This window comes from Limanda limanda, chromosome 5 (assembly GCF_963576545.1).
Source record: "Limanda limanda chromosome 5, fLimLim1.1, whole genome shotgun sequence".
Taxonomy (NCBI): domain Eukaryota; kingdom Metazoa; phylum Chordata; class Actinopteri; order Pleuronectiformes; family Pleuronectidae; genus Limanda; species Limanda limanda.
Window position 1 is genome coordinate 5,416,877 of NC_083640.1, and position 54,496 is coordinate 5,471,372.

General features: G+C 38.8%; 3 protein-coding genes across 3 annotated transcripts; 2 read left to right on the top strand and 1 right to left on the bottom strand.

Moving 5' to 3' along the window:
• Positions 1–5,491: 5,491 nt before the first annotated feature.
• Positions 5,492–30,424, top strand: tango2 (transport and golgi organization 2 homolog (Drosophila)). Its single transcript, XM_061070943.1, has 9 exons — positions 5,492–5,625; positions 8,172–8,295; positions 13,329–13,417; positions 16,763–16,882; positions 17,836–17,953; positions 27,271–27,338; positions 27,524–27,674; positions 28,934–29,038; positions 29,551–30,424. Exons 2-9 carry the CDS (start codon positions 8,240–8,242, stop codon positions 29,669–29,671), a joined length of 828 nt encoding a protein of 275 aa, XP_060926926.1. The 5' UTR covers positions 5,492–5,625; positions 8,172–8,239; the 3' UTR covers positions 29,672–30,424.
• A 3,003-nt stretch (positions 30,425–33,427) lies between these two features.
• On the top strand, positions 33,428–44,533 carry dgcr8 (DGCR8 microprocessor complex subunit). Its single transcript, XM_061072319.1, has 14 exons — positions 33,428–33,493; positions 33,850–34,817; positions 36,906–37,071; positions 37,633–37,775; positions 38,161–38,500; positions 38,608–38,805; positions 39,124–39,225; positions 39,469–39,567; positions 40,448–40,530; positions 40,737–40,837; positions 40,993–41,099; positions 41,516–41,643; positions 41,899–42,012; positions 42,484–44,533. The coding sequence occupies exons 2-14, from the start codon at positions 34,128–34,130 to the stop codon at positions 42,565–42,567; spliced, it is 2,355 nt and encodes a 784-aa protein (XP_060928302.1). The 5' UTR covers positions 33,428–33,493; positions 33,850–34,127; the 3' UTR covers positions 42,568–44,533.
• A 59-nt stretch (positions 44,534–44,592) lies between these two features.
• trmt2a (tRNA methyltransferase 2 homolog A) lies at positions 44,593–52,408 on the bottom strand. Its single transcript, XM_061072320.1, has 12 exons — positions 52,344–52,408; positions 50,404–51,030; positions 49,719–49,827; positions 48,163–48,344; positions 47,965–48,079; positions 47,734–47,849; positions 47,530–47,641; positions 47,274–47,396; positions 47,050–47,125; positions 45,867–45,983; positions 45,681–45,777; positions 44,593–45,562 (listed from the first exon to the last, which is right to left on the bottom strand). Exons 2-12 carry the CDS (start codon positions 51,021–51,023, stop codon positions 45,379–45,381), a joined length of 1,851 nt encoding a protein of 616 aa, XP_060928303.1. The 5' UTR covers positions 51,024–51,030; positions 52,344–52,408; the 3' UTR covers positions 44,593–45,378.
• Positions 52,409–54,496: the final 2,088 nt, after the last annotated feature.

A 54,496-nucleotide genomic window follows, 5' to 3' on the forward strand; every position in this document is an offset into this window, starting at 1 on the left:
CTTGAGCAGAGGTCTAATCAGGTAAGGTAAGTGTTCACCATGAATATTAATTGTAAAAAACTTACAAACAAAGGCCCTTTTCACAGCACACATTTAGACATGTGAATACAGGAAAAGGACAGATGTTAATGATATAAAAAATAATGTAACTCTCCCTGTACTTTTACTGGAACTAGTTACATCTGTGCTCTGCCCACTGTGATGATCCACTGTGGAGAACGCCAACTGAATCACGATTTTTCTACTTTCCATGTAAATTTTCCATCAAAATCACAATTTTGATTGTCTGCCAATTTGAAAGTCCCATAACCCTTTTCCCGTGTACTGCAAGAGGAATAATTCTGTGGGCGAGGTAATAAATCTGAGGAAACCACCAAATTACTTGAGACTCCACATCACTGAGCTACACATTCACTTTGTCTCAAACATTCTGTTTCTAGATAAAATGTAAATTAACAGCTAGATCAAATCTCTCTCAAGCATCATCCACCTCTAATGTTCAGAGACACATGTATTGCATTTTATGATCTAGAGACTAAAATAATGTGGGAAAAACTAAATATTAAATCCCTGGACGTTTCTGCCTTTAAACACCCTGTTGCAATAAATTGCAACTAATATTGCAGAGTATTGCAAACCCAATTAATCCATGCACACATGTTTCCTCTTGTTTACCACACTACTTTTTCCAGTACCATGAAAACTTCTGACGTAAACAATAATAAGCTTCAGGCAATTTCTGTTTAGACACAGACATATACAGTAGATATCAGCCTTCAAACACACGCTACTGTGAAAAATGCAGAGCTTTTTAACCCTCATCACATTTAACCACCTTCTCTTGAAGTTTCTGTGTTGCATGTCCCTCTGACTCAGTTGGGGAAATTTCACACAAGAGAGCAGGAGCAGTATCTGCAGACAATCCTGAATAAGCTGTGATGCATGTCCATGGATACAGTGAAGAGATGATGTTCAAACCAGGGACTTGAATTCAGACATTTTCAAGGCCAGTCACAGCCTGCAGATTTGAGACAAAGCCACAATCTGACAGTAACCACCATCTCCGTTTATATATCCAAATTGCCAACGTGCTGCAGGGCAGACGATGAGGAATATGTCTTCTTCAGACATCGTACTTCCTAATAAATTAGTGCATCCGAGCATGAACTGCTCCTGAGACTAAAGCTGACCTCAGATCTTGTCATGTCCATTAGCAAAATTTCATTTTAACCTTTAAGATCTTCAGGTGGTGCTACAAGAGGATGTTCTATTTTAAAACCAGGGTCATAACTGCAGGTGGTTTTTTCTCCTTCAACCTGAAAATAAATACACCCCAAATCCTCAAGAAGATTTTTTTCATTAAATCATTAATTTGCCTGTTCACTGATGATAAGACAAGAAAAGGATAAGAAAATCCTTCATTAGTCCAACAACAGGGAAATTTGCTGTATTACAGCAACATTACGCAAAGTCAAAAAGTAGACATCAGTAAAGTAATAAGTAAGCATTCAATATTTATAATATAATGCAATATGGAACTGTGCTTTTCTTTGAAGAGAAACAGAATCTATAGGACACAACAAAGCTGATCTACTGTATTGTGTGAGCATACGTATCTGATAACTTATGCAGGAAACCAACACAATTATTTTTGTAGTATTTTCTATCATTTGCATTAATCGAAAGTGTTCTTGTTTAACCCGTTACTGGGTGTTTTTCAGCACATTCACAAGTGGTGTATAGATGCTCATCCTGTCCAGAGACTGCACTATGTTTGTGTTGCAAATATTTTGTTTTCCAAATGACAGCCTGGTTGTGCCAACACCGTATTATTATTATAACATTACACCACTTCAGATTTGACTGGTCTTTCAGATGAGCAAGATTCTCCAAACTTGTACAACAAAATAAAAGCTGCAGTTAGAGTGAAGTATTCATTCTGCTGTGGGCAAGACAGAATTTTAAATACATTTGTCCATTTTGAGCAGTACAGCATGTGCTACAGCTACACCTTGAAACATGCATTAAACATCTCATCAGCTTCTGAAAGTAATTTGGCCCTAAGGCACCCTAAGGCAATTAACAAAACAATGAAGTAATGTGGATTCACTGCTTTTCTTTGGCAATGTCTTAAGTGCATGAATGGCTAAAACTCTCAGGTTTCTATGTGGTCCTGAGTGCAAATCTCTTCATCAGAACTGTTTCCTCATTAAACGACCACATAACATCGTACATATGTGTATCGTGGAGTCGCCTCATTTAATCAGCCGACAAAATCCTGAGCACATGGCCTAAACGTTCACTACCACCTAGCTACCCTGTGACTTATGTGGATCTTTGTCTTTTCCTGCAACTGCAACTGCAAAAAAAATTCTAGGTTTTCTGCTTTGTTCCGTACTTCACAACATGCCACACAACAGCTTGCACATACAGACAGATACACTACACCACTGGCCAACACAGCATGTTTATGTATAGATTTCCTGTAAAAAAAAAAACACAAAACATTTTTGCACTGCAGGGGCTCGCAAGCAGGGTTTTAAAATCATGTGAATATACTGAGCCCCACCCACAGGATTGGTTTCTTAGGTTTGTGACATCACAAACCCTGGCTGTCAGAATCTGGTGGTTCTTTCAGACTGGCATTTGTTTACTGCAGTGGTAAGGTGGACATACTTAGTCATGGTGCTGACGGCTTATTTCGCTCGAAATGTTTTATAATAAAAGGGGCACAAGAGGACATGTTACCGGGTTTAGAAACAATTTTTAATTATATATATTGTCTCATTAATGTCAATGAAGTTGTTTACTGCACAGTTGGGTTATTGCCCAGTATGTGCCACTTCCCTCCTCTAAGTAAAGTTGCCACCATGGCTACATAAACTAAATTAAATGTACTGTAACGAGAAGCCTCTAAACCCAAAAGTGTGTGAGTGAGGGATTTCAGTCGCTTTCAATGGCTCACGTTCAAATACAAGAAAATGCAAATTATTTAATTATTGGCACAAACTCGCAATTAATTGCTTTAATTGCTTGCGGCCATGTCCAGAGACCTTTACAGAGCCAGCTGGGTGTGAGAACTTCATCTGACGCCCCTTTAATGGCCTGAGCTCAGGTCGTTGTTTTGAAGCACTCAGTCATTCTGGAGGCTGCTCCTCACTCGGGACGTGGAACACAGACACACACCAATTAGACATGTGGGCTGGGCACCTTTTCACACAGTGGAATTAGTGTTGAAAGAATAGTTTGAAAGAATACACGTCCCAAAAGGAAATTCAACCAAGATGTGGTATAATAATAAATAATAACACTTATAACCCAAACAATCAGTCTAGAATCACTGACACACGGACGTCCCCATTCTCCAAATAAGGCCAGGGACACCGGAAACTCTCTCCATGGCAACTCGCTCACAAACAGGCGGGGCAAAGACAATGGACGTGAGGTGATTGACAGATCGTTGAGGGCTCGCTCGCCTCTCACCGTCCATTAGCGATGATGAGCGCTTCCAACCACACCAGTATACGAGCTGGTTTACACACGTATAGCTGGAGCTGAATGCTAAGCATCCCGCTTAATCTCTATGGCACATTTATTTAAAAACCACCAACGTGCTTTGAATCAAAGGCTTTAACAGCTCCTGATCAATACGCTTCACCTGCGCGCTCCGGTGCGAGCACAGGACGCGCTTTACTCATCAGCTCCTCCACCGGCGTTGTTATTACTATATTATTATTATCATTGTTATTATTATGAAGCTACATTATTGTCCGGCTATTACATTACCGTCACTCCCTCCTCCTCCACCTGAGTTGTGATGGCACAGGCTAAAACTTGGCGTAGATAATCACCGCATGGAGATTCTCCCTGTGTAGAGCAAAGCGCTGCGGTGGTATTTACCTCAGGCTCTCCGGTTCATCCTCTATCCCGCAGACGAGCACTCTCCCCCGGGGTGGGTGTGCGGCGGTGTAGCGGTAAGTCCGGTACTACGTTCCTGTGTGTGTGTGTGCGTAACTTGGCTGCCGCAGGGACACTGGGCTCACACCGGATAGTGGTTCGGGATCGCGCTCCCTCCGGTCCACGCAACGCGCAAAAAAAAACAAAAAAGTATCCTGAAGTGATTTGAATAATAAAAAAAAAAGTTACCACTTGCACTGGGAGCTGCAGTGGTTTGGTTAGTTAGTGGTGGTTACTGGTTAGTGGCTGCTGCTGTGTGAGGCGCAGAGCTGCTTTATTATCTCTCTCATCCACCACCATGGATGCTGGCCGTCACACACAGGCGTCTCCGCCCCATCATCAGCACCGGAAGAAACCAGTGCAGGATTATATGAGTGTTTATCTGGCCCATTAGTATATATAACAGAGTATTATTTTAGTTTAGTTCTGATGTGGTTCATATTCAATGCTTGTTTTGTATAATAAGTATTATTTTATAATTGCTCATTAAATGCCATAAACCTAGGATCTGTTGCTGCCATTATTACTATATACTGCTATAATATTGGTATAATTACTATCATATATAAATATATATTATGTTATATTATATACTATATATATATATATATACTGTACTATTTTTATATACTGTCTAACAATAACATTACCATCATATCATCAGTACTATTACCATCATCTTGCCACTGCACCTTATCTACCTATTTATCTTGTGTTTCTGTTTTTATTCTTTCTACCTCAATATTTTTTATTTTATTGTATTGTATTGTATTTTATTGTATTCAAATATACTGGCTGCTATGACGACTTATTTCCCTTCGGGGATGAATAAAGTAATCTATCCTATCTATCTATCTATCTATCTATCTATCTATCTATCTATCTATCTATCTATCTATCTATCTATCTATCTATCTATCTATCTATCTATCTATCTATCTATCTATCTATCTATCTATCTATCTATCTATCTATCTATCTATCTATCTATCTATCTATCTATCTATCTATCTATCTATCTATCTATCTATCTATCTATCTATCTATCTATCTATCTATCTATCTATCTATCTATCTATCTATCTATCTATCTATCTATCTATCTATCTATCTATCTATCCATCTATCTATCTATCTATCTATCTTATTCACATGAATAAGTTACATAATTTTATTTCATTTATTTTATGTTACTGTCTTCCGTCCCTTTACCTGTTTATTTTCAAAATATTGTTATAATACTGTACCGGTAAGGTGCAATGTCAAGTCAGCATAAACATAAAAGGAAACGTCTGGTTTTTCAAGGTAAAACGTTACTTTTATTGTGAAAGCAAACAATCAACCGGAAGTTAAAGTGTTCTCTGTAAAGATCAGTGCCACAATCCGACCAATCACAGTGAACCTCAGAGCCCTGTGGGAAGAGCACTCGGTTTGAGCATGTGTAGTGCCCGGGTGGGCGGGATTCAGTACACCGCAGTGAAGATCAACCCCGCCCGCTCTGAGGAGGCTTGACCAGAGATACAAATCGAGATGACTCCCTGTTTGAACACTTCCTTTGTCAACAACAGTGCAGAGCGACAGGAAGTTCAGTCAGTCAGAGAACAGCTGATCCAGCAGCTCATCTCACCTCATCTACACTTTTATTGTGGCGGGCATAACTGCAGCTAGGTAAGAATCTTCACTTCTCTTTCCTCGTCTGTACCTCACCTCTACATGACTGACTGCAGCAATGCTAACGCTGGCTAGTTCCTGAGCAGGTTCCCAAGTTCTGCTGACACAAGTTTGCTGGTGGAGTTAGAACCAGGTGTCGGTGAACCTGTGTGTTTTTTTACCTCATGTTGTCTGCAGGTCAACTCCTATCTCTCTCAGCCTCCTACATAACACACAGTGGTCATGCTCTTTAGCTAGCATCTAAGAATAGCTGGCTACAGAGCTACTCACTTGTGGAACTCAGTGTTCAAACTGTTGCTGTGTTAATCTAGCAGCCTGCTCCCATCACATGGTTATTGTTCCCAGCATGGCACATCGTGAAATGACATGGTGATCGGTGGCTGAGCCCCTGAGCTGCTGTTACTTCATCTCCACCTTTGTACTCCTCACAGTTACAACACTGATAAAGATAAAGTGAAACCTTGGGATTCTATGTTTAACACCTGCCATTCTGAGCCTGTTCTCACAAAACATACACCCTGATGATTCATTTGATTGCCCTACAGCCAAGTACGCTCATTGTGTTTAGTAAAATTGCACTAAATATACCTGTCTCCTTGCACTGTGTACCCTGTCTAACACTCCTCTCCATATACACTTACTTCACATCATACGTGATATGTGTTAATATAAACCATATTGATATTATATATCATTTTATACAATAATATTGTCTTTTGCACACTCTGTCTACATATTCTTACACTCATAGTATATTATATTATCTATTGTATTGTCAAATACTTATATTTATACCTCTACTATATATCATATCATACTCTCTGTATATTCTTTGTATATATAAGTCTACATACACATATTTATACATGTGTACATGTTATTATTATTATTATATTTACTATTATTATTATATATACAGTTGCTGCTGCTATTATTACTAAATACTGCTATTATATTGGTATAATTACTATCATATATAAATATATATACTGTTCTATTTTTATATACTGTCTAACAATAACATTACCATCATATCATCAGTACTATTACCATCATCTTGCCACTGCACCTTATCTACCTATTTATCTTGTGTTTCTGTTTTTATTCTTTCTACCTCAATATTTTTTTTATTTTATTCTATTGTATTGTATTTTATTGTATTCAAATATACCGGCTGGTCTGACGACTTAATTTCCCTTCAGGGATGAATAAAGTAATCTATCTATCTATCTATCTATCTATCTATCTATCTATCTATCTATCTATCTATCTATCTATCTATCTATCTATCTATCTATCTATCTATCTATCTATCTATCTATCTATCTATCTATCTATCTATCTATCTATCTATCTATCTATCTAAAATTGTCAGGTATTGTCCCGCCTGATAGACTTTCTAGGAAGTGGTAGAGGTCTGATCTTTCCCACAATTTCGAAAATCTTTTTCGATCCCCGATCTGAATTGCAATCTTTCGTCCCAGTTGTGAAATGTTCTATCGAGAATATCCAGAGACTCAAAGCAGCCTGAGAACTCAGCTGTTCCAACCATTTGAAACTCATTATTGCATCAAAGGTTTCAGATCCTCAGCTGATAGGATGTGACCGCCTCACGCACCTCTTCCCATCTGTTTGCTGCATTTATCATAGTTTTTCGACTGCTCTAATTTGTCAGTCTGTGAAAATTGTTTCAGGACCTCATGAAATGCAGACCGGGCTGTTGTACCACATTGCGTGGAATACTGCCTTTTCCTCCAGATGCTTCATTTTAAGTTGGTTAAAACAGATTTGTTGTATAACCTTGGGAAGTGCTTTCCTTGGTCTTCAAGGTTTACAAGTTTTGATAAATAGCCTAGATGGACCAAAAGTTGTACGCATATCTCTTGTAATGTGGATCTGTGTAATTACTAATTAGGTTAGATAGAGAGTAAACGTCATAAAATGTAACAATCTCCATAGTTTGCTTGAACAGATGATCATGGATGTCTTTAAGATTGATCACAATCAAAATTGTCAGATTGCCCAATGGGAAATGCCTTAAGTTGGTGTTAGTGTGTCTCCTTCTATTTCTTGAAGAGCCAACTCAATCTGTAGAGTCCCAGCATACAGATGAGAATGGATGGGAATATGAGCACAGTCAGAGACTAGTGTGCTCTCCGCTTCAACGTAGTTTCAACAAAAGACTTACTTAACAAACACAGGCAGCGCATTAACCATTCAGCTAATCAAAAGCCAAGACCGACTGCAGTCTCAATTGGTCCCAGTCAAGCCACAAGATGCAAAGCAAATGTGAACCTGCTGATTCGTATCAAATCAAGCATGTCAGAAAAACCTTTTGTAACAATGTCACATGAATGACTTCAACGGCTGTTAGATCTCCATCTGTATATAATACGATTTGAACGGACCTGACTTGGTCTCATGATCAGGTTTAACATCTGATATATAATTTCTATCACCACACCCCCAAGCTGCCGCCTCCTTACAAAACCAGTGAACATAGGTTTTACTCTTTTCTTTTTCTCATTGCTTCTCTTTGCCAGATGTGACTGAGATTTGGAGGCAGATGCGGACTGACTGAAAACCCTGTCGGCAATCTCCCGGTACATCGATGTGTATAATTTTCTTGAAGTTTGACCCCCGGCCTGCTTCCAAAAATGCCTACAGGTAGGACAATTAACCCTTTGATTATATGTTGAGAGTAATTGTGTTACAGCACATGCAGTAGAATAAAGGGAATTCTAAAAGAAAGCACTAAAGGAAAAATATAATAGATCATGCTCCAGAAAGACCAGGAAATGCAGTAGATTGTGTTCCGAAAATATAGCTTGAGTTCATTAACAACCACCTTGAAGTACTGTAGCAACAGCTGAGGTGCAAAGAACAGGCAATGGTCACCAAAATCAATCAGATGATGAAAACTTTGTGTAACAACATTGTATTATCTTCAAAAAAAACCTCTCTAGTGCACATAGGGGAGAGCACAGTCGTAATTAAAATTTAAATACAACTCTGCCACTTTGCTAACTTCTTGAATCTGAAGTGTGAAATCCCCAAGAAAATGATAAAATATTATAAGCACCTGTTCACTTTTAATTACAGTGCAGAAGTATACAGGTATATGTTAATCTTTAAAATTCATAAGAAGCCGCTGTTCGTTCATTCTGCAAACATTTTGTGAGATTATTTTTTTTAAACATGCTCAATATGTCAGGTCTTGTTTATTTTCTGTTGACTCTGCTATAAAAGACAGTGCTGGGTTCGAATGTGTCACTCACATAGCTTCAATGAGGTGTTGGAACATGCAGCTGACGTGTGGCTACAGAAAGTTTAGAAACTTAAAAAATAAATAGAAAATAAACATGTGGGGAAAACTGTTTAGGTTTCAGTGACAGCAGTGATGTCAACTCTTGACATCACTGCTGTCAATCCCTGACAATGCTGCATTGCTCCCTGTTTTATCTTATTCTAGGAAAATCCAGTCTGCCACTGAGCTGATGTGCAAATGGGCACAGACCGCAGCATATTAGCAGTTTAGTTAAAGGAAAAATATATATATATATTTTTTTTTTATATATACTGTTTCATATCTAATTTGTTATCTATCTAGTTTTGGACTGTGGCATTATTGCTAATGGAATGGCAAAACTACCCCACCTGTCATATCTTCCACATAATAAAACAGAAAACAAGGCAAATTTTGCTGAAATATAAACAGCAAAGTGCTGATTAAATCTTTTTACAACATTCATTTGCTCTTCATGCTGTAAAGGAAGACATCATTCAGTGGACCACACAGACCATCTCACTACGAGCAGTCAAAGTGGTTTGCATAGTGGTGTAAGTCCAGCTTATTATATATATATATATATATATATATATATAAATCTCCCAAGCTCTCCACCTGGTTGTACTCCATCTCTGTCCTTCCCCCTGGGTGTCCGACCCTGCCTGAGGATATCACAGTGGAGATGTGTTATGAGTGCTGACTCAGACCTGAACCTGGGGAAAGGTGAAACATGCTGTGTCCTAATGTGATTACGTCAGTGTTTTATATAAACCACTAGTTGCAAAATCAGGTTCCCTGTGCCCGGTTGCTGTCTTCTTAATCAAAAGAAATGTGTAGGAAACTTGGACAAAATTGGACTGAAGCGAGATTATAGTTTCATTAAGTACAATTATTACACTCCCAAGGCACAAAATTACAAGAGTGTATCTTCAGGGGTGAAACGGCTGCATGTTCAGCACAAATGAATCAGTGATTAACCACATGCTGAGATTCTCCCGTATTCCACACCCAATTTTCCAGCCTTTTTCAGAATGTCAGGGTGAGAGCTGTGCTGCAGTCAACCAGGCAGTGTTGTAGTATTTGTATAGCCTTTAGTCAAATTAGTGTCATTTAGATATGCTCCATGTGCAATGTTCACTGCACCCAACAAGACAAAAGTGATGAACTAAGCAAACATTAACCCGATTTTACAGAGATTTTGCAACAGTGGGGATAAACCTGTCTCTCTCATAGAAGAAAAAGCTGCTAGTTAAATTATGATGCATGTTGTAAGCAAGTTGACATTTTGGCCCCACAATGGTTCAGAAAGGAAGCTCAAGGACAGTGTTAAATGTTAAGATTTGTTCCTCCTGAGAACATGAATGTACCCAGCATAAATTATACTACAGAGAGTGATGGTCCACAACCTTTGTATATATATATTATATACATAAATATTTTTCAAACATTAATGTTTCCTTGAGGATAAACCCGAATGACTTTTGTGACCTTTCCTGAGTCTAGCACTGCCACTTTGGTAAAGTACTGTATCCTGGCATTTAGAAATGGTTAGTCTAGAGGAAAAGTCACATGGTCACCTCAAAGTTTTTCCTGTGGGGACCATAGCTATCTGTAGATATTTTCATTAAATTGTATTTTCCCAAATACCATATCTAGGAACAGCGGGATGATCAAATGGACATTTTTCCATGATGTTAATGCGATCTGTTGACTAAAATTATAAGGAATGTTCCTTTGGAAATCATCAATATTCTTGAAAAGATAAATCCAAAACCAACAGTTGTTGATTCTAAGTCCACAAGCCACTGTGTTTGTTGATTGGTAAAAAAAAAAAAGAGTTGAGTAATCATGCACAGCTTTGATACCTCTCTGCTGATTACCATCCTTCTTTCATTATGCAGCTGGCCGGCTGTCACTGTGATCCGAGCTGCGTATGTGATTTCCCCCTCAGGATCCGTTTGCAGATGCTCTCGCTTGTGCGGCATCATTAGTGTTAGCTTTGTTTTCAGGAGCAGCAGTGTCCCTCAGTGCCATGGGAACAGGCGGCCATTATCCTTCCACGCACAGAGGTCGACCCCTATTAGGTCAGTTTAGTTTATCGGTTTGCTCTTACACAGGATCCACACTCGCATCCTGAAAGATTAATAGGGGGACCATTGCCAAGCTCAGAGGAAATACTCAGCGATTGTAGAGGTCAATAAATTCCATTTGCCCTTTTGTCTGCCCTGTAGAGTTTTCTGAAAGGGTCTTTTAAGTGCCTCTTTGCAGTGTTTAAATCCTCAATAACCTTAAACTCTTCTTCCATATATGTGAATCAGTTAGTTCTATTGGTAAATTTATTATGCATAATTTATGATATACCTTTATATGCTTACACACCATCGAGTACATAAGTCCATAATACTCTGCTGAAACGTGAATTCATGCTCACATGATGCAACAGTGGGCGATCATCTCGTCCTCGAAGCAAACTCAATAGTTGTTTCTTCTGTTTTACAACAACTGAACAGGAGACGAGCAGGATGGACCTTTAATAAGCAAACAGTGTGTGTGCTGTTGTGTTTATTATAAGCTATAGGATGTTGACAGAGGGTGTAAAGCCACATATTGGTAGTTACGTATCCTTGGGTCACAACTGACAGTAGAAGAAAGGCGTTGTATTAGGTAAAGGTCACTCCTAAGTGAAGCTATAGGATGTTTACTCTGAGTGAAATATTCAAGACAATTTCCTATGGTTGCACCATTCAATCTGAGAACAGGGAAGACATTTGGTGAATGTCTAGTTTGGAACTGAACCTGCAGCTGCATCGAGAAAACACAAGCTTCTTTCCCTGAGTCACCCACTAAACCTGTTAAACCCATCAGTCAGTGGGGTTTAAGAGGTTAGAAAATAATATAGAAAGTAATTTATAAGATACGATTTTTGGGGTTTTGTTTTTGATTATGAGATCAGACCATTCGGTTGGACCAACCTGACTATTTCAGTTAATGTCCTGACATCAGAACTGATGCTGTGTTTAGTTACAGTATCATGTGATTAACCTTGTTCAGATCACTCACTTTTAAAGGCACTTGTAAAGGCATTCATTGATCTTAAAACAAAAAAGTTGAAAGTGGTCATGGCATATTTAAACATTAAAATCAAAAAACATCTGAACCAAGCTGCTGTATTACACTGACACGGCCAGTACACCAAAGTTCCTTGGATCAAGTTCTTTTTTTATTTTACTTTTTCTTTTTGATCCTGTTTCCTTTGGTCATCATCAAAAGTGCCCCCTGCTCCTTCATCTTGCCCTTTCATATCCTCTGCATCCGGCTCAGTCAATTTATGATTTAAAAGCAGAGGTGGGAAGTAATAAAGTACAATTACTTTGGTACTGTACTCAAGTAGATTTTTCAGATAGCTTAACTCTACCTGAGTGGTAAGTTTTTGTGATGACTTTTTATTTCCTACATTTTAACACAAGTATCTGTACTTTCTACTCCTTGAAATTTCAAAACAGGCTTGTTACTGTTTTAATGTATTTGAGGGTATTTATTCTTGCATCGTTGAGTGCTGCCTTCCCAATATCAAGAGAGGAAATTAACAGAGAAAAGATGATTTCTCTCTGTATATCCATTTGTGCATATCATGCAAAACATTGTTTTACATTGTTTGATTTGAATTAAGAGTGATTTAAGTTAACTTGTTTTTGAAATATTTTAATGTAACACAAGTCTCAGTTTGCTTTGCACAGATACAGTTAGTATGACACTTAGAGGGGTACTTTTTACTTTCATACTTTGAAGGTATCTGTAGTGTCAAAAGAGGGTGAATTATTTTGCCACCTTTGTGTAAAAGTACTTTTCTTGAGGCTCCTGAACACATCTGAGGCCTTTTATCAATCTGGGAAACCTACAGTCCAACATAAACATCAGTCTAATGGTCACCTGTGTAAATCGTGACCGGTAAGACAATGGCCTACTGTCAGGAGGAATCTTATAGAAAGGATGAGTAATTACACTAAGTTTTGAAATTACACAGTGCTTAATGACAATAGAGAATGCAACAGCTTAAATGATTGCTGATGATTAGAAAGGTTTGCATGGGTCACAGATAAAGCACAGAGACAACAGATGCAACAGGAAGAATAATGTTCTCATTCCCCTGAATAGTCTTTAAAGAGAGGGAGAGAGAGAGAGATAGAGAACAATTTGATACAAATATATGATATATTGTCAGCAAGGAAGGAAGATACAGTAAAGGATGGGATGTATGTGTTCATGATGAATGAGTCGCTGGTGATGGATGTCCTGTTCGAACCACTGTTGACCCTCTGTAATAACTCTTCTTCAAGAGCAGATGAACACGACTCGCAGAAGGAACAGTAATAAAAACAGCTTGTCTGACCTCTTTTTCCCATCTCCACAGGCTGATTTTGGCTGCAAACAGAGATGAGTTCTACAACAGGCCATCCAAAGCTGCAGACTACTGGGGAACCAACAGTGACATCCTCAGTGGTAAGTCAGTACATTTCATTCCATATCGGCGTAGTGAAGTGCACTGAATGAATCATTTAATTTGTCTTCTGTAACGAGAGATAAATAAACATAGAAGAAAGTTAGATCTGTTACTTGTGCAGGATTCATATCAATTTTAAGGAGAAATAATATGCTCCTATTCAGAGGTCAGTAAGTGAGGCCCTATTGAAATTGTAAGGATTATTATTATTATTCAGGCAAATGAATTGGCTTTTTGAGGGCTTTAACATGCTCAAATTCTTACCAAAAAATAGAAAGTGGTGAAAATGTACGTATTCTGAAGGAATTTTCAATGGGCGTCGCAAAATGGCTAAACGGTGCCCCCTCGAGACCCCCGGAACGTGTTCACATTGACTGATCTTCACAAAAATTGATACACAGGTGTATCATGACCAGACAAACAAAAAAGTATGTCGGTGCAATTGGAAAAACGCAACAGGAAGCCTGGTATTTTGCATTTAGTGGCCATTTTGGCCATATTCCACATTTTTACTTTGAGGTACTTGTACCAGGGTTTTCATCAGATCAACTTCAAATTGAGATCAGTGTCATCACAACAAGATGGAGATACAAAGTTAGAAACAAAAGAAACAAACTTACAAATCCTGAAGTCCCAATATGTGATACTTATATTTACTAATTGAAATTACATAACTAATAACATGCTCTAATGTTCAAAATGGCATTACTTTCCTCTGACTACATTGCTGCATCTCCTCTTTTGAGCCTCTCTCACTGAAACACTCAAGCTGCTTTCAGACTTGCACTGAAATCGTAACATTTTTCTAAAATCTTCGAGTTGTTGTATGTGAGAATGCAAATTTCTGACTCAGTTGCTTCGGATATTCTCAGACATTTTCGTGCCAGCTCCCTGGTAAAATGTCCGACTTAGCCCATGTGAGAATAGCAGAACATTTCCGAAAAATCCACAGCGAGCGATTAGGTGTGTCAATGATGTTTCAAACAAGCAACAGACGGAAAAAACAAATATCTCAGTATGAAATAGAGGATCCATGCACGCGAAGATCTTGGAAAAGACATTGAGATTCGAGAGCTATTAGGCATAAAAGCTGATGCCAGTGCTGATGTACTGTAACAAAAAGCACATGATTTCAGCAGCTTATTGTATACACTAGGCTATGCCCTGCCTCCTGCATGCTCTACCCATTTTTCCAGGTGTGTCCCTGCTGTTGTGAACATGTCTGACCTGAACTATCTCCTGCTGTGTTCCTCATACGTGAAAGCTAAACTCTGGAAAATGTCTGAACCCATTTTTTTTCTGAAAATATCTGTAGTGTTAGCTTGTGTCTCCTTAAGCTCCCTCCCAAAAATGTGCAGCCTCCTCTGTTTGGCCCACTGGCCCACTGTGTTGAGATTAGTCAACTGCTTCCAGTGCATGAAATGTCGGCCTCTGCTCTTGCTTTACTTTGCTTTGTTAAGGCCTGTGCCAGACTGGCCACTAGGGGTGCATTATGCGAATGTGGGGCATGTCACGTAACATCACTATCAACTGGCCTACTGACAAGGCATTTCGGGGGCTTAAGTAGCAGTATTCTCTGTAGAGTAGAGATGCTCCATTTATGACAGATGTTGGGCTTTTAACTTCGCAGATCCTTTACATTCACAAAAAATCTATATAACACATTTGAAGAAAGAAAAAGCCAGTTCAGTCTCACTATAGTTGAAAGGCTCTATTGCAAGGGAGACCTGACCAAAACAGTTGTAATTTGCATATATAAAACACTACAAAACCAAGAAGTGGATAAGCAGTTTAATTGATTTCGATGGATTTGTGGTAAATGTAGACAGTATCATAAGATGAAACGTTTTGGCTCAGTGCTCATATAAAAAAGCTGCAGATGTGATGTTCGAATACAGCTTTATTCAAGGCTGAACACCTTTCAATAATCAAGGAAGAATCTTTGTCCTGCATCTCAGAATCCAAAACACCCCCGCTGTGTCACAGGACATGTCCAACCTTAGTAAACTATATTTAATTGATTGATGTCCAATACACATTATAGCCAAGCAGGGGAAATCAATCATCCCTTTTTCCTGCCGAAGGAGGATACGTGGAGATAGCCTCGTTGTTCATCAGCCTCCTCTCCCCTCTATAACAGAGGGGTCAGGACTCCACTAGTAGGGCCTGAATTGATGGCTGCTTTTATGCGATGTGACAGGAAGAAATGGCTCTGCCTTATATGTGGGGCGGCTTGGTGGGTGGTGGAGGTGGGCAGAGGAGATATAGCATGACGAGGAGGGAAGTAAGCTATAGCTCCCAGTGGGATCAGGCTCGCCTTCTATCCAGCCCCCAGGGGAATACGATCGTTTGGCCCCCTTGGTCACTGTCAGTGTAAGTGGACCCGTCTCTATTGATCAGCAGGAAGTGCAGCAGACGAGCAGGGCGATTCTTTTTCTGTGTCAAATGAGGAAGAGGAAAGTGGGAAGAAAACAACTGATTTACAGATGGATGGATTTCTTATTTCATTACTGCCAAAGCTCAACATGGTGCTACTCCAATCAAAGGATATATTAAATGATTTATTCTTCATATCCATTCCTAATGCTTTAATGTGAGTGACTGTCCAGGAAGATGACATCATCTGTTAACCTTTTTATTTGATCAAATCTTAATCTAAATGTTGGATAGTTGTAGTTGTTAGTTCAAGGAAGGATGCGTTGCTTCAAAGCTTGCAGACTGAGGGTTCGTCTTATTGGGGCCTTGGCAATGAAATAGGACACAAAAAACACTTAATGAGATTGAGGTCAATGTTGGGTTAATATTTAACCTGTTTGTTATAAAGTTTCTGGTTAAGTTTAGTTATGCAATATGGTGCTAAATACAAAGAAATAGGAAATCTCTACTAAAACCTAATAAAATCATTTACCATTATGGTGTCATTACTGAAAACCTTATTTTTGACTGATTTACTTATACACTTGCCCATTTCACATTCATTTTTTTGTCTTTTTTGATCAAATATTCAGGCAATTAATTATTTTATTAATTAGGCATGTAAACGATTAAAAGTCAACCAATCCAACACAATATTCTAAATAATTATCACCAAATAAGCTGTTTTTCCAAGAAACATAATTGTAAATTACCCACTGTAATTCTAGGGGAACTTATCTGTTAAATCACTGGGAAAAATACCCCAAAACATGAATAATGACTTTTCTGAATGGAATGTGACTGGGTGTTGCATTTTGTTGGAAATGTATTCATCCGGTACAGTGACATTAGGATCTTTTTTATTTGATATATTGTTTTCACCTTTTTTCATCACTATAATAACTTATTGCTACATCTGTGTACCACAGGCCTGGACCTGGAGTGTGGGAAGGAGGGAGGATCATGGCTGGGGATCAACAAGAAGGGCAAGCTGGCTGTAATCACAAACTACCTGGAAGGACATCCCAACCCTGACGCACAGGGACGAGGTGAGCCCGCCAGGAACGTCCAGTGTTAACTCACACAGCTCAAGTTTCCTCCTTACACTCACATCAGTTACTTGATAATTGAACTGTTCCTAATGTATTACGTATACTCATGCAATTTGAATAAGATGGCACTGTACATTTAGATGTCTTCCATAATTTAACATCTAAGAGCCGTTTGGTGGTGGGGTGCATTTCACATTTGAGCTAATGCAGCACTTTTAACAGATGGTACCTTTTTTGGTACTTAATTTTCTCTGTTGGTACTAAAATGTCATTATTTTGAATCACAAATATTGCAGTGAGTATTGCCTGTGGTGAGAGTGACAAGAGCTTTAAGCTCTCCATTGACTCACTGACTCACTGTGAGTTGAACAAGCTGCAGGGGCGACATAGTCATGTTAATCTTGCTCTCTTTTTTTAACTGTATTTTATCTAGTGTAAAGCGTGGGGGTTGCACCTTAATGCCAATTTCAGACTACATAACTTCAAAGCCCTTCGATCTCGAGCTTTGCCATCAACAGTGGAATGTTTTTTTTTATAACTCAGGAGAAATAACTTTATCAAATAAAATATTCCATAATTACACACTTACTTTTTTTCTCATTTTTGGGCTTAAACTCAAACTTAGCCCACGACCAAACTCATTTCTATTGTATCTCTTATAAAAGCAATATACAAAGGTCAGGGGGCCCCTCATCACTACCTGTACCTTCACCACCATCACTTTATCTTGCACTCTGATTGGCTGTAGTTGTTGCCAAGTCGTTTAGATATTTAACCGACTAGAAATCTCATCGGAGGCTGTGACAAGTTCGGTACCTGACCCTAACTTTTAAGGATCCCATGTCATTATTTTTCCTCAAAGTTGAAAACATCGATCATGTATTCATTTTTTCAGTTTTAATGAGTGCGTGAATTAAGAACCATTTCTTTTTACTGCGGCTTTTCTGCAGGGTTTCTAGTGTCCAACTACCTTATGGAAAAGGATGTGGACAGTTACTCCTACCTGAAGAAGGTGTCATCAGAAGGCCAACTGTACAATGGCTTCAACCTCATCACAGCAGAGTTCAAGTGAGTGAAGGATGTGGTGAAATGGACCTTTCACTGATAAAGCTGGGTCAAATCATTTTTAACATTTTCCGAGTCTATTCACCAAGTTTCGGTATGATATAGTCAGTGTTCTTTAAAGCGGGAAAAACATGTAATACGGCCTTTAAAGGCTGTCAGACATTAAGAGGAGTTCTTTGTTAGACTGTGTGGGTGTCATGAGGTATCTTCTTAAGGTGGACACACCAGAGACAGTGGCACATTCCTGCACACAGTAGGTTTTTAACTCAAAGAATTTTCAAGTTGTCGAGAATAAGGTTGTCACTCTGTACAGCTGAGTTCTGGCCCACTCTTACCTTGAGGCAACATCGTCATCTCATGAAAAGCTGTGAGCTGTAAAAGGGCCAACATTAAAGTTCCGATAGAAACACCTGCACATATTTCAGAGTTTCAGACAAAGAAAAACTAGACATCATTAAAAATATAGTCTTTTTTTTCTTTCTCTGCTTCACCAGCCTGAAATAACTGTATTTGGTGACCGAGTAAAGATAGAAAAATCTAAGTGGGATCAGTGCACTCTGAGATACGACCCTCAATCATCGAAGCAGATCTCAGTTTTCTCAGCGAGAGTTTGGCTGTTCAGCTCCAACACCAAAGCTGTATCCCTGCTGGGGGAGATAGAAAAAAATCATCTCATCCTCTTAACATGGCCTCAAGCAGGATCCCTCTCAAAAGGGATTTACTTATGCTTGTATATACATTCTCCTACAGGGTTAGCATTTCTGTTAGTTCTACACAGGTTTAGGGTTCATATGGTGCATTTTTAATGACAGGTTAAGGGTTTCCACAGGGTCTTAAAAAGTAAAACAAATGAATAAAATAAAAAATAATTATCTGAATTGTAGGCCTAAATGTGTCAAAATGTAACTAAGTCTCTAAATATGTTTAAGTAAGCCTTAATTATGTTAACGGTCATTAAGTGGTACTTCAGTTGCCCTTAAAAATTAATTTTCTTTTCATTCAACGGAAATGTTTTGACAGCATACGTAGTTAGCAGTGGTGGGAAGTAACAAAGTAGAAATACTTTGTTACTGTACTTAAGTAGATAAGTAAGTAAAAACAAACACTGTGTCGTGGACTACTGCATATTCATGCACACAATTCATTTTTTTTAATGGACCTCCCAAATGGAACCCTGGATAATCAGGCCCAGTTTTCCACTCACTATAATGCCAATATAATTTTTGCCAAGATATTATATATCTATATATTGCCAATTCCAATCCTTAGTCGCCCTTTGTGCTGACTCAACACAACTTAGAAGCTGTTGAGTCTTTATATATGTATTGTACAAACTGGCTAATGTGTACAACTTCAGGCAGGGTTGTGTCTTCACTTTGTCGTCCCTACAGGCAAGATACCCTACAGGTGTATTGTCACTCTGCTGGAAACAAATGCAAACACACACGCAGGCCCATTCAGTGAAGATAGTCTAATGATAAATAAACAGGCTTACATGTAGATGAGTGGACAAGCTGGCGGGCAGGTATACAGGCAGGTAAACATCCAGGCAGTTACACAATACAGCTAATAGACACAAAAGGTTCATTTGGTCTATTAGTGGCAGGTCTATTAGTGTTCTTAGGTAGAATCAAGAGGCACTTGTTTATTCTGTTGTGTTGATTCTTTGTTGTCGCTAGAAGTTCAGATGCACTTGTCCAATACTATTTTAACCTCAGCATCTTGGGTTCAAAATTTGTAAAATTATACATTATATATATAGTGTTGTTATAATTTTTTAGTCAGTTGAAATAAAATGTGGTACTTGTACTTTTACTTTTGATACTTAAGTACATTTCAACACCAGATACTTTTGATACTTAAGTACATTTAATATGAGCAACTCTAAGACTTTTACTCAAGTCATTTTCTGACGGTTGACTTTTACTTTAACCGGAGTCACTTTCAAGTAAGATATCTGTACTTTTACTCAAGTATGGCTTTCAAGTACTTTATACACCACTGGTAGTTAGTAATGTATGTATGTTGTAGATCTTTCTCAAAGACGAAAGAAGACATTAGCTATAGACTGTATATAAAGATGGACAACAGTACAAAAATTAAGATGAAATATTCTGGACATGAATCACCATGTATCTATCTAGCTGTTTGGAGCCACAGTCTTTGCAGTAGTGATTGGGGGATTGAGCTTCAATAGAGAGGTCCCATCTATTAACGCACTTGACCAATCTCGAGGCAGGCTAAGCTGTCAATCAGCTTAGTTATTAAAACCAAACTTACTAGGAACAAATGTTCACTTTAACATACATCACCATCACAACTATCTAAAATGACAGAAAATATCTGTGAGAAAAGTGTATTTAGTATGTATTTTGATGCAGTCTTTTATTACACTGTAATTAAACTACTAACAAGAAGGGAAAGGAACTGAAAATGTAGTCAAAAACCCCTGTGAGAATTGATCTCAGACAGTACACTCGGCTTGGTTGGGGGAAAGTGTATGGATGGCTACTGTCTCTGCATGAAGTTTGTGATATAATGTAGCATTTGGAGTTAAAAATGTCAGGCTACTTGACCTTCTCAAAATTTTTGGGAAGTTTAAGTAATTCTCTGATTCTTTGGGACTCTGACATTCATTTATATCTGTCACACTTGAAGTGGTCATATGTTTCCTTCATTATGGTTGTATAAATGTCTTAAGAAGGACTTAACATTTAACTTGTGTAAACGTGGCAGCAAATCATTACCTCAAAAAGGTTGCACTGTACACGATGTAGTGCATTGAAGCCATGTGACGTTCATTTTTTAGACAGATATATTTTGCACTTTCAGCTTCATGATTTAGTTGAAAGCTGCAGCCAATCTTTCTGTTCAGGTTTTAGGAGAATTTGGCCTCAGATGTGCAGAAACCAGACACAGGCACAAATAAAAACAAAAAGACAAAGAACTAGTAAGGTGTGGCAGGGTGAGCCTGAAACCAAAGGACATAGTGTATTGTCAGACTGAGCTGCTTGGTGATCTGGCTGAGCACAAAGACCTGCATGTAGAGAGATGCAGAGAACAGGAGATCACACCCAGCCAGGATCACAAAGGAGCAGCACTCATTCTGAGGCAGAGCAGAAACACACATTCTGGCAAAGCATATATGATAAAACTAACTCCCAAAGGTCAATGTTTCCAAATTGTTGTTAAATGTTAACCCAGTAAAGAAGGTCTTAAATATGGACTTGATAGCTACATACTTAAAATAAAGACTAAAGCTTAATGTCCCTGTAAAAAAAGTCCACACCAGTTGATGCTGCGAGTAGAAGCATTGTTCTTGCATTGCAGCATAGAGCTAGTTTGTCCCTAAGATTACAAGTGTGAGGAGAAATGTTCAGATCAAGCCGTTACGACGCTTGTCAAGACAAGACAAATACCTTTTTTACTCCAAAATTTAAAGGTACAGTGTATAATATACGGTTTTTAAATGCGGATGAACCCGATTTAAAAAAGACGTTGACTCCTTTCCCATTGCGAGTTTGCGCTCTCTTTAATCCCCCTGTTTGTCGAAGTGCCTTTCCCACCTGTTAATTTGGAGTGAACTAAACTGATGGAGTCATGAGGAAAGTCAGAAGGTCCGGACCACACAAGGGTGATTATGAAAGCTAATATAAAATGGTCCTTGGCCTTCAATATTGGGTTACGTTTATTTTAGAAAACAGAAACCCACTCTTAAATCCAGTTCTCTATCTTTTAATTTTGATTAAAGAAAAAACATCACGCTCCAAACTGTTTACATGTGCAGTATTACTCCTACTAGTCCTCCATGCGCACTGTTTTATCATGCAGAGAAACCATACAGTCTATGGGAGAAACCCAAAGCTGGACCGACCGAACAGTTGCTGTTTGATAGAGTTTACAAAGGTCCCAAGTTTGTAATATCTGCACAAAATAATAAGTAGTCTCAGCTTCAGTACAAGCGCTAGTTTCATTTCAGCCTTTGAAATCTCTGTGATTTCTCTTTTCACATAGGACCACACTTACCATCAGATAGATTGCTTAGATGTCATTTTCAATCAGAAAGCATAAGAATCTGCAAATGACCATATGAGAGGCAGGAGCTAAAGTTGTGCATGCACTGAAATTCCTCTTTAATGAATAAGGTGCCGCACAACGCCCATGAGACACCAGCCTAGTTAAAGACGGTCTGTGTTTATGTTGTGGTGCCTAAGTGTCGGTGCCAGTACAACTACAAATGGAGATGACACAGTAACAGAAAGCAAAGCTACGTCTTCATTGCCATCATCACCAGCCTAGTAGGTTAGAGGAAATGAGACGTATAGTTTCCTTCCAGATTAATAACTACATTCAGTGGATTTAAAGGATGATTTCTCATTCGTCTGTAACCAGAGAAGATGATTTATGATGTGGTGGTGGTGGTGCTGTCATTTTTTTAAGCATTCCGTGTCTCCACTCAGTTCTTAAGAGTTTGCGATCACCCTCATTGAAATGGATTGAAATGTATATTTAATACAAAACTTGGGACATAAAATATTTACATGATTTATGTATGACTTGTTTTTAATTGTGATACCCTTCTAACTAAAGTCGCCTTGATAAATAATCAATAACCGTGTTGAAATATGTTTTATAAGTGGATGGATGGTTTGGTCAGTGGCAGCCTTGCATTTTAAAAACATCCCACTGAGCCATCCCTCAGTGGAGCTAATAACATATATAGTTAAAATTTCATCTCACATTGGTCTCTGCTTGATGCTCTCAAGATCCATATCCAACATTTCTTTCTCTATAATATCGGGTTTTGATTCCACTCTGTGACTCCTGCTTTTAAGTCAGTGGCCAGAGATGATCCATTTTAATGAATATCTCCTCTGATGTTTGCCTACAAAGAAATGCCTCCTTTAATGCATTTTCAGTCAAGCAGAGAGAGGCTATTTTTTTAAAACAACTCTGGCTGGAAAAAAAAGCACAGGTTCATTCTCACGGTCTACAACCGTCTGGTGTATTCTTGGCAGAAATTAGTTTGAGCTGAAAAAGAAAAACAGCAGTGCAGCAGATGCACACGTTCCAGGGTATCAGGGATGGATGAACTCTCAACATAAAAAAAAGGAACTATGATGAGTATTTGTATTCCAGGCACTTGTAAGATTACCAACGAAGAAACATTCACTTTGTGCAGAATAACACATAATTTCTACTGAATAGAATTGTCAGATGCTCACAGTAATCAGCTAAAATTTTGCCTTCATTGTAATTGAGGGAATCCAGGTGCTGCAAAATTGCCCCCAAAAAATCAGTACGGTTGATTTTGGGCTTTCTACTTGTTAGCACGGGGTCATACTTTTAAATCAGAGAGGAGATCTGAATTCCACTATATTTATCTTACCGTTTAATTCTGTCTCATCTCATAAAGGCTCTTTTTTCTAGGTCAAATGAGATACAATTTCATTATTAATTACTAAAAGAACATCCTATGCTTTATTTTTCAAGTCAGAAGTCACCTTGAGGCCAAATACAGTATCTGATGTGGAAATATCAGTCTAATTTATAAAGATTAAATCAAGTTCATTGTTATGACTCCGTGCCGACGACAGCTTTGGCCGGAGGGACGTCACTCCCTCCCATTTCTTGCGAATCCGATATCTCAGAAAACCCTTTTTCTTCAAATTTGCTAAAAATGTTCACTTGGATTCAAGGGTGACATGATTCGAATTTGGAGGTAAAAAGTCAAGGATCATGATCACTGTCACCTTAAAACCAGGTTTTTGGCCATCACACAAAAATACAAAGATGAAATTAAGTGATAACATTTTATATCCAAAGGGTTAAGGGTCAACTTGACCGTGACATAATGATATTCTGCAATAACATTTTTTTTCTGGCCAATATTCAACACCATAAATCAGGAACAGAAGATGAGCTTGTTAGCATATTTCCTATTTTAATTATAAAGTAGAGCTTTGGTCCATAGACTGTTTTGAAAGTTTGCCCCCTGATGGGGCAAATGCAATATAGTTAATGAACCCTGCTTCCTCCATGTTAGCGAATGGGACATAGACCAAACTAAAAAGTCAAAATACAAGTTAAATGGATATTTCTGAAAATAGTGTCTGCTACATTAGATAGTTCTCATCACACTAATGTATGTTCAAGTGCTAATTTTTTATAGTAAGTTTGCTTTGAATTACTTATTTGATATCATAAAAGTGGGGTGAAATATCACAATTGACAGCTCGTGCACTGACATATGATTGGTCGAATGCATGTATTTCTGGGATTATGTATTTCCCATGGCTTCATCCCTCAATCATAACTGTGAAGGCTCTGACTCCAAATGATTATCCCAGTAAGATAGCAGTGTTATTATCCAGATTATTTTGGATTCATTTCGGATAGTGGGAGTTTCATCTTTTTTTACAGTCTATGCTTTGGACAAATAGTACATTTGACCGCATGATGGTGACCGAAGATACTACAGTTCAGCCTATGATCAATTTAAATACCTGTAACAAATTGCATGGTTACCCGTCCAGTGGTTTCTGAGATATTTCAATCTGCAGTAGATCAACTCACAGAGCAAATCCCTGTAGCCATATTCAGTATTATGGAGAGAAATCATTAGAAATGGACAAGCCTCAGTTTTCATTACCATTCCATTCCTGTAATACCCGTATATGTGGGTGTACATGCACAGACGTGTGTGATTGGATAGGAGTTTTAACTTTGCCATTACCGAGGAGCCCCCCTGTCAATATGCCCATCTACATTCTGAGCTGATGATGTTGAAGGCTCTTCCAGCCATCTCCAGGCAACTACACCACAGCTGGCGAGGGGGAAACTGCTCAGCCGCCTCAGCATAGAGGACTCCTTCATTAGAACGTCTCCCAGGCAGCATACTGATTACATTTCTGACTGAGATCTGAAAAAGCCATTTTTCTACTCTTCCCTCCTCGTTCCCTCTCTGCCCACTGGCCTTGACCTCCTGCTGTTCCCTCATCTTAGCTCACATCAACACGCCGTGCACCTGATGGGACTTCCGATAGTGTTGCCAGTTTGAATAGGAAGAAGTAGAGCTATCTCTCCAAAAGTCCTCCACCTGCTAGCACCGTGGTCAATTGGATGCACATTCCAGGAAAAGTGTGTTTACATAGATAGACACCAACTCTTTCTGATCTAGTGTTTGAGGCACAGTATCAATGTGGTGTTTCAGACAATGTGTTTGCCCCCAGCAGAACTAACAACGAGTAAAAACCTTTACAGACCCCTCCATTTCCTTTTAAATTACTGTGCCATCTGGTTCCCACTGAGCAACGGCTGTGTACACGCAAGTATGAGGGGAGACTGTTATCGCCCGAGTCAACACTGGCCAGTTCTGCTGTGTTCATAGGAACCGTTAGAACACAGAAAAGACAGCTTTTTATTCTGACTGTTCAGCTGGCAACAACATTGAGTTTTTTTTATATGTTTTTGTCAGAGAGACTGAACTTTAGCTCTGAGGATTCTCTCGCAGCTGCTTGGAGAAACTTTGTCCTGGCTTTTAAAAAACACCCCTCTCCCAAGAACTTTACACAAGACAGATGAGCTCTTGTGCAAACAGTTAAGAGTGAAACCGAGGCCACTGGTGTTAGGAGAGCGTGTTAATCTCTTTTAACGTGTGGCCAGGTTATGAAAGGAAGCGTGCATGTGTCGTCATATTATCCCTCTGTCCTCAGTCAGAGGTAACAATGTCCCCATTAAGATAATGTTCCGACAAATCAGATGGGATCAGGTGATGCTAAACTCAAGCTTTTTATTGTCACGTCACTTCTCTTCTTACATGAGTCTGTCTGTGTAGTTGAGCCTAAACAGATCATGAGGAAAAAAGAGATAATCAATTTACTGTCACAGTGAGGTGAAGCTTTGATGAGCATATCAACAAATTATACTTGAGTCTTGGAACAAATCGCAAGCAAAGTTACATATTCCTTATGCATCAAAATTCAAAACCAAATTTACAGAATACATTTAAAACTCACTAGCCCACTAGTAGATGAAATTCCTATTTTTCTTCAAAGAGTCTGCAACTAACTTAATTAATGATTTATTTATTTTTTCAAATATTATCTTATTGATCAAAAAGTTGTTTGGCCTATAAAACAGAAAATATAAAGTCCACATCAAAAAGCAATAAATCTTTATGTTTGAGAAATAGTGCTGGGAAATTTGACGAAAATAATATCAAATTCATGTCAATTTCGAAAAATCATCATGATAAATGTCACAAATATATTTATTTTACGTTGAAAGAAGAGTGAAGGTTGTGGTTTTCTCTTCTTTATGAGGAGAAAAGGAAAAGTACTTGATAAAAACATAAAATCTTTACAAAACTTAGGTGGATGGTTTGTGTATTGTATCTTCTCACTGTGGTTATACAATGTATGAGAGTTATATCAATGTATATCGAACATTTTTCATATTGCCACTGAGGAAAACGTTATCATGATAATTATTGATATTGTTTAATTGCCCACTGCTAGTTAATGAATTAATCAATTGTTTCCGCTCTTTACATCACATGCAAAATCTTTGTTAATGGGTTTTATGGCAAACAATTTCCACAATTTCCAATTTCCGCTGTGGTCGTTCCAATCGACCACATCTTCACCCCAGTTGCCTGATTTGTACTTTGGCTTTTAAGACCATAAAATGAAGCTTATTGCACAGCAACAGGACCGCCAGCATATTCTGCTCCTGTCCTGCCAGCTCTTGACCGGGAAACTATCCAAGTCAGATGCTGAAGCAGTGTTGCACCACATGTCAGACGGACCGATGTGACTGGGATGGATGTCATAAAATTGACATCACAAAATGTATTCTCCCTACTACTCAAAGGATCTGGTATTCACTCTCCTGTAGCAGATCTGCCATCTATTTCAGACTGATTTTTTCAGACTAAATACATTTCCTTGAAGTGAGGAGCAATCTCACACCTAAACTAAATGGTTGTGGTGGTAGGGAAAGGTGATTTCTCAATGCTAATTTGTAAGTTTTAACATTACCCTGTTGTTCCTTTAGATAAGACTTAAATGCTGCTTTCCAGGACTGCACAGGAAAGCCGTCATTAAAGAATACTGTGTGGTGCACTATTGCTATTCTCTCACACCCTGAGAACTCATTTCACATCATTCCCTCCTAAGTGCTCCTTAGAACAGCTTGCTGTATTTGGAGTTTCTGAGACACATTATGATTCTTACCACCGCTATCATAATTGGATATGAACAGGTTTAATCTTCACTAAATGCAATCTCTAATTTTCTGTCTTCCTGTGTCCCGTGTAGAGCCAAACAAGACACTGTGTGTTACTATGGTAACAGAGGCAGCCCTGAACCCATCCATCTGAAAGCAGGTCTGTTTTTAATATGGTTGCTGTAGAAACTGTTCCTTTCACATTTAACTCTCCTCTCTCGGCCTATGGTCCGTTCCTGTTGTTCAGCCATTTCAATGCTGATATTTCTCTCAGATGGATGATGTGCCACAAGGTCACAGAGCGCACTGGACATTTGTCTGTATCTTTCATGTGCTTCTCGGCAGGAATCTACGGCTTGAGTAATTCACTGCTGGAGACTCCATGGAGGAAAATGCTGCAAGGCAAGCGCCACTTCACCAGCGTTGTCAACGACCAATCCCTGTCCTGTGATGGGCTGGTGCAAGAGCTGCTCAATGTCCTCAATAATGAGGAACTGTGAGTGACCCACCCACCCACCCACCCATTCCCTTGCTATAGAGTCACACCCTCTAATAACACATCATCTTCATTTGCATCTGTTTAGTAAATAATTTTAGGTTCACAATATATTTTAGGCTTAATAATATCACACTGAGGGTGTTTACATCTATTCACCTGAAATATGTAATTTTAAGGGAAAACTTTTTGGAACTAGAGTTATTTACTCTCATACTAATGGTTAGAGGAGAAAGGAAATGCCACTATTGTGTATTTAGGATTAATAGTAAATGGCTGCCAACTTAATTAGCTTAGTTTAGCTTAGCTCAGCTTAAAGAAACACAATATAACTTGTACTGAGCAACAGCGCCCTCTGCAGCCACTCATGGTGATTAATTCTGTTGGGCTCCTTGTCTGGTGTTTTTCATGTGGTGAAAAAACAAAGTCTATCAATGTGTTGAGTGTGGCTCTGACTGTGTACTCCCACCCACTGAGCTGAAACACAACTGACCCATGATTCCAAGGTTCCTAAACCTTAAGAGCTGCTGCTTTAAAAGCTGCTGCTGTTTTTATGTCACTCTTATTTACCTACACTTTGGCACTACTCTTGGTCTTGGCTCTGATTCTGGTAACCACGACCATCAGTCAGCTTCACATCACTCAGGAGATTGTACCCACTCGCAAGAACAGACGTTCAGGGTGAGGTGTGGGAATTAAAGCATCAACTCTCCCCTAATCCATGTCGGTGTAATATCAAACTAATTTTGAAGCTCAACATAAAGTAGAGAAACATGGGGATAAAAATGTACTTGCTCCATCTGAAAGACACAAAAATTCACCTTCTAACACCTCTAAAGTTCATCTACATGTCTTTTGTTTTTGTTCCAAAACAAGAGAGGGGTTATTAAGTACTGGACTATTTTTTTTAAATACTGGCTGATCACTGATATTTTCATGACATTATGTTTCACTGTTGCTAAACTGTCTCCCTGCTAGAGGTTTCTTCCAGTTAATGAGGGAGTTTTTTCTCTCCACAGTTGCCTAAGTGCTTGCTCATTTTTAAGGTCTTGACCTTCTATATAAAGTGCCTTGAGGTACATTTCGATTTGGTTACATAAATAAAATTTAGTTTAATGGAACAGTTGACATAAAGGCATGCCATTTGTGAAGAGACGCTGTCCACTTGACAAATGTTGGCACCAGAGCCCAGGAGTGTTATATGCTGTGAAGTGATTGCTAACATGATCCTAAAGAGGTGTGTTGTGTTTGTTTTCCAGGAACGCACCTGATCCTGCTCAGGAGAACCAGGGTGAGGGCTACAGTAAGCCCATGCTCCAGGCTTTGTCAGCTGTGTTTGTTCGCTCATCTGGTTATGGCACAAGGTCAGTGTCTTCCACCCACTCTTGTGACTTTAATGATCATATTTGTCCTCAGCATTACTTACGATGTGACTTACGACATCTTACTTACTTACACAACAAGAATGCAATAGCTATGAGACGGGAGCACAACCACAATGGACCTGAGCTACAATGGATTTTGACAATGAAACTTGCAGAGCTGCTTACCAAGGACAAGTCTGCCGTTGTTTGCCGCTTGGCTTGATTGGGTTTTTCCAAACAACGGCTGACTTCACAGCAAGAAGTAACTCAGTCAACATCCCTCGCTCACTTTCACTGTGGTTGAGTTTCCATTGTGTGGCTGTTGTAGTTAATTCAGTGCTGCATTTCTATTGTGGCTTTTGCATTTGTGTTATTGTTAATGCACTTGTGTTAGGCATCTCGGGCCACCGTAGTTACTCCTGCCATCTGCATGTCTAAGTAGATTTATTTTCAGTCATTCGTTTCATATTTTGATGTGTTTGCTTGTTTTTTTTGTGTCCCTGCCCATTCAGGACCAATACAATAATCCTGATTGACGCTGAAGGGAACGTGACCTTCACAGAACGCACCATGCTCAATTGCGACGCAAGCAAATGGAGCACCAACTCTTTCCAATTCAAGCTGGAGGGATGAAGACATGATGGAGGAGATCCACTGTGTGCCTTTTTGCATTACCCTTACTTTCCTCACCCTCCTTTCCCATCACCTCCAACTGTAAAACACAGTTAAAATCAGTTAAAAAGACCTTTAAAACCCATTATATGTGAACATGAATTCTCATTTGCACTTTTTCTTTCAGGTAATGACATGTTTTTCTTGTTCATAATTTATGTTAAAATGCATCTTCTGATACATATGTATGAATTTGCAAAGTTGCCAAAGAACATTTATGATTTAGAAAATACATCTCAAAACAGGAGGGTGGGGTTGCTTGAAAAATTCCAGTTTCTATCATTAATAGTTTAAAACTGCAGTCAATGCTTTTATTGACAAGATTCTATGAATGCAATTTAATTTATTATTGATAGTGTCAGATTTTTAACTTTAAATCCATGACATGGGTGAATTCACTTAAAACACAATCTCCAGACTGCAATTTGTAGTTTCATCTATTAGCCAGAACAGTTAAAAGATATATGCATATCAATATTGCATAGGATTTTCTACAATCTTCCATAGGGTTGTTGTTTTATTAGAGAATGTTTATTCAGGTATAAAATCACAGTTATTACCATCGATGAGTCACAGCTACTTTTTTCTGCCTTAACCCTGCACAACTATTGTCTCAGTACTGATTACAGCAGTGAGTTCATTGTCAATTGCAAATAGTTTCAAGGTAAAGTGATACGTTTTACAGCTGTTTGACAATAAAAGACTTCCCTTAAACTCTCATGTCTTGTTGTATAATAATAGTTCAGAATGTGAGGAACCTTCTTTTTTAGTAACTTCACATGTTCATGCACCTGTCTGCAGATTTCTGCATTTTACTTAACCGCTGGCTAGAAATATTATACTTCTGCTTCCTGTTTCTTTCCATCTTTCCTTTGCAGACATAATGGTCTACATTTCCTCCATCTTGTGCATGAAGGCGTTTTTTCAGTGAGGAAGCACTTCATCGGTTAAGGTCGCATTTCAGATTCCTCTGAATGTTAAACAACCCACAGTTAATGAATTTTGAAGTGTATAAGCTACATATGAAGCCTCCTAAGTTAACATAAGAAGGTGTCGACTTCAGACTCTTTTTCTCTTCAAAAGTCACTTAGTCTTTTCCACTTATTCTATGATTCTTGTTTTCATTTGTATCATCTGTTCTTTTTCCTATGAAAAGTCTAAATTTGTGCTGAGAAAATGTCAGTATCCCTCATTAAGGAAAAAGAAAAGTTACAAAATGGAAAATATATCAAATGTCAAAATCGATGTGATTGTTATAAATTAGGCTTTTTGCACTGAATTAAAGACAAATATTTATCCTTGTTTTAAAAATCTCTCCAATTACCCAACTTGTTGTATCAAAAAGAAACAAATGGTAGAAAAAGACAAACAAATCTCCGATGTTCTATTAGGCTACGTCCATGTACTACAGGGGAGAAGTGAAATGAAGCTACTGTGTGTTACTTCAGACTAAAGACTATTAGTGACCCCAACTGGTAAATTGAGATATTGTGATTCACTTGATGCTGAAGCGATCTGCTGCTCCAACACCTCAGGACTATGCCATATATTCAACACATTTATAAGTGAATCTGATCAATGACGGTGAGGGTGTTTTGTGATTAAAAGGCTGAAACACCTGACTACTGAAGATTATCTGTTAACATGAACTGGTGAGGCATTAATTAGAGCAGTGTATGGGTAGAATGTACAAGGAATATTCTCTACCTTGTCCTATGTTCTAAAATGGGACAGTGTTCATTTTAAAAAGGCATAGAGGTAATGATGACTGATCTACTGAGCGGGACACATGGCTTTCATTGTGCTGCCATACAAGCCAGCAGCCAGTCAGATTCACCTTTAGCCTCAGCGTAACCTCAGGTTCAGACTGTATTGTTGATCAAAAGGCAAAAAACACTTGATGATTTATTTATTTGTTATTATAATGATTGTGTTTCCTGGATTTCAAAATCCAAGTACTTGAATTTGCTAATGTGCACAACTGAAGTTATGACACTAACTGGTGGTCCACTAACACCTGCCAACATCTGCTGGTGGTTGGCCACTTAATTTGAGCAGAAGAACTTCAAACGTACAAGGGAAATTCACCATCTTCTCTCATATTCTAAAACCTGTCACGTAAAAGATCAAACATTGACTGTAAATTAAAGATGTCAACACATAACACGAACAACAGTTTTTAAATACTTACACACTTATTTCACTCAATTTATGATTATTTTATTCAAGCACCATCGAGAGACATGGCTGACTAAGAAAATTAGTTGATGCATGTGATAAAATGTTAAACATTTCAGATGTAGAGTCTAACAAACTACAAAGTAAAAGTGTGTAGTGTTTAAAGACATTACACACACACAATTATTGTAATTTTAAGTTATGTTATTTTTCTTTAGTTAATAATATTGTGAAGACTTAAAAATGTAATAATTTGTAGTTAATTCAAAATATAAACGTACAAGGGAAATTCACCATATTTTCCTATATTCTAAAACCTGTCACGTAAAAGATCAAACATTGACTGTAAATTAAAGATGTCAACACATAACATGAACAACAGTTTTAAAATACTTACACACTTATTTCACTCAATTTATGATTATTTTATTCAAGCACTATCGAGAGACATGGCTGACTAAGAAAATTAGTTGATGCATGATATAAGATTTTAAACATTTTACATGTAGTGTCTAACAAACTACAAGGTAAAAGTGTGTAGTGTTTAAAGTAAACGACTAGTTTAAAGTTTAAATTAAAGATGTCAACACATAACATGAACAGCAGTTTTTAAATACTTACACACTTATTTCACTCAATTTATGATTATTTTATTCAAGCACTATCGAGAGACATGGCTGACTAAGAAAATTAGTTGATGCATGTGATAAAATGTTAAACATTTCAGATGTAGTGTCTAACAAACTACAAAGTAAAAGTGTGTAGTGTTTAAAGACATTACACACACACAATTATTGTAATTTTAAGTTATGTTATTTTCTTTTAGTTAATAATATTGGGAAGACTTCAAAATGTAATAATTTGTAGTTAATTCAAAATATTAACGTACAAGGGAAATTCACCATCTTCTCCTATATTCTAAAATCTGTCACGTAAAAGATCAACCATTGACTGTAAATTAAAGATGTCAACACATAACATGAACAGCAGTTTTTAAATACTTACACACTCTTATTTTACTCAATTTATGATTATTTTATTCAAGCACCATCGAGAGACATGGCTGACTAAGAAAATTAGTTGATGCGTCATGTAATAAGATTTTAAACATTTCACATGTTGTAACTAACAAACTACAAAGTAAAAGTGTGTAGTGTTTAAAGACATTACACACACACAATTATTGTAATTTTAAGTTATTTTATTTTTCTTTAGTTAATAATATTGGGAAGACTTAAAAATTTAATAATGTGTAGTTATATCAAAATATTTCTGAATTATTTGATGTTTCCTTAATTTCCAGAATAATAATTTTGGCGCTTTACATGTTGCTCGTCTAAGAAAAAAAGTCAAACGCTTGATTGGTTGAATCGGTAGAACCATACCGGAAGCTGCCCCTGAGAAGCTCTGTGATTGGCCCGCTGACCCATCAGTCATGAAAAAGCCGGTAGTGGAAGGCGGGGCTCCGGGGACGCTTTTCCGCTGTGTTTTTTTTCTCCAAGATGGCGGCGCTACCACCGAGTCCTTATGGCGGCTCTTCGCAAATACACTAATTTAGAAAGGTAGTCAGGCGCCAAGTAGGAGACAGTCGTGTCATATCTATCGGTGAGTATTCCCTCAATGTCTCACCTGACTGAGTTTAGCCTAGCTTAGCATTTCTGTGGCCGTAGACGTCTGGCTAGTCGCTAGCACAGCAGCGTGGATGATAACGTTACCAGGGCCTTGGTGCAGCTGCAGTCTGAACAGATGCTCTCATATAACATTGACTTAGCTTGTGATATGAACCGGGTTAAACATTATTAACCGTGTACCCGGGCTAAGAGACCCGGGTGAAAGTCATGTGTCAGCAGCTACATGTTAGCATCAGAATAGTCATAGGGACAATGCGCAGTCTTATTAGGCTACTGGTCATAAAGTTGTCCTGACATGTCCTCTCTCTTCTCTCTGGTCCTCTCCTCCAGCCCCTAGAAGATCCCAGTGGAGGATGATCAGTGCCTGAAAACCCATTAAGCTGAATGCATTGTGATTTCCAATAATTGAGACAGTGATTCTGAAAGCTGTCTACATTAATGAAAAGAACAATGTAGTCAGCTTAGCATTTTCTCCTCTGGTACGTGGTCTATACAGGGATGTGCTTCTGCATGAATTGTGGCATTAAATAAGAAGGAAGGTTTCTCTACAGGTCAGATTTTAAACACACTATATTATTAGTCAGTGCACGTTGTAGTGGCTCACAGAGATGAACATGGAGATAGATGATGTTCTACCCCCTCTCCCCTTGGAGCCACCTGATGATTTTGGCCGAGATGAGGGCAGAGCACCTCCACCACCTCCCCTGCAAACGTCCAGTGACGCAGAGGTAATGGACGTTAGCTCTGGTGGTGATGGATACACATACACCCCAGATGACGGGGAAGCCCAGCCACAGCAGCCCCTCAGCAAGGGCTCGGTCACTTTCTGTAGCCACCGCTCAGATGAGGCCGGTCCCGTCCCCGTGTGCCCGCGAACGGCTCGTCACGCTCCCCCGGTCACCAAGTTCCTACCAGAGCTCAAGCTGCTCAGAGATGTTAAGATCCGTGTGAGCTTCACCGAAAGCAGCAGCAGCACCAGCAGCAGCAATAGTAAAGACAGGAAGGTTCTGTACACAGGTGAAGGGCAGGAGGGAGGGAGTGTTGGTGGCTTAGACGGCCTGAACGGTGAGTTGCATGAGGCAGCTGAGGGAAGCTCTGGAGCAGGGAACATATGCAGGAGGTCAGAGGAGGCTGAGGTAGATCTGGAAAACAAGGTAGAGTATGCCGTCCTGGATGAGCTGGACGACTTCTACGAGAACTTCCTGGATCAAGACGATGGGGAGCAAGGCGGCTTTAAGTCTGAGGTCATAGCTCAGCAGGAGCACGCAGGTGACGAGGCCGTGGCTTTCTCATATGAGGTACGTCTGCTCTTGTTTCTGCAGTATCCCTTTTCATTGTCAGCTACACACCAAATTTCTCCATCCCTTTCAAACAGTAACATTATAATGATATTGTATGTACAATTTGAAAAGTACCACCCTTACAATGCAGGGTTTTATCCACCCTGTTCTATTATACAGCCTCCCCTACCGTTTCAGGACTGTGATGGCATAATAATAATAATAATAATACATTTTATTTATAAGGCGCCTTTCAGGACACTCAAGGTCTCCGCACAACAGTCAACAACACAGTCAAAACAAATCTCTAAAACCTCTAAAATGCACAAAGCAGAGCAGCAGCAGAACAACAATTTTGGCAGACAGGAACATTAAAAGTTATACGCCTGCCTAAACAGGTGGGTTTTGATGTGGGATTTAAAAAGAGCGATTGAATTCGGGTGGGGAGCAGACAAAAACAATACAAACAGAATGTCTGGAACAAAGATTGAACATGTGCTCCATTTTGGCTGCAATATAACATCAACATGCGACACATCATTTGGGCCAATCAGATATTGGCTCATATGAAAAACATGTTTTGCATTTTATGTCCATAATGGCTCCAAACAAGTGTTTCTTACGCTGCAGTTTTCAGCCTTAGGGAGGCAAAGAATCATTTTGGTGGCATTAAATTCTTTTAAGTGTTTTTTTTTGGGGTTTCCTTAATTGACACAACACTGCCATAAATGTTGTGTCTTGTACCGAAGATGTATGGTTGATCACTCTTAATCAAAAAGCACCCCAACCTGAATGTAGCAATGAAGACCATGACATAGCTTCCATGCAGCTTTATAACCCCAGTTACAATGTAACTCACTGGCATTGGGAAGGCTTAAAAAAAAAAATTACATTTGGTAAAAATCTCAATGGCCACTACTCTTTCTGTTCAAAAGTATTGTGGTAGCTATAGATAAATCAACACTTAACACTGTGCTGCTTGGTTTTCACATAGAGAACGCATCAGCTATCGTCTGACGAGGAATTAGCTTCTGGAGCCGACCGATAATTTGGGGCGTCTGGTGTAGGCAGCAGATATCCAGGCCAAGACTCTTATCTTCTGTTCACCGTACACTTTACTGTCCGACTAGTTTCATTTAGCAAACAGGTTGAATGTTTCTCCACACAATTTTTTTTTGTCTGCATAACATTTTGACATTTCTGCATTTGAATACAAACGCATTAAAAAGCAGATAGCCAATGCATTGCAGTTCGTAGCTATGCCACTTTTTCTTTCCACACTCTTTACCTGCAGGCAACCAGGGCCTGCTCAAACCTGATTAGTCGAATTAGAAACTGCATATTCACATGTATAATCTGTTTCTAGAGATTAACCCGAGGGAAACTGCCAGATAGTTCCAAATATTAAGTGCAGAATAGCGTTGTGGTGACGTATTTGAAGTGACATGATAGGCTTCTCCTTGAGATTTTCAAAATCAATAAAATAGGCTTTGTTGTTTAATAGTATAGATTATAGTTTAGCGATTGGCCCTAGTGATATATGGCAGAAAATGTAATTATGTAATTGTAAAAAATATAAATTGGGTGTTCCCTAATGGGCCAGTAAGAAAATAATCAAAACTCCACAACAATTGCTGTTGCAACACTGGGAAACCTTTCTGCATCAATAGATACAACAGATTTAATCAGGACCAATTGTCCCATAAGGTAACATACATTTGAGTTTTTCTTTGTCTTTGCTTTTTATTACTGAAAATGACAAGTGAGATACCAAATAAGGTCAGTGACCTTTTTATTTCCCCCACTAAATGCTGGATTTCCTTTTTATACAAGTTAATCAATAGTAACATTGAGGGATAGAAAATGCTTAATGCATCATTTAATCTGTGTTAGTTGTTTATAAATGTTAAATATAATTTGTTTCCAAATTCAAAAGTGGAACTGGTAATTTTTGCTGTCGTTGAAGTGTAGTTTTGTTTTTTACTTCTTCCAATGCTCAGTTAATTCATCAAATCAGGTGAAGTCTCTTCTCAGTTGAAACATAATAAATTCCTGTAAACCTGTGACCCATCCTTCCCGCCCGGCCCTAACCACTGACTCTTACAGGAGGAGTTTGACAACGATGTCGACGCTCTGCTGGAGGAGGGCATGCCAGTGCCAAAAAAGATGCGTCCATCTGATGACAAAGATGGCGTGGACAGTGATCATCCATCAGATGGTGAAGAAGGAGGTGTTCAGCCTATGATGACCAAAATTAAGACTGTCCTGAAGAGTGAGTGGTGGATCTGTCTGTTCAAGGGTTGGGCTCTATCAACGAACTTGCAGTTGAACGTAGTTTCGGGTCTGAGGGGCACAACACAACATATTCTATTCAGTGTGTAGTACATGTGTGTACTTTGAATCCAGTTGAATAGAACAGTAGGGTACGGCTGCGTGCACTGCCAATATAGAATACATCACAAGGTTTCCCCCGGGAAACTGCCTTGCAGAGGTGGTAAGACCTGCACAACGAAAGTAGGTAAGCGTTTGTTCTGTGCTGTAGTGCTCAGATTTAGTATCATAAAAAATATAGAAGTGAATTATTATGCTATAAACTGCTTGTAGTGTATTTTGTTATTTTTTTGTTAAATGTTGAGTCAACTCGCGGGTGACAGAAGTTATCTCCAAGGTGGGTTTTAACACTCATACAAGATTGTCAACCTAAAACCAAACATAAAAAAAAAACTGTTTTAACATTAATTCCAAGCCTGTCGTCTTACTAGACGCATCCCTTAACCACATGATGTAATAATGTTGTAATTTGTGCCTGCATTTGCATCGATCCATTTGCTAGGTCGAGGGCGTCCACCCACTGAGCCTCTACCTGATGGATGGATCATGACATTCCATAACTCAGGCATTCCAGTCTACCTACACAGAGAAACTCGAGTGGTCACCTGGTCCAGACCATATTTCCTCGGGACTGGCAGTATTAGGGTAAGATGCTACACACATTTCATGCCTAAATAACACATCACCCTGATGTAAACAATGCAGGGGTATTCATCAAAGTATGAGTTGCGTCCCCATCCACGTCAGGTCTCTCAACCAAATTGTTGGTTCTATATATTGCTATATATTAGATTCAATGGGGCTTGTGTGAAATTAGCAAATGCTGGCCATATTGGGCTGCTGGGGAAAAAATATGGTTCAAATCGATCGCTTAACTGAAAATTGCCATCACTGTATTTTTCTTGGTAACACATAGTCTACCATGTAGAAAACTTTTTTATCGCTCTTGCAACTTAGCCCTTAATAAAGTCAGGTATGTATTGGAACTGTTTAAACATTCTGTCCCTACTCTTCCTTCTTTTCGATACAGAAACATGACCCTCCCACCAGCAGTATCCCTTGCCTGCATTACAAGAAAATGAAGGATCATGAGGAAAAGGAGCTGAACGGGGAGATGACAACTGATGCAGTGGAGTCTCCGGTAAAGCCCATGCAGGAGGCTAATGGTGAAGAAGGAGCAGACATGTTGGATGCTACAACCGAGGAGCAGTTAGACGTCCCTCCCTCCATTTTGACTGACTTTGCCCCAAATGGAGAGGGTACCACTGACAACAACCTGCAGGTTAAAGTGATCCGACCTTTTGACATTGCCCACGGAGCCTTAGGACAAGTCAGGGCAAAGGTGGAAGTGTGCAAGGATGAGTCAGTAGGTAAGAGCTCGCCATAGTATATTGGCCCTGAAAGACTTTTGAAAGGTTCTTATGTTTTTGTGGCCTTTTCCCGCTAAGTGAACTAACTTGATGAAACCTCTTCACAGATCTTGAAGAGTTTCGTGTGTATCTGGAAAAATGCTTCGACTTTGAACAAGTCACTGTCAAGAAGTTTCGTACTTGGGCTGAGCGAAGGCAGTTCAACAGAGACATGAAGAGGAAGCAGGCGGAGACCGAGAGGCCCATCCTGCCCGCCAACCAGAAGCTCATCACACTGTCAGTCCAAGATGCCCCCACTAAGAAAGGTAACACATATAAAACTTACATATTCACACAGTTCTTGTTTTTTATTACCAGTATTTCATTGCAGATAGTATCTAATATACTGACTAATGGCTCTACCATAGAACTCCATGGTTACTCTCTAACTGTTAAAACACAGAAGATCCACACTGTGTATACAGTATATATGATGACCAGGGCAAGAATCCTTTTTATTCCTCTACGCAATCTAACAGAATAGTTAACCTCTCTTTATGTCTTTTGAAGAAATCAAGTCAAGTCTCTGATAAGTGTAATGTTGTTTGATGAATTTTCTAATTTTAAACATTTTCTTTTAACAGAATTTGTCATCAACCCCAATGGAAAATCTGAAGTTTGCATTTTGCACGAATATATGCAACGTGTCCTCAAGGTTCGACCTGTTTACAACTTTTTTGAATGTGGTAAGTTCTTCTGTTAAGTATCATCCGCTGAGTTTCTTTGTTGAATATCATCTGAAAATCTACTCGTGTTCATTCTATTGTCCTCTACATCCCATTACACATTAACATTCCCCCCTGTAGCATTTACATGTTTTCACATGTACACACATAAGTCTGGCTGTTGTTTCTTATAAATTAAAGGTCACATGTTTAGTTTTACAAGATTTTCATATCAAATGAACCAGTTTTCTTTTTGCCTCACAGAAAACCCAAGTGAACCCTTTGGAGCGTCAGTCATTATAGATGGAGTGACTTACGGCACAGGAACCGCAAGCAGTAAAAAGCTTGCCAAGAATAAAGCTGGTAATTTTTTTAAATTTATTTATTTACAGTATTAAGCAATGTGATCAGTGTCAAACAAATTATAATACTAGGGCTGCACGATATATCGAAACTCTATCAGCATCGCAATATCATCAAGCATGATACACGTTTTCTATCTCCCCCTCTCTGTTTTTCTCTCTCAGCTGAAGTCTCAAAGCCACAATATCAACACTAATAATCCCATTATGATCAATGCTTTTATTAATTAGTTAAATCTGTCTTCAGAGCAGCGCATCATCAGCCGTCCTGCTCTCTCTCTCACTCTCACACACACACACACAGTGTGATCGGAAACATGTGTTAACTCAGTCTGAGTAAAAAAAAACTAACTTGGTCAAATGAGTAAATGTATGTAGAGCTAGAGGAGATTGAGGTGTGTTGGTGCAGTGCACGGCGAGAATGATCGAGACGCAGGAAAGGATGTAAATTACTGACAGAGCCGCTAAAAATTGTAAAAAAAAAATGTTCAAACGGTCCAATCATTTATGAAAAGACCCAAATGAACACTGTAGGTGAACAAAGTGGAGCTATGCAAGGCTCCATGGTGTCTGCCCAGACTTTGTGGTGCTGTGGCCGGGCTGTGTGCCTCCTCCCGGCTGTGGAGCTCTCTGTGGTCGCTGCGTCCTTAGCCACTGTTTATGTTTATTTATCGCAAATCATATTGTCATCGCGATATTAAACAATAATATCGTGCAGCCCTATATAATACCCTTAATTAATATGAATAATGATATTCCTCTCCCCGAACAGCGAGTTATTGTGGCACCTTCCAATTCTTACTATACACAGCAGATGGTTACACTGGTCACTTGTTGCTATGCTACTTCTGTTCTCACTGGTGTTATGATGTGCACTGCAGCTCGAGCCACACTGGAAATCCTCATCCCTGACTTTGTGAAGCAGACCTCGGAGGAGAAACCTTCAGAAGGCGATGAACTGGAGGTACTTTTCTTTTTTTCTGTTTTCAAAGCAATTCATGTTCTCCATATATATTCAGTGAAATGGAATAGATGAAGCTAAAGCTCAACACACTGAGCCCGTAACCCAAGTTTAGATGATGGGCAATGCCAAGCTGTTTGACCTTAAAGTGAATGTATTTTTAAAATGACAAGTAACACACCAACCCTTCAATGTGCTCTTCCCCACAGTATTTTAATCATATCAATATAGAAGACTCAAGGGTGTATGAGCTGACCAACAAAGCAGGACTACTTTCGCCATATCAGATTCTTCATGAGTGCCTTAAAAGGTAAGGGCTGGAACACTCAAACCAACAACAACCTAAATATTGACCAAGTTTAATCATCTACCAATTTCACAGTTGCCACTTTACTGATCCTGTTCTCTGTCAGGTCCGGTTGTAAATGTTGATGAATAAATTGTCCTTTTTTTTTTTTCCTGAAGAAACCATGGGATGGGAGACACCAGCATTAAATTTGAGGTGATCCCAGGAAAAAACCAGAAGAGTGAATATGTGATGACGTGTGGGAAACATACTGTGCGTGGCTGGTGTAAGTAGATCCTCCTTTAACCACATAGTGATGATGAACCACTCGAACCGTTTTTTCAGACATGATCTGCGGGTAAAAACCGGAGAATTAGCTACAGAGGGGGCTCACCACTGAAAAATAAACCTTGCACATCACATTGCACATGTTGATATTATTACATACAGTTGTTTTTTTTCGTGAATTGTGCAGAATTGAGGAGGTTGTGATTATTATCTCAAGCTTTGAAAATATATTATAACAGAGCTTAAATTGCTCAAGGAGTAATGGACATTTTCTAAAACAGTGTCATGCCAATATACATCTCTAAGTTTAACTCTTGACAGTCATATCATAATAGAAGCTATTCATTTAGGTAAAGTGCTTACTAGAAGCAACAAATCATTATAATCAATATTTAATTGTCTCTTTTTCAACAGGCAAGAACAAGAGGGTTGGAAAACAACTAGCGTCTCAGAAGATCTTGCAGATGCTTCATCCACACGTCAAGAACTGGGGCTCACTGCTGCGCATGTATGGCCGAGAGAGCAATAAGATGGTAAAGAAGGTAGGTTCTGCATTCAGAAGGAACTGGGACGCCTCTGAGGTCGTTGGAAAATGTTAACTTTTATTTGTATCTCAAGTGGATGGTTTTGGTGAAGATGATGTTGTTTTCCATCTTTGTTGGCTGCTTGCCAACTCAAGCTGTCAAGAAGTCTTTTCAACATAAAACCCTCTCACTCAAGTTACTCGTCTCTTTGAAAAAACATCTGTATGGCATCAATCACCATTGTATTTTTAAAAAAAGAGTAATTTGTTGCAGGAGAACTCTGATAAGAGTGTGATCGAGCTGCAGATGTTTGCCAAAAAGAACAAGCCAAACCTTCACATCTTGAACAAACTGCAAGAAGAAATGACAAAACTGGCCACGCAGAGGGTGAGCAGAGATCTGTTGTGTATAAAATATTGTATAATGTATTGTTTTTCTGTCAAGTGTAAAACTTAAATCCTTTGTCCTTCTGTTTTTGCCGGTTGTTTGTTTCTGACATGTATCTTTTCTTCCATAACTAAGAACCTGAAGGGTTTACTTTGTGTACGTCAATGAAAATGTTCTCACCAGAGAGCTCATTGAAGGAAAGACAAGGTGGTAGTTTTAATCCAAATGAAGCACGAAACTTCTTCAGGGGAAATGGTAAATCTGAAGGGTCGCAATTAGTGGGACTCTGTCTTACTGCGGCTTAACTTAATGCCTGAGGCGTGGAAGACGAGTGCAGTACAATAGAAATCTTGACTGGTGTAGCCGTCAGTCCCAGCTTCACAAAATGACATTGCCACTGGCGTAATTGTACATTTCAGAATAGCTTAAAAAAAAATTGTTAATGGTAATTTTATTGTAATTTAATTCCAGGAGGAGACAAGAAAGAAACCCAAGATGACCATAATGGAGTCCGCCCAGCCAGGGAGCGAACCTCTGTGCACGGTGGACGTCTGAGTCTCGGAATCACTGAACCACGGCACTGAAAACCCCAGTCACTGTCAGACTTACCACACACCACCACCCATCACTTAATTATGCATCGCTGAGATCTAATGGCAATATAGTTCCACATAGAGCAGGCTGGTAGAACTGCTTTGCTTCCTTTGTTCACGTTGTTTTGGATCAGCTGGTAGATGGAAGGGTAGGACTAAATGCACACAACAGACCGTAGAGCAAATATCATCTACCTCTTTAGATGCACCCTTGCTATGGCACCAGGAGAAAAAGAAAAATCGCCCAGGGTGCAGAGACGTTAACATGACTCGACAACAGATGAACCACATCAAAATGAAACTGCATGCTTCTTTGACTGCAAGAACCACTACTCCGTTGGTTTTGTTTTGAAGTGTTTTAAAAACAGTCGGCGAACCTTATACCCGCCCCTCTTATTAGTTTTTGTTTGTGCTTCAAGTATTTGGAAGAGACTACTAATATTAGTGTATTTATACCATTCATTTAATTGGGAAACAAAGTCACTTGTTTATACTGTATTTTAACTCTAGGTGTTCTGGATATTTTTTGGTGAAATACAAAAAAGTTGTTTCTCCTCAGAACGGACAGTTGCTGTCTTGGTTTGCACGATATAAAATTAAAAAAATCATGTTGAAGTGATAACTTTTCAGAGCTATTGTCATGCACTTGTTTCCTGTCTGATATTTTCGTTGACTGATCATGCTGTCGGTACAGAAATAACTGCGTTTTTGGAATGTTTGGAGATGACTCCTTGTATCTGTTGCCTTTTTTTGCTTTGCTAATGCAACAACCTGACGTCCTGCTCCCCAGGCTAAGGGCCCGGTCACACATACAGGAATGTTTCAGTGGTGAACGCCTCCTGTTCACTTCCAATCTGTGGGAGTGAGGGCGCAAGTAAAGCACTCACTTCTTGTGGCAAAACAAATCGCAGCGTGGAAGTCTGACCTTTCACAGCTTTCACACACATATTTTTGACGGTGCCCTAAAACTTATGTAAACCCAAGCACACGGCCAGTGTTACTGAAAAGGTGAAAGATCGTTTACACTCTTAGTTCTTGCTAGCTTTTTCTTGTACTAAAGCCATGCACACAATATAACCACGTAACTGTTGCTTTTGATTAAAAAGAAACTCCCGTTGGCTACATGTTGCCTTAGTTAATCCATTTCATGAAGGGTTCAGAGTAAAAACAGCACATTGGACCTAAAACACCCTTCAACAGGGAGTGGAAAGACCAAGCCCCCCTTAACTTGATGAAGCATTTATTGTTTAGCCAGTTAGTATTTTTCAAAGAAGACAGCCTAGACAACGTATGTGCAGATTCTTTTCAAGACTCATCTTACTGGGTCGTGTTATTTTGTTTGTTTACGTCTCCTATTGTCATGACAACAGATCATACTTTTTTAACCATGAGAAAAACACTTTTTTTTTCAAATGGCAGCCTTGCAAAATGTAGTCGGCACACTGACATAAAAAAAAATGCGATCAAGTCGTTGAGTCCAACAGAAGCTGATGAGAACTGTGTATACCAAAGCTTACATGCTGTCTTATGCATTTATAGAAGAGTAAATGTTGCTGCAAACTGAACATTTATAACAAAGGATAATACACAAACACATAGGTTGCTGGATCAAAATAGAAACTGCTGTCAATTAATGGGTCTGTTCCTTTTTCCTTTTTTTTTTTCATGAGGACACATCAGTTTAAACACAAGGCTGTTGTGATATTGTAGTTTGCTTTAAGAACGTGCGTTCTCTGTGTGTAGTCTTGCCAAGTGTATGTAAGTGTGAGAAGACAGGAAAAAAAATAATGCTTTTATATGTGTTGCCGTTGAGTTGTACCAATGAATCGTTTGAGATGTTGCCTAGAAAAATGAAGTATGTATTGCAATCTGAGCTCCATGACTTCAGTGATATTTGTTATGCAAAAATAAAATATCTTGACTAATGACCGAAGGCTTTTTCAAATTTGTTATTTAGTCAGTAAATGATGAGAAGAGGAAATTTATTAAAGGAAAAAGCTGTTTATTCCACAGTATCCGCTTGTGCTGTATAGTCCTGGATAACAGTTGAACAAATTTTGAAATCAAATGATTTAAAAACAAACTTAATGGTCTTAAAATTCAAGAATTAAGTACAAATTATAAAAGACACAATTTAATCCCGTTATGAAAATAAAGAGGAATCATGTAGGAATAAGCAGCAAGAAGAACACATGCTCTATGAAACCCCTTTGAATGTCACCCATTCCCAAACCTTTGCTCCTCCACAAGAGACAATTTGTGGTTCTTTCAGAATAGACAATTTCTTGCTCAATCTTTTCAAATACTTATAATGTTCTGATATGATAAAAGTGCTTCTTTATTTGTGAAACTTAGGGTATTACTTAACAAGATGCACCACAATACTAATTTTAACACAGGCGACTGGGATCGATATTTCACCTCTTGAATTACACATAAAATCATGACTTAATTCTCAAAATCGATCATATTAAGACAGCCAACAATAGACATAAATTCTCAAACTGAAAAGCATGAAGCTCAGTAAAGCAAATACAGTCCAATACATACTTTAAGAAAACTGTTTATTTGAATCACTAGACAATTCCTTATTGTAACATAAGTCAACTTTGCTGTATGAGACATTGGTGAGTTAAATGATATTGTTTGGATACATTGCCTCTTAAAGAATAAGGTCATACAGGTGTTTAAACAAAATGATGTTAGCATCAATTTTGAAGGATTTTAAGAGCTGAGTGCGTGCATACATTTCTAATATGGACTGCCTGTAAGACTACGAAGCAGTTGGTTCCTGGTTGCTGCTGCTGCTGCTCTGCTGCTTCTGGGATTCGTAGTCCACTCTCTCCAGCAGCAGAATCATCTCCATGTGCATGGTCTGAGGGAACAGGTCCACGGCCATGGCTCGCACCGGACGGAACGGAGCTCCATGAACTCTGTTGGACGGTGCTCTGCACAGACTGAAAGAGGAAGATCCAATTCCATTACTTTGTAGAACCAGTCACTCTCTTTCTCAGTGATGTCTTGTTTTCTTACACAAAGCTGCTCTGAAAACAAAAATTAACTGTTACAACTCACTCGATGAAGTTGGTCATGGCCGCCTTTGCATTGCACGCCACGTAAACCAGCCTCTTCAGGTGCTGTGCTCTACGGATGGCAAGAATCACCTTGGAATCTGTGTTTGGTTAAAAGAGATTATTTTAACATGCGACACACTAAAAGTGGGTGGTGGAATCCATTTTCAATTTGTGGTCTTTTACTCACGTAGTCCTGCCCTCGGTGGATCCACGATGGCCGTGACACTGGGTGAGACGAGAGCGTTGAGAATGTTGGGGAGCACGTCCTCAGCTTTACCACAGTGAAACTCAACATTGCTTAGTCCTTAAAATATAGTCATGAGTTAATCATTTGTAGATAGATAGATAGATAGATAGATAGATAGATAGATAGATAGATAGATAGATAGATAGATAGATAGATAGATAGATAGATAGATAGATAGATAGATAGATAGATAGATAGATAGATAGATAGATAATAGATAGATAGATGATAGATAGATGATAGATAGATAGATAGATAGATAGATAGATAGATAGATAGATAGATAGATAGATAGATAGATAGATAGATAGATAGATAGATAGATAGATAGATAGATAGATAGATAGATAGATAGATAGATAGATAGATAGATAGATAGATAGATAGATAGATAGAGAGATAGATAGATAGATAGATAGATAGATAGATAGATAACTTTATTCCTCCCCGAAGGGAAATTAAGTCGTCATAGCAGCCGGTATATTTGAATACAATAAAATACAATACAATAGAATAAAATAAAAAATATTGAGGTAGAAAGAATAAAAAACAGAAGCACAAGATAAAATAAAATAGGTAGATAAGGTGCAGTGGCAAGATGATGGTAATAGTACTGATGATATGATGGTAATGTTATTGTTAGACAGTATATAAAAATAGTACAGTATATAATAGCAGTATATAGTAATAATGGCAGCAACAGTAAATATAATAGTAATAGTAATATAATGATAATAATTATAACATGTACACATGTATAAATATGTGTATATAGACTTATGTATACAAAGAATATACAGAGAGTATGATACGATATATGATATATACTAGAGGTATGAATATAAGTATTTGACTATACAATAGGTAATATAATATACTATGAGTGTAAGAATATGTAGACAGAGTGTGCAAAAGTACTAGTGCAGTGCTTGTTGTAAACCTGCCTTTTAGGAATGGACTGTTTCGTGTGTTAATGTTTTGGAGCTACTTCAGAACTAGTGCTTGTCATATGTGAGTCCTCTTTACACAGTTCTACCATGTTTCTGTCGACATTCTGATATCAAATAATGACGTCTCAAACAGCATATAACTGCCATCAGTGTGATGATAGCTGGTGTCCTACCATTGAGCTTGGCATTAACTTTGGCATCCTCCACTGCTGCCTGGCACATCTCGATCCCAATCACCTTCTTTACCCTCTGGAGACACAAATCAGACGGTTTATATATTCAGTCATGAACATTAAACGGGTCATTTATCATTCATCATCTCAAATTTCAGAGAATCCCATCACCGACATCTGTCAGCTTTAGTTTTTATAGCATATTCTCAGGCGTCAAACTTTACCTTCGCCAGAGAGATGCCAATGGTTCCCGTGCCGCAGCACACGTCCAGTACTGTGCTGTCCTGGTCCAGCTGGGCCCACTCCCCCACCGTCGAGTACAGCACCTCTGCAGCTCCTGTGTTCACCTGCCAGGTCACACACACACACACACACACACACACACACACAGACAGACACACACACACACACTTATCGCCTGTGCACTTTCTATATGGAGGCTTTACAGCTGTTCCAGAGAACCTTTGAGGTGAATCCTACCTGGAAGAAGGAGTGAGGGGATATTCTGAAGCTTAGACCCAGCAGCTCTTCGTTGATGCAGCTCTCTCCAGCTACCAGCTCACAGGGCAGGTCCTCGGGGTTAGGGGATTTCCTTCACAGACAACGACACAGCAGGTTCAGCTGAATGGATCTTATTATTCTGATGACTGTAAGTCTCTAACTGCTCCCCCCTCCCCCCCTCACCTTTGACCCTCTCTAACGAAGAAAAGAGAGGTGACGCCGCTGGCTTTCCCCTCTCCCTCTGTGAAGTGCTCCTTCATGGAGCTCTTCAGAGCGTTGAGCTCCTCTTCCTCAATTTTCTTGGAGTCATTGAACAAGAAAAAGATATCAAGGGGTGAAATCTAACAATCTGTCTAATGTTAAATTGTTTTATTTTATTCAATCAGACGGTTAGACCTGAGAACATGTGATCACCTGTGGGTGGAAGAACACTACAGCCATGGCTTGTTTGGTCCTCGTCGTTCGTACAGTCAGCTGCTTCCAGTGTCCTTCATACGTCTCAGGGCTGTAGACAGAGTACAGTGTCGTCCTGGTGGCAAAATCAAGAGTTGACGCAACAGAGGAAACATTCTGGAAAAGATTTCCTGTTCTTAAAAAACACATTGTAACTACCTAATAAACTTTTGAAACTCGCAGACCACTCTCTTGGCCTCGTCTGAGACATGACAGGTCTCTGCCGGCCCCACCACAGCACACGAGCCGCCTTTGTATTTCCCCAGACGGAAACCGATGGTCTTGTCTTCACCGTCTGCCCCGGCTGAGATGAGGAACTCACACTTGTTTCTGTAGCCGGTCTGCCACCACATGACAGGGAAATGGGGACAGGATTGGAAGTGTTAGACTTAGGGTTGCAAAGGGGCAGAAAGTTTCCAGTAAATTTCCGGAAACTTTCCACGGGAAGTTAAGCTAGGGAATTTTGAAAATCAATTGTAAAATATTTTCACAGACGATTCCAATTGTTTGGCTAACTATTTATATCTCTGGCATTGCATTAGTGTTTTTTTTCAAACTTTTTTCTCATCTTATTCTACAGAACAATGCCACGTGCACTATCTCATGTGTGGAGACATTTCACCCCATCCAATGTAGAAGGAAAGGCTGTGTACATTAGCAAATACTGTGCAAAGACCTATGTTAAGAATGACACAACGATACAGAAGAATATAGTCAAGTGCCCAAAGTTTCCTCAGGGCTCAAATCAGCCTATGACAAAACAAAATGTTTATATTTATGTCTGTATATGACAAGGTAAATACAGTTAGTATAAATTACCCACAACATTTCCAGTTTATTCCCATGGAAAGTTTCCAACTTCGAATATTCCCGGAATTTTGCAACCCTAGTTAGACTACATAAATTGAATAAGACTGAAATATTATGAAACAGTTAAAGTGAACAAAGCCACTGACAGCACGTAGATCTTTGAGCTGGACTTTACAGCCCTTTGACTGGTCATCAAGAATAGACTATAAAGTGCTTTATAACTACAGACCATTGCAAATGACTCAGTATATTTCTTAAATGTTTGACGTATATCGGCCTAACAGGTCTTAGATCTGCAGGAGCTGGTCACGTCATGGGGCCGAGAGTTGAAACTAAACAGGATGAAATGGAAATGACTGTGCTCACGGCTGGAACCAGCTCCCACTAGTTATTAAAATCTGACCCAAACATAACCTGCTATGATAACAAATTAAAATCTGCTGTATTATGCGTTATATAGTTTATGGTTTTATACTGTACTCTAATTTGTGTGCCTTTGTCTTTCTGTACAGCACATTGAATGACCTCTGTGTCTGCTGATGGGCTATTCAAATAAATCTGCTTTGTCCTGAAGCAGAAACAATTCACTGATTAATTGATCTGCTGGTTGACAGAAAATTTAAATCAGCAGGAATTTAGAATTGACTTTGTCTCCAGCTACTCAGATGGGATCATATTCTGCTTTTCACACTGTTATGTCTTTATAAATCAACAATCTTTGGGTCTGGTACTGTTTGGACTGTGAGTCATTTGGAGACGTTACCCTTGGAAAACGCTTTTTGACATTTTCTTATATTTTGTTGATTACATTATTCAAATGAGATCATGAAAGTAGTTGTATATATATAGCTGTGCAGAGGCTGATGTTCAGTAAGACCCAAGTTAGACCCGATGTGTGACTGCACCTGTGTAGGAGATGGTTGAATAGCCCCCAGGGGACAACACATTTTGTTGTATTTCCCTTTCTGTGCAAAGAGCCACGGCAGCATGGCTTTGTTGGTGCTTCCGATCTCTCTGAAAAACAAACAGTGGGACATTTATTTTGAAGTTGTTAACTGTATGATGTGGATTTTTTCCACTGCAGAAACACAGAGCTCTTTCCCCTCAATCGTGTTTTTGCAGAATCGACTTGTACGATAGATAAATCCATCAATAAAACCGACAAAATAACTTCTTGTGTGGGGAGTTGTGTTTTCCATATCATTATAAACATGGTTAAGTTGGAAGCCATTATATGCAACATGTAGCGACTCCCCCTGGTGGCCGATGCATATGTGGCTGAAGGATTATTTCGTAAAATGCAAAATATATTAAAAAACTCTCATAGTTTTATACAAAATAAGAACACATAATAAAAAGAAAAGGAGTTGATCAATTAAAAGAAAAAACACAGAATGCAAACAGTAAGTCTTCATCCTCTGAAACCTATATGCATATAGAAGAGGAGGTGAGATCCAATCACAAGTGGTCACCGTAGACACATTCCGGGAGCATTTAGATAGCGGAGGTGAACGGGTGACCTAAGAGCTGTCCACTTATGATCAGATGATAATATAAAAAGGTGGGAACCGGGCCAGTGACACCACCTACTTTGCCAGCCTCTGCAGAACCCCCACCACCTCCTGCTCCTTCCTCCTCAGCTGCTCCTCATAAGGCACATTCCACAGAGGAGTCACCACATTGGCTATCTGGACGCTGAGCGGCTCCTCCTCCTGGTCGCCCTCTGCCCGCTTGGCTGGAGGCTGCCCTCCCGCCTCCTCCTCCTCCTGCCTCCTCTTCAGGATGGGGTCAGCTTTGGGTTTGGCCAGCCGGACGCTCAGCACTTGGCCCTTCCACTGCATGCCGTGCACCATCTTCATGGCCTTGTCCCGCTCCTCCTCGTTCATGAAGGTGACGAAGGCGAACGGGTTCTTGCCAAACAGCTTGATCTTGTGCGGGTTGAGGCCGTGCCGGGCCAGGAACTTCTTCAGGTCGTTGAAGCCGACGAACTTGGGCAGGTTCCTGATCTCCACTTTGTAGATCTCGGACGTGAAAAGCTCCTCTTTGATGTAGCGGTACGCGCTCGGGTCGGCTGTTCCCTCGCTCTCATCTTCCCCAGCTTTGACGTCAGACTTTACACCATCAGTGCTGAGGTCCTGGGGGGGGACATCAGGTGTCTCTTCCTTTGAGGGGGGAGTCACAGCCAGTGGGCTGTCACTAACATCTGCCATCGCTCTGCTGGGTGGACACACAGACAACACAGTCAACAGGCAGAATGAGACATATGCTCCAAAATATGTGTGAGGAAAAAGTGTTTTATTAAAGTCCCTGTTAAACATGTTTAATCTTAGAAAAGATCAGACTGGCTCGGCGACGTCCTAATGTTAACTTAAGCAGGATATGGCAACCTTTTATTACATACCTGCTTGAACAGGTGTGAAGTTTTGCCCTATATGTCATGTACAGTATATATTGTATATATCATCTATCATTACTGAAAACCACATGAATGTTCTCACACACACCTTATGTTTTGTCTGGTTTTGTTTTATTGATGACAATGATGTCTATATATATATATTTTTTTTAATTATTATTATTTAATTTTTTCTTTTCTGTTTGTCCCCTGGGGTGGGGGGGAGGAAATTTTGTTCATTTAAGTCTGTATGTATGAGGCTTCATTTTCAATTGTGAAAACCAATAAATAAAGTGGGAAAAAAAAAAAAAACATGTTCAATCTACCTCTGTGTGTGAAATGTATAAATATAAAAACTCCCTGGCAAATTAATTGGGGGGGCAGTACTATCTCTAAACAAGCGTTTTTCCATGGGTCCATCTAGTATCAACCCCAGGTACAAAAATTCCAGGGATCCTCAGCAAAACGTTCTCAAGGATCATCTGAGAAACCCTGTCACAGAACGGTTGGACCTTTATGCATGAGCAGAAATGAGATAAGCAGTAAAGATGGATGCATGAACACACTGCCTCCAGTTATTTACTGTGAACCAAGTTGTTTAGTTTTTATTAGAGGCGTATCATCCCTCCATCTTGGTAGATGTCTGTGTTTTGACCAATGCCAGTACCAACCCCTTTAATATTGAACTCCCGTTCCCATTTCAATGTTACATTCAGTAAGTTTATCACATGTCGTTTTTTGTAAACTACTGTACAGTTCAGAGGATTGTTTTTGTTTGTTATTAATGGCTTTTCACAATAAAACGACATGATACCTGCACTATAGTTTAGTCAAACGTCAAGCTTTACGTGACGTCACGTCTGCAAAACATGAATACGTTTAAATGAGATGTAGATAAACAAACAGCTGCACTTTATAACAGGGACATGCACAGGAGCTAGTTGCATTTAAAGACGTGAGTGTTTGTGTGCATGTCACAATAAAAGCCTGCACACAAGAATACATCGTTAGCTACAGGCGGAAGTGGAGATTTTACTGAAGTCAACCAACGCCTCTTCAGCATCTAGTGTTAAAAAGTGACACTTGACAGTTTCCTCTGCTGTTAACCACCAGCCACAGTGAGCATGTGTCTTACCTCCTCTCAGTTACATGCAGCTGCACCGCTCACTGGAACACACAGGGCGCCGCCATGTTGGTTTCGCCACGTGTTTGCGTGACCTTTCAACTTTCTTAAAGTGGTAGTAGTCACTTTCCCGGGACTCGATCGTCATTTGAGCGGTTTCATTTGGTTTTAGTCCCTTTGTCGTCTGTGAATCTAGCTTCAACGATAGTAAAGCTTCTCTTGCATTGTCTTAATGTGTCTTGAAACCAGGATGTGACAATCATATACATAAAACAACACACAACATAGATAGGCAGCAACAAGTTGTATTGTATGTTGTATTTAGTGATGGCGAGATGAAGCTTCATGAAGCTTGAAGCATTGAAGTATTGAAGCTTTCCATCCAATTGCTTCACTCATGGGCCGAAGCTTCATGGTGCTTCATGTGCTCTCCTGCGCCATCAAGTGGACAATAAATGTAAAGCAGGCAGAATGATTCTAACGACACCATGGCTTTGGTGTGCGAAGCTTTGAATTGAATAAATGAATGAATGATGTTTGTGATGCCAATTCATAAATGATGAATTTATTAATATGGTGTCTGTATTTATGAGATCATATACGAGTATACGCGCTTCACAAAAATCTTCCTGGATCACTTGACAAACGCTTGGAAGCCTCGCCGCGGAAGGACACATTACTAGTTGTATGTATCTTATGAACAAAATAATATAATTACAGATGCATTAGTATAAAGTGTGTAAAGTCCACAAATAAAAAAAGTATCTAATATACACCAAACAGACCATCCCATGTGGATTACGTTATTATATATTGTATATATGTATTGTATTATTGGCCCAACTTTCTCTCTTTTTATAAACTGAAGTCAGCAAACTAAACTAAGTGACGAAGTATTGATAGAAAGATTTTTTTTTATACTTTATTGACAACTTATACACACAAAAACTGTCAATGCCAGGGGTAAACAATTACAATCAACAAAAAAAACAAATAGATAACGAAAGCAGAAGAGAAAGAAAAAATCCAGGCTTCAGGCATCAGCAGTCCTGAAGAATTTGTCGAACACAAAGTTAGATTTAATTGTAAAGAACAGAAGACAAAACAAAGAAGGGATTATTGTTTATTTAAATGTCATTGTAAATTTGGACAATTTGGTTGCTGTTTTATTGTTTAGATATATATTCACATATAAATCCTGTTAAATCAGAGCTATTGTTGTGAATAAATACTGTTTTACATTTATGGAAGTGAAATTGACCATAGAGAATCCTCAGGTTATGAAATCAGTGTGAAATCATAGTTTAAATGCCTAATGATATTTCAAATGTAACTCCAACAAATTACATTTCATATTGCAATTTGACATTGCTCTGCTGATTTGCATTTTACATTTTACTTTACTTTTGATATCTTTTATATCTTTTTATTTTATATATTGTTTCTTTTTTTCTTATGTGTGTTGTATTTATTGTGTTTTTATGTTTTTATGTTCATTGTATGCACCAACATCCGGAGGTGTAAACCTACTTTGCAGTAAATACATTCTGATTCAGATTCTGAAATTGACATCTCCAATGCTTATATTTATACCTCTACTATATATCATGTATTATATCATACTCTCTGTATATTCTTTGTATATATAAGTCTATATACACATATTTATACATGTGTACATGTTATAATTATTATTATTATATTACTATTACTATTATTATTATATATTCTGTTGCTGCCATTATTACTATATATATACTGCTATTATATTGGTATAATTACTATCATATATAAATATATATTATATACTATATATACTGTACTATTTTTATATACTGTCTAACAATAACATTACCATCATATCATCAGTACTATTACCATCATCTTGCCACTGCACCTTATCTACCTAGTTATCTTGTGTTTCTGTTTTTTATTCTTTCTACCTCAATATTTTTTATTTTATTATATTGTATTGTATTTTATTGTATTCAAATATACCGGCTGCTATGACGACTTAATTTCCCTTCGGGGATGAATAAAGTAATCTATCTATCTATCTATCTATCTATCTATCTATCTATCTATCTATCTATCTATCTATCTATCTATCTATCTATCTATCTATCTATCTATCTATCTATCTATCTATCTATCTATCTATCTAT

Excerpts from the sequence above, each read along its gene's own strand:
- tango2 (XM_061070943.1), top strand. The coding sequence starts at position 8,240 with ATGTGTATAATTTTCTTGAAGTTTGACCCCCGGCCTGCTTCCAAAAAT. Across the intron at positions 27,339-27,523 it reads ACCCATCCATCTGAAAGCAG|GAATCTACGGCTTGAGTAAT; the intron begins GTCTGTTTTTAA and ends GCTTCTCGGCAG. Across the intron at positions 27,675-28,933 it reads GTCCTCAATAATGAGGAACT|GAACGCACCTGATCCTGCTC; the intron begins GTGAGTGACCCA and ends TTTGTTTTCCAG.
- dgcr8 (XM_061072319.1), top strand. The coding sequence starts at position 34,128 with ATGAACATGGAGATAGATGATGTTCTACCCCCTCTCCCCTTGGAGCCA. Across the intron at positions 41,100-41,515 it reads ACATACTGTGCGTGGCTGGT|GCAAGAACAAGAGGGTTGGA; the intron begins GTAAGTAGATCC and ends CTTTTTCAACAG. Across the intron at positions 42,013-42,483 it reads CAAAACTGGCCACGCAGAGG|GAGGAGACAAGAAAGAAACC; the intron begins GTGAGCAGAGAT and ends ATTTAATTCCAG.
- trmt2a (XM_061072320.1), bottom strand. The coding sequence starts at position 51,023 with ATGGCAGATGTTAGTGACAGCCCACTGGCTGTGACTCCCCCCTCAAAG. Across the intron at positions 47,397-47,529 it reads CCCCTCACTCCTTCTTCCAG|GTGAACACAGGAGCTGCAGA; the intron begins GTAGGATTCACC and ends GTGACCTGGCAG. Across the intron at positions 45,984-47,049 it reads AGTTAATGCCAAGCTCAATG|GACTAAGCAATGTTGAGTTT; the intron begins GTAGGACACCAG and ends CTATATTTTAAG.